The sequence below is a fragment of the Xenopus tropicalis genome, chromosome 2 (assembly GCF_000004195.4).
Source record: "Xenopus tropicalis strain Nigerian chromosome 2, UCB_Xtro_10.0, whole genome shotgun sequence".
Taxonomy (NCBI): Eukaryota; Metazoa; Chordata; class Amphibia; order Anura; family Pipidae; genus Xenopus; species Xenopus tropicalis.
The window spans coordinates 130,507,568-130,579,656 of NC_030678.2; the positions used below are offsets into that span (position 1 = coordinate 130,507,568).

The 72,089-nt window shown below is 37.1% G+C and overlaps 1 long non-coding RNA gene across 1 annotated transcript; it reads right to left on the reverse strand.

Annotated features, from left to right (window-relative positions):
- Positions 1-11,376: 11,376 nt before the first annotated feature.
- LOC116408703 lies at positions 11,377-28,566 on the reverse strand. Its single transcript, XR_004221166.1, has 3 exons — positions 28,478-28,566; positions 11,828-11,897; positions 11,377-11,627 (listed from the first exon to the last, which is right to left on the reverse strand). It is a non-coding gene; the product is annotated as an uncharacterized LOC116408703 (long non-coding RNA).
- Between the last annotated feature and the right edge of the window lie 43,523 nt (positions 28,567-72,089).

Genomic DNA, 72,089 nt, shown 5'->3' on the forward strand with positions numbered 1-72,089 from the left:
AGGCATACATATAAAAGTTACAATTATTTATAGGGCCAGTAACATAAAAAACATTTAATGTTTGGATCTGTTAGGATATACTGTACCAGGATCTTTCCACTGGGGGTGGGGGGGGGGTATATTTTGTTCTGGTTAACAACTCTAACATCAAGTATCTCTCCCTGCTGCACTGTTTCCTCCTTTCACATTAAAACCATGCAACATTGGACTGGGCCGGTAGAATACCAGGGAAAAAATGGTGGGCCCTGCAGACCCAGACCAGATCCCCAACAAGGTGTACATGAGGTAGCAAAAGAGTACATTCTTTTTCTTTTATCCATTCTGAAGAGAAAAAGGGCAAATAACCTGACTCAGAATATGACGGCCTTTTGAAAATAGAGCCCTAGGCCCTAGTAAAGTCGACATCTGGCCAGGGGACCCAGTTAATGAGAATAGTCAGATAGTCAGGCTTGTGTAACCAAACAGCTCTGACTCCATACCACTGAGAAACAGTAGGCTTAAAATCTTCATTATAATTACCAGCCAAACGAAAACAAACATTGCATATGACAAAGCTAAATCCCTAGTAGCCCACTTGAGAGACTGCAAGTTGCACTGTAAGCTGTAAGGTTCCTGCAATGTAATCCTTGCACTATTCTTATTAAAGGGAAGAAAGATGTAAGATGTTTTTGTGCACTGAGAAGTGTATTTCTGTATTGTTTTTCAGATTATTATGGATTCTAGAGGTATGGAAGTGACATTTACTAAAATGACTACATTTACTAAAGAACAGTACAACAATGTATATTTCATAACTTTCCCCCATAATTCCCAGAGTTTGTGTACAAATAGGCCTTACTGCACTTTCCCTGCATCTGGCAGGGAATGGCTGTACCTCTATATGCCCTTCGGTGTAAAAGAAAGAAGTGAAATTAACCCAAGTATTTCTAATGTGGTGTTTGAATTTACACATTTTGGATATATTTACCTTCAATGTTTTTTTACAATAATAAAGTAGAATGTATGTTTGCCTTCTGAAAAATTCAAATAATTTTTATGTATTCTTCTCAAGCTTTGTTCTTCATGTATAATTCGACAAAATTCCATTCTAATTGATTGTATAAAAATTGATTGTATAAAAATGATTCCTGTTACATAGTTTCCTAAGGCAGCAACAAAGGCCTGTATTAAGGTTGTGAATGGAACGTTATGCCATCGGGCACTGGTTTATACGTACATGCTATTTAATTGCAAATCAAAAATACATTCATTAATTCAATCAACTGCAGTACATTAGAAAGTAATGCCATTCATGCAAAGGAATAATATGTTATTGCTATTTTCGCAAAGATTAATTGATAACATGTTTTGACTCAGATCCACACTTTTTTTTATTAGGCATTTTTAGCACAAATCAGCATGCCAGGTAAGGAAAAAAATACCTCTATTTCATTTAAATAACATATCCATAATTTGATTTACAATCCCACGCACTGGCAACCTCTACAGCACTGATCAAAAATATTTTCTACAGACAATCTTTTATAAGACTCTTACATCAAATTCTCATTGAATGAAAATGTAAAGATAAAGTTAAAGAATCCCAGATTTTAAAATGTCTGATTGTAGCAGAAAAGTGTTTGCAGGAACTAACTACTTAGTGGGTAACCAGCCACACAGGGAAATACAGTTATGGGATCCCTTATCCGGAAACCCATTATCCAGAAAGCTCTGAATTACGGAAAGCCCGTCTTCCATAGACTCCATTTTCATCAAATAATTCAGAATTTTAAAACTGATTTCCTTTTTCTCTTTAGTAATAAAACAGTACCTTGTAATTGATCCTAATTAAGATATAAATAATTCTTACTGGATGCAAAACAATCCTGTTGGGATTAATTAATGGTTTATTGATTTTTTAGTAGACTTAGGGGCAGATTTACTAATCCACGAATCTGAATCCTGAAAGGGAAAAAATCATATTGGAAACGGAAATTTTGCAACGTTTTTGTCGCCGTCTAAATTTTTCGTATTTGGCACAACTTTTTAGTCGCCATTGCGACGTTATCATATTTTGCACGACTTTTTTGTCGCCGTCGAAATTTTTTCGTATTGAGCGATAGTAAACGGCGGTAAAACCAATACGATTTTTTCGCGACGGCAACGAAAAAGTCACGAAAAATATACGGAAAAGTTGCGTTGGCGACGAAAAAATCGCGGGACAAACGGAAAAGTCACAACGGCGACGGAAAAGTTGCAAAAATACCAATCATTATGAAAAAACGCATTTGGACGCCTTCGGACCGTTCGTGGATTAGTAAATCTCCCCATTAATGTATGAAGATCCAAATTACGGAAAGATCCCTTATCCGGAATACCCCTGGTCCCGAGCATTCCGTATAATGGGTCCTATAACTGTATATGTAAAGCTGTGTAAAATATTTGATACCAAAAACAGTTACTGCTGATCTAAACTAAGTAATAAATGTATACAGCTGCATACAAAGAGCTAGCTGGCAGATTTATAATGATGTATAGTGATGAGTGAATTTTCCTGTTTTGGTTCGACGAAAATTTCGCAAAACAGTGTCAATTTTTTTTGGTGGCGAATTTTGTCCCCTTTTACGCAAAAAAAAAAAAATGCCAATGGCGAAACACAGAAATTTGCCACGATTCCATGCCTGGCGAATTATTACCACCATCACTTATGGTTTACTGTATACTGCATGTATATCTTTCATTAGAAACTAAGAGGGAGTGTATTTTTTTTTAAGTTTAAGTATTTTAGCTCTAAAATGCAAAATAAGTTAAAAAGTAGAAATGTATTTTAGTCCGTTAAAACCAATATCTCCCCCGTGGATATAGCCTAACATGTTTCATGCTTACCCAGCAGTGCTTTGATGCCAAACAAAGAAAGCCATTATTTTATACCTTTTGGACCTGGCTTTACTCAATTGGCATCAAGTGAACAAACTCAGTGGCAAATAATTTCTGGTTTGATAATGGTATGCACAGAAAGCAGCTAAAAAACTCTTTTTACACCAGTCTGTTACACGCACAACTTGGATAAAATTATTACACTTCTACCTAAATATGCCCAATAAAGTGAGTTAAAGGACACATTAACCCCAAATATAAAAAAAAAAATCATAAAAAAGAAAACATAATTCCAAGCAACTTTCCAAAGTGCTTTAAAAGTTATTTGTAAATGTAATTGCTATTGAAAGCAGCATTTGCTGAACCACTGGTTGTTACTTTTTAAACAATGTTGCAAAGGTCAGTCTCCTCCTGCAACGCAGGTCTGTCAGCCTGCTGCCTTGTCTTACATTGTGTCAAAAGTCAGAGCCACCAGGGCAGAGAATAGAAAAGGGCAGGCAGACACTGCTTCTAATAGCAGTTATATATACAAATAAGTAAAAAAAAACATTGCACGTTTGTAATGAATGTATAGTTTCTTAGAATTATGTTCTCTTTTATTAGGCAAAAATGTATTTTTTGGGTTGACTTGTCCTTTAAAAGGGGGAATAAAGCACTGATGTATATGGGGAGACATAAGGGACAAACTAAACAAGAATAGTTTGTATGTTAAACAGTTTTATATACTATAATCACCTAACATTTTTTTTAAACTTTAATATGAACCTTAATAACATTGTAACAAACCATTTATAATTACTATTTACTATTATGTACAATAGTTCTCAAGCATACTAGTAAAAAAGGAAATAATAATGAAACCCACACAGAACACAAATAAACATGATAACCAAAGCACTATGAAATTCAAGAGGAAGAAATAGAACTTCAAGTTGACTAATGTTGGGGCACAATGTACAACCTGGAAATAAAGCATATTTCTATATAAATATATTGTTTATCTTTTATTATCTATCTACAAAGTACACTAAAGCTGTTAACCTATCCACATTGTGAAATGAGAAGTATGTTGTATTTCACATTGCCTGATATTTTAGCTGTAAAAATAGAACCCATAACAAAGAAAAAGAACAAGAAGCAGCAAACACAAAAGAAAATGAAACATATCTTCAGCAGACAGACATCAACACTTCAAGCAACCACAATTTTTATTGCTTCAGTCCTGTCACAAACACACACGTAGCCCGCTGAGACCGAAGTGGGCTGCTGAAGGTACAGTTCAGCCAGATATATAATTACCACCTGTATTTTTACAGCAACAAAGTTCTGAGCAAGATTGTAATACGCCATTAATCATGGCTTTGTGCAACACAGTGCAGAAACAAAAGCTGTAAAAGGGATGGGACAAGCAAATCCAAAGATTAAAATGAACATGACATGTGTCTATAAATGTTGTGACTGAATGTAGGACAGTGAAAGATGCCAAATACTGTACAACAAGCTTTTTATCTTTATAATCTGTTTAATTTATAGATCATTCACTAATACTACAGGAGCAAAAAGCATGCAAAATCTGCTTGCACTGGTGCATTACATACTGTATGGTTAAACACCTACGTACTAGGGGGTATATTTATCATACTGTGTAAAAAGTGGAGTAAAACGTTATCGGTAATGTTGCTCATAGCAGCCAATCAGATGCTTTGCTTTGGGTTTCTAACTGTTGAAATCTAAATTGCTGATTGGTGGCCCCGGGCAGGATCACTGGTAATGCTTCACTCCACTTATTACACAGCATGATAAATATTTGTGGCACTTTTTAATGAGTCACTAGGCACAATACAACTTATTTACCATAACTGTAGTTGTGTTCAAGCTCATGTTGAGACAGTCATGGCTTAGACTGACGACATTCATTAAAGGTACTTGCATGAAAACCTGCTTCTTCCAATTGCATGTTTTGCCAGCAAGCAATATTGCACCCTTTCAGTTGGTTTGGATAAATCCCACACAAATACTCCTATTGAAGCTAAGGCCACCTGTGAGAGCACCTTACTGGGGTTTAAATGGGGAATATCTCTTGGTGACTAACCTCTTCTACAAGCAAACCCTGGAGGTTTTTAAAAAGAGTGATCCATTCTGTCTTTTGTATAATTATCTGATAATCTTGTTAGTTATCTGGCTTGTCATATTTACAAATGAAGGCAAGTTTACCATGCAATTCATTCTGTTGTTGAGGTTATATTAGCTGTTTACTTCTCAATTTCCCAACTTCTTTTTGGACTTCAAACATTTTCCTTTGGCAGAGCCTCTTTCTACAGATCTCCTTATATGTTGCCTCCCTGGTTGCTATCTTATTGATCCTTGGGTTTGGCCCATAGAGTGTGGGAACAATAAAAACCCATCAGGTTTGTGACTATTGCATTGCCTACCAAACTAATGTTCACATCAAGAAAGTTAATCTCATTGTGTTAAACTCTCTGGGGTGGATAGTTTGGTATGCATCACTGGCCTGTGGTCCATCCCATATTATAAGGGTATTATCCACATATGTGTAATATTGTTTGATGTATTGTGTTGAAAACCCCAACATACTGTTTTTCGACTTTGACTTATTCTTCTTCTTAGCGCCCCCCATTTTCTAAACACTACTCCTCCTACAGTTTTAGGGTTACAACACCCAAACTCTCCACACTTCTTCACCCTATAGCGGAGTAGGTTGCTTGTGCTTTTATAAGCGATCCAGCCCCCCGTCTTTTTGTGGCGCCGCTCTGAACACCCTAATTTTCCCATTGACTTTGACAGGGATGATATTCAAATTTCTGCCACGCTTACAGCTTTGAAGCAACACCCCACAAACTTGAATAACATAATCATGGGGTCACCCCAAATGAAACAGCGACATTTGTTGGATGACCCTCCCCAGTGGGAGGGGCCAACATCAGCCAATCAAATTTCACCCATTGACTTTTATGGGGAAATTGAAACTGCTGCCCATCTTACAGCTTTGAGGCTGTATGTCAGGGTTCCCAACCAATTTTTGAACATTCAGTCAGTGACTGACTACATATTCAGGGTTAGAACAAGTGGATGGAGCCACCAACAGCCAATCCATTTCCACCCATTACATTCATTGGTTTATATTTAAACTGATGAACTACATCTCTTCCCTTGTGTCACTACATCTCTTCCCTTGTGTCACTACATCTCTTCCCTTGTGTCACTACATCTCTTCCCTTGTGTCACTACATCTCTTCCCTTGTGTTCACTACATCTCTTCCCTTGTGTCTCTGTATGTTCCTGGCCGACTCCTTCATTCCTCGCAGAGTAACCACTTGGTTGCACCTCCCACTACTACTGCTGTTTCCCGCCTTAAACCTTGCTGCCCCTTACATTTGGAATGCCCTCCCTGATTTCCTCCAGAGAGAATCCCCCCTCAGTCTTTTTAAAACTAAACTTAAAGACTACCTTTTGTAGCACCTGATCTGGAAACTGGCACTTATATTGTAGTGTCACCCACTGTGACCTACAGCACTTACATTTGCCCATTTGTGTCTGTTAGTTACCCCTCCCATTTAGATTGTAAGCTCTATGGGGCAGGGACCTCCATCATCTTGTGTTTCTGACTCTTATTGCAACTGTACCTTGTATTTATTTGTATTTATTGTTGTACTTTGTATTTATCCATTATCTTAATAACCCCCTGTTTTGTATAAATGTATTCTACTGTACAGCACTGCGTACATAAGCAGCGCTTTATAAATAAAATCTGCCGTTCTTTAACTATTAATCCTAGGGTCCCAAAACTTTGCAGAGTCACTGGGTAACTTCAGTTCCAGGTTAGAAAAAGTGGGCGGAGCCACCAACCGCCAATCAGATGTCACTCATTGACTTTCAGTCGGGAAATTTAAATTACTGCCATTCAGACACTATTAAAACCAGGGTCGCCAAACTTTGCACAGTGGTTTTTACTATATAACTGTGGGTCCAAGGCTAGAAAAACTGGGTGGAGCCAACAACATATTAGATTTCATGTAGTGACTTCACATTTTTCAACTCAACATGAAGTTTGTTCTCAAACCTCCCTTTCTAGTTGCAGATGTGTTTTTTAAGGAACATTATGTTTTTCATTTCACAAAAGGTTGTGCAAGAGGAGCCAATAAGAAGAATCCATTGAGTACCTTGTTTTTGCCAACAGAAACAATTATTGTAGCAATAATACCATTTAAATAACATCTCTAAACAGACCATTAGGAAATATATTTGTGCATTAGGAATTACTGTATCAAGCAAAACCTACTGTATGCATCTTAACCACTCATCCTGTCGTATTAATGTACTCTGCTACAGCAGAGTGCCAGCATTTACCTTGTCTGCTAAATTGTATTTAATAAGCAATATATAGGCCCCCAATGTTTACTGATAGTAGTCCATATTTTGAAAGTAACTCTAGGGGGCTGATTTACTAACCCACGAATCCGACCCGAATTGGAAAAGTTCCGACTTGAAAACGAACATTTTGCGACTTTTTCGTATTTTTTGCGATTTTTTCGGCGTCTTTACGAATTTTTCATTACCAATACGATTTTTGCGTAAAAACACAAGTTTTTCGTAGCCATTACGAAAGTTGCGTAAAATCGCCCGATTTTTTCGTAGCGTTAAAACTTACGCGAAAAGTTGCGCCTTTTTCGTAGCGTTAAAACTTAAAAGGTGCGAAGTTTCGCGTAAGTTTTAACGCTACGAAAAAAGCGCAACTTTTTGCGCAAGTTTTAACGCTACGAAAAATCGACAGATTTTACGCAACTTTCGTAATGGCTACAAAACTCGCGTTTTTACGTAAAAATCGTATTGGTAACGATAAATTCGTAAAGACGCCGAAAAAAATCGCAAAAAATACGAAAAAATCGCAAAATACCGATCATTACGAAAAAAACGCAATCGGACTCATTTCGACCCGTTCGTGGGTTAGTAAATGTGCCCCTAGGACTGAACCTACAGTATGCCAGAAACTATTGGCCTACCGGGGAGATTATCTGTCATCCTGTGTATTTTCAGAAGTATGTTTAGCACAGGTATTAGTGGATAGTAAAAGATTCTTATAAATCAGATATACCCATTGAACATGGATCTATAATCATTCAATTGACAGACTTCTTCTCAATCATTCAGGGCACGGTGCCTTGGGACTTGCAGTTGCTGCTGTACTTCAGAATGGTATTTGCCCTTACCAAAACAACTACATCCCCACCTTAATCTACCTTTAAAATCATTCTATCATTACTGTTTTAAAGCAAAGTTCTTTTCTTTTTTCCTTTGTTAGATTGGTGTTATTTCAGGCATTTCTCCTAGACATCCTTAACCACATGTGTCACTATTTTTCAAGGATGCATTAATGTTATTTGAAGAGCAAGGAAAGGCTTCTACTATAGCCCTTAATATATTGTAGAGCCCCCTTGCCTAAAGCAGATCGCCAACTTTATTTTTTAAAATAATGCTCCCTTCTCCCAAAATGCTCTATTTGCACTCTGTTGCGGCCGCCATCTTAGATTTTTTGCGCACCTAAATGCAAATCCTCCAGCTCCCCCCCGCTCCCTCCAGCATTGGCCCTGCTAATTCTCTGTTCCTTGCTACTCTTGGAGAACCCTGGATGCCTATGGTCTATAGCTAAGTGTGCAGATAATCTCTCCATGTTTTCTGCAGGGCCGCTGCAATGTGCGCTCCTCTCTCTAGTTGTGTCTGTTTTAATAGCTGCAGTCACACTGGAACCTGTGCCTCTTTCTTTCTGTAATCTTCTTGAAGTATTTTTAGGACTTCTGCATGGTCTAAAAACATCACTTCCACTATCACAACTTTTCTTTTTTTTGTTAAAAAAATGTAACAAGTATCTTAATATCAGTTAAATTGTATTTCAAATTGCTTGGTAATCATCTATATGGTTTTTAGTATAGAGATTTGGTTTATTAGAGATTCTGAGACATCTTGGAATTTTGTTGGCATGGACATATTCGGTCAAATTAATTTTATTCATTTTAGAATTCTCATTTCTTCCTCTGATGTCTCTCTCATTGTACAAATACAGTCCTCAGTGGTCTTGGTTTTCCTGGCCTGAGCTCCAGTGTTCTCTACATCATCAGGGGCATTGTGTATTCCAGCAATATGCGCAACGAGATGCGGCATGCATTTTGAATCAGTGTCTATTTTTATACACATTCAGCCTATTTAAAGGAATCAAGTACTATAATCATTTGCTTGGTTATCAAGCTAGTTTTCTAAGCTTGTCCCTGGCTACTTTTGTTACACTCTCTGTTCAGGTTACAATGTCTGCCTCTTTGATTCTTCTTGCTTACCTCAATCCTGTGGTGCCTGTCCTGAGCTTGGCCTGTCTAACTTCCACTTATCTTCTCCCTGGTATCCTGTTTTAGACCTTAATGGCCACTCTCCACTCCACTGGCTTCTTGTACCCACCCCAGGACAGCTCGGGGTCAGTGTTGACTACTTGTAGGTCAATATCTATGTCTGATTTTCCAGCTGGCCTGGTAGCCATGCAATATTCTCACTTCCTCTGCCTGCCTTCCTACCCAAGGGGCATATTAATAAAGCTGTATAAAAAGTGGCTTTAGAATACAATTCAACTTGCCACTTTTCAGCAATGGTAAATAATTCCCCTATATAGCAGTGTCACGATTGTATGTAAATGTGTAGCCAAGTATGAAATTCTGTAGTAACAACTGCAAAACTGATTAAATTCACATTGACTTCAGTCATAATAAAAATGGACTCACTATAGAGGTTAGTTTGGCTACTAAAAAAAAAAAAGTATGGTATTTATCTCTTTGTAATTATGTCTGTAATTGGGTTGCATGGTGCTAATATACTTCTAACAGAAACAGACGTTTCTAAGAATGATAAAATAAAAATTTACAAAGTGGCATTGTGATTGGATTAGTGGAAGAGTATATATGCTGAGGACTTCCCATACCAGTTGAACTGAAGAAGCTGCTTGGATGAGTAGTGAAACGTCTTCAATGATTACTTAACAAGTCCAGTTGCTTTAGATTTATTTATATTAGATATACCATGACCTGGAGGAACGAAAATCTTCATAGTCATATTTATAAAAATGGATTTATTTGAAACCACTTTCTTCACCTTTTTGATGTTTTCTTGCTTGCCTTGATACATATGCCCCTAGATGTTTTTGCAGAGCATGCCACTTCTACCTATGGAAATCATTATCTGCTGACTTAGAATTCACATGCAAGGCCACAATCTTTCTTAATTAATGTAATTATTACACTTAATCCAAGAGCAATGTCACAGCTTCAGATTGCACATACCCCATGATCTATGCATGCACTGTGCTTTTTGAGAAAAGAAGAAAACTGACAGGGTATACAGAGAATATAGACACTAATATACCACTTTCTGTGCCAATGCTTAATTTATAGCCATGGAAACCAAATGTATCAAACATTTTCTTTCAGTGACCCAGGGAGCTTGCTTGCAAGTAAAAGGAAACACAGGCAGAAGCAATTTTTGTAAATGATATACTTCATCGTTCAAGTCACTCAGTTTTAGAATATGCCATTGTTACATCCACAGTTATAGTACATTTATTAATGGTGTATATTTTACCTGTCAAGAGGCAGAATAAAAAAAAACCCCTTTGTTGTTAGACATATACAAAAACGTTACAGATGTGGTTATGGATGTAAATCTTTCCTACTATTATTTTGATCCTAAATCGTAGCATGCCTCAACAACATTTTTACAGGATATTTGAGGCCAAGTAGAAATGATTTGCTTTCTGGAACGTGCGGCTTTTGCCATTCTTTCCACTTCTTTGCAGTCTTGTCACAATCTTCATTTTTTATTTCTTCCTGAAGGTAGCAGTTTGCAACCAGAATCTTATAAATACACTGCATCCTGGATGCTCTTTGTGTATTGGCTAATCTGAATTAGTCTGAATTGTAAGCAAAAGAAGATGGAGACCCCACAGCTAAGATTTTCTTGTCATATATTTTTTTTGCTATGATTTCTGTATGAAGATAGTGTAGTCAATCAAGACTAATTTTACTTTGTTTTATCCTAGCCATTACCGATGTGTTGGCATGGAAACAGCTCTCCATGTGAACTTCAATGACTGAATGTGATCACAAAAACACCTTTTCTTTTCTTGAATTTGTACTGTGAGCTTCTATTTTGTGTTTTATCTTGATTACAGATCCATGAAAAATGTATCAGCATGGAAAATATTAACCTTGGACTCTAACAATAACAAAGAGCAGTGAATAATTTATCCTTTAATTAAAGTACCAGCATCCCCTGAAGCTGTAACCTTTCAAGTGTTAAAACCAGTACATTTCTAATTTAAATATCATATTCTAATTAACAGGTATGGATATACTAATGATGTAGTTTATAAGAAAAACACAATTCTCACATTTAAAACAAGTGGAAAAGCATCAACAATAATTAATGAAAAATATTAGAAAAAAAAAAAAACCTCATCTACCCCAAACTAAATATTCCAAATGTCAGCAAAATAAGTTCACTTTCATTATTCAATGGAAAATTGAACAGCTACTTTCTGAAGTACTGTATATATGTATTTTATTGTATCTTGTCTCTATATCGAGTTATAGAAACTCCTGGACTTATTTTATATTTATTATTAGTGATGAGGAATTTTTTTGCCAGGCAATGATTCGCAGCAAATTTCCACATTTCGCAATTGGTGAATTGCTTCGCGAGACTTCAGTGACAATCCCCTGCGAAAAAAATCGTTACACGTCAAAGAAAGGCGCGGTCATGGGCGCTTCAAAAATAGGTGCAGTCGTGTCAAAATGGGCACAGTCATGGCAAAAAAACACCAGGCGCCACAAATTTGCATTTCCCAAATTTTTCCTCCAAGCAAAATGGGACAGATTCGCTCATCACTATTTCAGCCCTCCATTCTAGTGTGACTTACCTTCCATTTTAGCCTTATTCGTGCCTTGGGTGTTTCATATACATTTTGCTCTGTCAAGGCAGGTCCAATTCTGGAAATAAAAAGAAAATAAACCCTAATGAAATTGTTTGTAAACCAACAGCACTTTATATTGAATCTGGGTTTAAGCAGCCCTTTAAAATACTTATGGATTGTTTATATGAAGTGTTAGAACAGTTGACCAATTTATGATAACAAACACATGTGTTAGAATGGTTAACAAACTTGTTTTATTGCTTATTATTATCCTTGATCTTGCTTTAGCTCCCTGTTATTGTCAGCCTGAAATGAAGTGCCTTTATTGTGGCAGGAAGTATCTCTATTGTGGCAGGAAGTACTTCCATTGGGGTGCAGGTCCCCAGAGCATATCTACATTGTGGAGCGTGGATAATTAAGAGTTTGCAAACTTTAGTCAGCCTAGTTTCGGTAGGGTAACGTAAAATGTGTCTCTCAGTAATGCACCTTTCATACAGTGAAACTAGATTGCACTGTTTATCAGAACCATCATTTTGCAAAAAAACTACAATTATGAGCCATAATAGTTTAATTAGCTTAATATTCAGTGCATCTCTGTAAAACAATGGGAGGAAGGAATGGAAACTTAAAAACAATAACTAAGTTTTTTTTTTTTTTTTTAAATAATAGAAAAAAGTAGTTTATATTATTCATGAGCAAAAGTAGAAATTAGAATATCTAAGACAAAATTACCTTTTTATTCTCTAACCTTGCTACTGTTTGGAAGCACCAATATTTAAACATAGATTGGGTTTTAAGACACACTTAACCATCCTCCTCATAATATGCTTCCTGCATCATTTTATTTTGTATAATTATGGCACTGTATGTGTTTCTTGAAATATTCTCTCTTAAATTAGCAATAATATTGCTGCAATTAAAATGTTTTGTAGACTGGGACACATAACTAAAACACTAATTACTAATGATTTAAACCTTTGCTACTCTTTTACTAACTTTCCTGCCTGTATACAAATGACTTAAGCTCTATAGGAAATGCTTTCTAAATTCTACTTAATAATATACATCAGCTATTTAAGCCTTTAGATAAACTTTCATACCAAGCTAATTTATCACTAGCATGAAGAGACCTGCCTCGAGTTCAGGATATATCAAGATATCCAGATAGTCCTTGGCCTGTCTCAAATTATTCTCTTGCTATGCCTGGCATGGAATTTCCATATTTTGTTTTGCGAAACTTCCAAGAAAATTCAGTGCAAAAAAATTTGTTGCGCGTTCCAAAAAATTTTGGGTGGGTCAAAATGGGTGCAGTAGTATCAAAATGGGCGCAGTCACATAAAAAGTCATGCGCAACAAAATGGTCGCACAACACTCACATTTCGTTAATTTTTCGGTAGTTTTGCACATTTTTCAACGAAGCAAAACGGGACAGATTCTAATCCCCGATAGTTAGCTTGATACCTAATGATCAATTTGATTCAGATGTCAGAAAATACACTTAAAGGCCAGGTTTATTTTTTAACTTAGTTATATATATAATTGATTGCGTATGGATCAGCACTCTCTTGATGTGAATATTACATGTTGTAATAAATATAAACTTTTTCAAATCAAGAGTGCTGATCCATATGCAATCAATTATACATATTTTTTGATTGTGCACCTCACAGAAAACGGTTGATTGAGTGCTGGCATATTGGCACTACAATATATATATATTTATATATAAGTCCAAATTTACCACTAAGGTTCATTAAATCAGAAAACATAAAGGTCTGCACAATATTCTGTAACCCTTTCTTCGGCACTAATCTCCAATGCCACACTGGGGTGCTAACAGAGCTGATCCCAAGAGACTGATAAGTGTGAGATTTGTGGGGTTTGGATAATATTACAATTCAAGATAAAAAAAGCAACATAAAGTCACAACACATCTGACAGTGTAAATATAAAGGATGCAACATTCTAGACTGACAAACCTTCCTGTACTCTCTATAAGTGGGTTTTATATAAACTGTTGGAAAGAAAAATTAATCGATTCAGTGCAAATATTTTCTCTGCAAAATACTTCACTGACTTCAATGCATCCTGCGGGAAAAAAAGCCCATTGACTTCAATGAGTTCCGTGATTTTTTGCTCATGACTAGCTATGAAAATATAGGAGTAAGTTTCAATGCAAAAGCAATATTTTATTATATAGAAGTATAACTAAATGCATAATATTGTTGTAAATATCAAGCTGGTAACTAGTAGGTTTAATTGCACCTTAAAAAAGGAAGATATATTGCCCCTGAAAAGTTGTGCTTGATCAGTGACATCTGATAAATATAATGTATATAGTTGCATATATAGGGGGTTAGTGAGGGTTTTGGCAAGCTAAACATTGGGCCAATATTTTAGTTGAGAGAGGGTGCATGTCCCTTGGTAGTTTTGTATTTGGCCAGAGGGTGTCAGGGTTTTCTTGTTTATAAAAAGAGAAGTTACCACAAGTTTTTTGGTTCCCACTTGCTGGAGTAGGTGATGTGAAGGGCCTGGAAATGAGGTAGGTCCCAGTAGGTGAAGTATGTGCTAGAGGTTTGTAATAGATCACTCTAAGCAGGACCAGGGTAGTTAGTAAAGCAGCCAGAGGCTCAAATAAGGAGGACAGTAAAGGTTAGCAGTCTGTGGTGTCAATGCTACCAGTACAGGTTATTTTTACTAGGCAGGCCAATGTTCGGGTAGATATGGAAGCTGTAGAGATGGAAGCTGAGGGGCAGGCCACAAGAGAAGGCGTACATCAAAACTATGGGTGTGTAGCACTTTTTCTCTATTTGCTGAATACTATTCATGATCACACAGCGCCCCTTGCTCTCTGTTCAGTCAGCAGGCACATTACATAACATTACAGGTATGGGACCTTTTATCCAGGACCTGGGGTTTGCTGGAAAAGGGATCTCTCTGTAATTTGGATTTCCATAACTTAAGGGCTCACAAGCATTTTTTCCTGGACTCCCCTGTGGTAGAATTCTCCAGCATTCCACTGCAGGGGGGGGGGGCAGGAATACATTTCTTTAGTGCCAAAAATGTCACATTAGTCCTAGTCTGAAAATACCAGTAGTGCTGATGAACTGTGTATCAGCGATGTTAGAGGATAGTAAGGGGCAGATTTATCAAAATGTGAGTTTAGACCATAAAAACTCACCCACATTCTATTCTTTCCTATGGGATTTTTAGAAGTGTATTTATCAATGGGTGAAAGTAAGCACTTACCATTTAATAAATATGCTTCTCAAAATCCCAAAGGAATGTATAGAATATGGGTGAGTTTATTAATGTCTATTAAGGTCTAAACTCACATTTTGATAAATCTGAGTTTAGATAGATCTGAGTTTAGAGTTGATAAATATTTTACTGTAGATTTATATTTCCAGGTCTAAAATATTACTGGGGTTATGTAATAAAAAACACTCAGTTTGCCTAGGAGCAGTAACCCATAGCAACCAATCAGCAGGAAGCATTTACTGTTCACCTGTTTAAAAAATCGTATTGGTTGCTATGGGTTAGGCCCATTGGCATATTACAAATGGGGGCACATCTCTAAGATTTGATGCATACTGCAAAGGAGTCCTAAAATAAAATACAATTGTGAGAAATTATGCAAGAAATTGACTTGATTAACAGTTGAGGTAGGCCACTTAGGGGCACTTCAGCTGTATTTTCTGCGAAAGGCAGCGCTGAAAGCACCATGATAAGAATCTAATGGTGTGCGATGATTTGCTCCACCACCAGGGTCACTTTATAAAATGAGTATACTTAATACATACCGCTTTATTGGCTCTCTCTTTTTACTGAACTTGACATGATCATTTCCCTTACTTTATTTACTGCAATGTTAAAATTGATGTAAAATATGTTCTGACAGAAAAAATAAAGTGTGCAGGTCAGTGTAAGCCCTTTATGCAAGCATCCATTAACATTAAAACAGATAGTTCCAAGTTCCAAGAACACGCATCAAGAGAAAAGAATCAAAATGTAATTTTACAAATGGTAAACAGTCAGAAAATGAATGCATGAAAGCAAGTTATTGGACATAAAACCAAACCAAGTGACTTAGATTATAATTGTGTAGTTCTTAAAGCTCTAGCGACTTATCTATCTACTTACATTGACCAGTGATCATATTCTATCACCTTTCTGAGCAAAGGTTAACTTTCTCTAATATGAGAGAACTCAGGCATTTTCTCTGTTTCTGCGCGTAATCCATTTGATCTGAAGCCTGGCTAACATTTCGCAAGACCCTAGACAGTGCAATGCATAAATAAAACACTAATATGTAGTAGATGTATTTTCGAGCTTTGGTATTTTTGTATACTTAAAATGATTTCAACGATGTAAAAAGATAGAGCTTAAATACTTATCCAACCCAGTTGTTAGTTTCTGAAATTTTAATATAACCAACAACCTACTCGCAAATTGTCAACCATAGATTAAAATCTATTTTCATTATACAAAGGAACCTCTTAGTGCCATTTCAAAAACGGGTTCTAAAATCATTGTAATCAAACAAATCCATCAGTTCTTAGAAAAGGAGAAGCATTGTACAAAATGATCATAGTTGTATAAAAATGCAGATAAGATGGGATAATGCTAAATATGGAAGATTATGAACATGAAATAGTCAGATTAGTGTCATGCATTTTAAAAGATATTATGCCTGATCCAAAAGAGATGTACTAAACAGAATTAACTAAAGAAACAATTCACTTTCAAACCTAAATTTCCAAGCGGCTTCATCACCATCCAGTTTGACCCATAGTGGAGAAAATTAATAGAATGTCACCTAATCTCTCTGCAAGTCTTGATTTTCATCTTTTCATGCGGCTGACTTCAAATAATATTCAAGAGAAACACACTACCTCCTGCATAAATTAACACCTCTCTTGGAATAATCACTGGCTCATGTAAGTATGGTTTTACTTAAAGGCATGCTATACTGTATATAATGAAATCTACTGAATATATCTGCTATACTACTTTTACTATTTCCATGTATTGTCTTAATTATATATCTCTCCTTCTCAATCCTATTCCAATTCTGCCTGCGTTTCTTTAGTCAGTCTTCGAATCCATTAAAAAAAAAAAAAAAAAACATCAGGTGGAGTAGCATGGTACCATCAGGGCCAGAACTAGGAGTAGGCAGAAGAGCACCTCCCTAGGCTGCAATGATTGGTGGGCACCAGGCAGGAACCTCTCCTGAAGGTACTTCACTCAGTATTCTTAGTATTCTGGCACTTCACCTTGGGATTTGTTTCTTACTGTACTTGTATCTCCCAGGATACAAATCTCAGCTGTTAGCAGCCTTGGACAGTCTGACAATTAGGGTTGCCACCAGGGGCAACATGCTCCCTTGCCATTGCCCCAACCAGTTGTCGTTAGGGGCTCCACCCCCACCGCTTCATGGAATTGCGCACACAAGGAGGGGAAGGTGCAGTGGTGAGGTGGCAGACTGGGTTGCCTAGGGTGCCCGGTTGACTTGGCCCGCCCCTGGGTACCATTAAGGGATTTACCAGTAACAACTGACTTCTGCAGATTAATTCCATTCTATTTTATTTACTGTTATTTGGAACAGACAGCAAAACATCCAAAGCACACAAAGTTAAGGTGTTTTGCTTAATATTTATTTATAATAAAAATCTCTTAAAATTTATTTTGGAGAAAAGAACTTTCTTTTGCACATTGGCAAATAATGCATTTACAGTGACTTACCTAAGTAATTATCCCCTCCAATTTTTCTACATTTTGTTGTGTAACATCTTAGAATTAAATTGGATTTTTTTTCCACCTTAATGGTGAAAAATATGTTTTATTCAGACACAAATGTTTAACAAAAAAGCAGATATATTTGTTGAATATGTATTGGCTGCTGGTTAGCTGCTTAAAGGGGCAGCTGATTAACCAGCTTTTGGTTACTGGGAATCAAATTTGTATTACATTTGTCTGATTGGATCATGGTTTTAAACCACTACAGGGTAGTTTTGGCTATGTATTTAGGGCCATTGTCCTGCTGGAAGGTGAACAACTTTCCTAATCTGTTTTTGCTGTATGGCATCATGAGAAATAAACATTTCCACATGTTTGCTATGTCTCCTTCATGTCTTTTGATTCATTAAAGGAGAATTATCAGTAGTGTAACTTGGTTGTGCACTATTTTAAAGTTAGGAATGGGGCCAGGTAAGGGGGGACAATGACACTGCAGCCGCTACGGTCCAGGCCCCCTTGTTGTCCGGGCCTGCGACCTCAAGGTCTGTTGTATAAGTAGCTACACCACTGAGAATTATTGTAAAAAGGAAAAGTTCATGTAAGCTTAATGTCATAGAAATAAGAAACATTCTAAATATAAGCAATTAAAAAGTCTGCACTTTTACTAAAATAATCAAATTCTGTATCACCCTCTCAACAATCTGTCTCTTCCTGCAGGAGTGAGAGTTAGATGCTGATGGACAATTAGGTCAAATACATTAATGCGTGCTCTCTTTGCCCAGACAATGTGCTAGAGCTAACTGTCTTCCAAGATAATCAAACTTGACATGAAGTCAGCAGATTGCTGGGAAGGGGATAGTGAAGAGTAACTTGATTTCTGAAACATTACAGAATTTTTAATTGATTAAAAATACAGAAAGTTTCCTTATGTCAATGATATGGAATTTTCATTTGCACAATACTTCCCCTTTAATCTGGAATGTAAAAATTAGCATAGAGTTGCAGGTAGCACCTAATGTTCCCTTTTTTGGGTGCTAATGATATATAACTTTTCCATTCTCTCTCTTTCTTTCTCTTAAACGCTACATAATATCTAGTATGATGTGGTACTGTATTTAGAGTATAGCCATTATATTGCTTTATTTCACAAAATGTCAATTGTAATATAAAGAGGAAGCATATTTAGTCTGCCCAGTAGTTCTGAGAATTTTTCCCACAAATCCAATGCAATTTTAAAGTATACTAATAACAGCATTTAACCAAAATAACATACATTAAAGTTACACTTTATGATACTTTGACACACGCAGCAATTCCATGGGCACTACTTGTGGGGGTGATCCAAGACTCTACAGTCCACCAAATGTTACTGGCATTCAAATAACTGGGGATAATTCAAAGTAGCAACATTTTAACACTCTTATAAGTAGCTGTTATCAAAGCTCTGTGTGTGCTATAGCCCTAACAGTTACAGCATGCAGCAGCCAGCAAGAACCCTTGCATTAATGAAACTCCAGCCATAGCAGAAAGCTCAGTTTAGCATTTGTATATTAATTGTCATGATTATTACTATGTGTATGGAAAAGGATTTTTTTTTCTCCATAGTAATTGTAAAATGATATGCTGCATTACTTTTAAAATTACTTCTGGATAAGGCCTTGCTTTCATGTTAATTTTTGCAAATGCAGCAATAATGGCACAGAACAGGTTTCTAGATTCAACTTTATATTAGTTATTTGTCGACAATGTAAGAATAACCATGCATGCATCAGGGGTTCATATTTTCAACACTATCTGAACTTAGTAAAAAAAAAAAGTAAACATGTTTTTAATGTATTTATTTACTTTATTTTAGACAGAGACAGATTGATTATTTGCTTATGCTGCAGGGATCAAAGCCCCTCTCCCCCCCTCCTAAAGGTCCCCATACATGGGCCGACTATAGCTGCCGATATCGGTCCCTTGGACCGATTCGGCAGCTAATTGGCCCGTGTATGGGGAGAGCAGAGCGGCCTGGCCGACCGATATCTGGCCTGAAATTGGCCAGATCTCGATTGGCCAGGTTAGAAAATCCGGTCGGATCGGGGACCGCATCGGCTCGTTGATCGTTGATCCGACTGCCCCATTGCCGCCCACATAATCCGATCGTTTGGCCCCAGGGCCCCAGGACCTTTAGACTTACAGACTGTTCCTTCACCTTTTACATTGTAAAGTGAAAGATTATAGGGTTTAAAAAAATTCCACTCCTTTCTAGGAAATCTTTGTACTAGACACTATGGAAAGGATAAGGACATTTAAGCCCCAGAAGCATTCACTTCACAACAGAACATGGAGAGGGAGGGGTTGCATTACACTATGAGCCTAAGGCAAGGTTGGGAAATGGTTCTTATAGATAATATAACTTCCTTGCAATCTGTGGAAAAAAAAATACATGTATCTTTTTGAAAGTTTAGTATCTATGCACCCTTTCTATATAAGCCCACCTGCAAGGGGAATTTATTTCACTTTAAGGATCTGTAATTTAATGTTAGACAGTATTATAGGCCAGATTGTAGAAGTACATGTTTTTGGTTCTCTTTTTGAGTTCCATATTTACATTTTAAGGGTGTGGAGCGTTGTATGTGCTGTTTGCTTCCCCTTAATCCTGTCTTCAATGATTGATTTAGTTCTTTTTAACAATGCAGAAGACTTAATGAGTTATTTACCACCCACAAGGGTATGCAATTTGTTGCCCACAATGCAGAGTCTTTTCCATAATTCCAGTATAATTGCAGTCACTAGGGAGGAAATGCACCCAATACAGTTATGGCTTATGAGTTAACATAAGTGCTCTTGCACCTTCATCCCGAATCAGACGCAAATGCGCTAATAATTTAAGTCCAATTAGGTCACTTCTGCCGCTCACCATGATGACATCTGCAAGTTTGAATTCTTTAGATGCAAGTGCACTGCGCCTATTGATGCAGGTGGCTGTGGGAACCCTAGAGCTACTGCCACCTTTGGAGGCGGTGATAGATGTAGTATATTTTGTATTTTGCTGTAGTTGTGCTTTAAAGGAGCAGTAACCACAGTAAAGTGCAATGCCTTTTTTAACACATTATTACATTTGGCTTAACATTTCATCTACTTTTTGTCAGGAACATTTTCTTTCTTGCCCAATGTTTAAGACTCAATCTGACCCAGTGACCCACTATCCAGTGACCACCATTAAACTGAAAGTGCTGTTGCTGCAAACCAGTAGTGACACCATCAGTAGTGGGTGGGAGTTGAAAAAACAGCAAGAAAAAGGTTTAAAGGTGTACAACTTGCTTATATTGAGACCTCCAAACTTGCAACCATACCCACATCCTCAAGCTGCAAGCCACAGGTTGCCAGCTTTCCTGCTGGTATCCCACGAGTACCCAAACATGCAAGACTGAAATGGATAAACCACGAGTCATTGCCCCATATTCATGCTGCAGTGCTACTTTTAAATTTTCTTCTTGTACCACTTGCTAGAGGTGCTTACCTTGAGTAGCAAGCTAGAAGCATGAGTTAAAGCAGTAATCCCCACCAGTGGCTCATGAGCAACATGTTGCTCACTAACCTCTTGGATATTGCCTCCGTTGCCCCAAGTGGCCTCAAAGCAGGTGCTTATTGGTTTGCATATTTTGGTTGCATAAAAAACAGGCATACTGTCAAACAGAGCCTCTTGTAGGCTGCCAGTCCACCTAGAGGCTACCAAAAAGCCAATAATAGCCAATATTTGGCATCCCCAGGACTTTTTTCATGCTGGTGTTGCTCCCCAACTCTTTCTACATTTGAATGTGGATCACAGTTAAAAAGTTTTGGGAACCTCTGCGTTAAAGGATGCCAAGCATCCTCAGTAAGGAGTCAGAACTTATGCGGGTGACAAAGGAAAACAGCTTAAGTGAAATGTTGCAGAACACATGTGGAACAGAGACCAGGGAGATGTAGCAAGCAGAATATGAAACTGGAAGACAGGCACTGATACTGTATATGCAAGCTGCTGCCAGGACTGCTATTTCAGTGATCCTATATTGCAGGGAGGAATGCCGGCAGTCGATCTGGCAGCCCAAAGTAATCTTGACTGCATAGTTTTCAACAAATGCAAAAACTGCATTTCTGTGGGAACAGGACCAGGACAATGATGATTTTGAACTGTTTCAGAATTTTTATTTATAAAGTGCCAACATATTCCACTGCACTGTACATAAGGATACATAATTAATAACAAACTAGTTGATGCACTATGTAACGAGTACTCTGCCCACAAATGCTTAAAATGTAAAGGGGCTGGAATAATTGATACACAAGGTATACTAATATGTAGCTGTGGGGATAGTGTTATATATATGTGAGTGAGGAGATAACTGGCCAGCAAAATAAAATGTGCAGAAGTTCATGCTAAGGAAAGTGATAAAAAGAGTTGTTAGAGAATGTACCATCTTCATGGAAGAGGTGAGTTTTAAGGGAAGATTTAAGGGTGAGAAGGATGAGTCTTGCAGTTGTATTTTGAATGGATTGTAGAGAGTAAGAGAGGATAAGCGAGTGAGTAAATGGGTGGAGGTTACAAAAGTTTAGTGGAGGTTACTAAAAGTCTGAAGATGATTAATGAGTGGACTAGGATTTTTGCTGTTTCCTGAATAAAGAAGGGGCGTACTCTTATATATATATACTCAATATTTTTGAGAAGTAGTTGGCAAGGTTTTTCAAGGGTTTGGATGTAAGAAATAAAGGAGAGTGCAGAATTTAATATGACTTCAAGACAGTAAACCTGTGCAGTGTGCTGAATGATAGTATCGTCTATGGTAACAGGGCATGATTACAATAGTGGGGAATACAATTGGTTTGGTTTTAGAAAACAAGAGGACATCCATAGATTTATAGATATAGCAGAGAGGCAGTTGGACACTTTCGATATGACAGTGGAAGAAAGCTCACATAGTGAATTTAGAAAAAGAGATCCATTTTAGTATCAGCATAAAGATGCTACTGTTACAGCCAAAGGAGCTGCTTAGTTAAACTAGAAAGAAGTATGCCAAGGTAGAGTAGGATGTCCCAAACTTTGGACCACCCAATATACTCATAAAGAAAATGATTTCTGCAAATCTCGCCTTTCTACTGCCCACAACACAGCTTTCACCTCACTCTTTGCTAATTTTTAATCTCTAGCTGATGTGATTACCATAGCCATGTCTCAAGACAGGAGCTTGTGTTGTATATTTTTATAATTATAATTTGGAGGAACAGGCTGTTAGATTTAATGTATGTTTTTACCATTTGGCATTTATTTTTGTCTTAGGGTACAAGTATATTTTAGATTTTTTTATCTGGTAGTAGGGCAGCTTAATTGTGCTTTCTATGTTACAATTATTTTGAATGAACAGAATATTGTTCATGCTGTTGGTACGATTTATAGTGAGTAGTTAACCTTTTCAAAAATTAAATAGTACACCACAAAAAAAAGACTTTTTTCCCTACTTGCTTTCTTTTTTTACCAGTTTTCAAAATATTGACATTTTAACAATGAAAACAGTTTAGTGAGTCAGTGGCCAGATTTAGCTAATACTGGAAAAAACATTGTAGAGGGAAATAAACAAATTCATTTTTACAACTGTAAAAAATAAAAATACATAGCAAGCAAAAAAGTCATTATTTTTGGAGCAATATTTATAGAAAAAAAAGTATTTCTGTAAACAACAAAAATTTTAGAAATGCCCATCACTGTGATGTACAGGTTCACTCTCGGGTCAGACAATCACGCTCTCAAATATAGTACTCAGTTACTCACACAACAATCAGCTGACCTGTAGGTCAGGATGAAATTGAAATAAATGAGGGGCGATTATGAGCATTTTGTCACCTGTGCACTGAGCTAGATATTGCTTGGGTAGCAATAGTTCTGAATCTCCCCATGTGCTATTGCCCTTAAAAGTAACTATAAGAGGCAGAGAGATTTGTAAGGATAAAGGATTTAACAAGAAACCAATAGACGTACTTCAGTATAAATAAAGCAGATGTTAAATGTTAAAACTAGTCTTAAATACCTTCAGTGCCATTGTGTATGCATTTTAGGGAGGATTTGTAAGTCAGGAGGCTCATAAAAAGAAAGTTACAACTGTCATGACAGGAAAGGATTAGAATCTTAATTAAAAGAAGAGAGAAAGGAGAACAGAGAAGACATTGATGAGATCATATGCTGGCATAGAATGCATTTTATTTATTTATTAGATCATCCATTATTTATTTATTTCGACAGCCTAAGCAAAAAAAAGTGGAATTTTCTCAGATGCCCCATTAATATTGACTTGATATTGAGTTAAGGCTTTAGTGCAGCAAAGCAATTCTAACTCACCATATTGAGCGAGGGTATGATTTTCACTTCTTTCAAGGAGATGTTTTCACAGTAATAGTTGGAGGTTTATTGCGTTCTTCAAATTGTATGTAACATATCCTGGCCAGGCAAGATGTAGTAGGCCCCGCTGGGAGATAAAGTATCATGTTGTCTATTAGGTGTTTTCACAAACTATTGAATTTTTCTGATATAGAACACTAATGTAACATCATACAGTATGCTAGAAAACAGGATTTTGTGCAGAAAAGGTTCCTATTTATATAAACTATTCGGCAATATATATATGCAGTTAATATGTTTCTGTGAAATACGGATATATACAGAATACTTTTTTCCCTTCGTGATGTGTAAAACTAAACAATTTAGACTTTATAAAAATAAGTAATATAATTACATAAAAGTAAGTTTCATACTGACAACATATGTTAATTAAATAAGTATCAGTGATTATCTTAACTGATTAATGTAATAAAGATTAATTATATTTTATATACAGTATTTGGAGCAGTTTTTTTGGCTTTTGTTTCATGGCTTTTCTGATTAGTATAGCAAGACGTCCAAATCATTGTTTTGAGTATAATTTCTTCCATGAAAGTGGGTTTTTTTGGAAATGAACTGATGGTTTGACATTTCGATCTTGCACATCTGTAACATTATACTGTAGCAATATGGCTTACGGAGGAGCATGCATATTTTATTTGGGAACAGAAGGCTCTCAATGTACTCTCTTGTGAAATATCATTTGCTCTTCCCCCTTTGAGAAACAGAAGGTAATGTTTTGTATTTATGTCTTTGTAGATTAGCCCTAGCATGCCTTTTGCATGGCAATTGGTTTGATTATCTGCTTCCATTTTTTCTTAAAAAAAAAAAAAGTTCTGAAAATGGTATCTTTGGTTAGCAAAGTTTTCTAATGATATGCCTCTTGTTATACAAAATAATATAAAGAAACTGTTTAACATTCAATGCCAGTACATTGTCTCATTTATTCCTAATTAAAAAAGCTCCATAACTTTTTTTCTGACTAGATAAATACACACCACATCTCACGGGCTGTTAGGATTGTTTTGTCAACCCAATGTTTGTGTGTGTTTAATTAAAAATTCCAGGCACAAACATTAGGTTTGTGTCTTAGTATGGCTAATCAGAAAGTGGAGTTTGGTGTTAACATGTCCAAGTAGAATATTGATCAGTTATGTAATTAAAGCCTTTGTTTTAGGTCCAACATTTGGCCAGTCCCCAAACTAACAATATACATTCAGACAAGTAGAATTATTGGAATAAATAATGGAGTTCAGGATATGCTTTCAAAATTGCTGCAATCTTTACTTTAAAGGAAAAATATATCTCCCTTTTATAACATGAGATCATTCAGTTAGGCTTATGTAAAAAAAAGGTGCATTAACACTGTCTGAACTTCCTAAATAAATATGCAGTAAATGTACTCATTTAATTTACAAAGACATGCCAAATTACACAGATTGTTTGCCTGTGCTGCAGAAACCAACCCTCCTTCCCCACCTTAGGCTCACAGAGTGATCCTTTACCTTTTCCATTAAATTGGAATTGTTAAAAAAATATTTGTTCTACCCACTTTAAAAAAGGAAGGGGACTTTAAGTACCAGAATCCATCAATTCACAATAGAACAGGGTGAGGGAAGGGTTGCATTACACTGTAAGGTAGGGTTTTAATCTGTGGAATTAGGCTAAGGACCCACAGAGCTGTTCAGTCGCCCCAACGATAGATCTCTGCTATCGCAGGCGTCTAATTGCTCGGAAATGTCTTTCCACCAGCAACAAAAGGAGTCACCGGTGGAAAGGCCTTCGTAATACATCAGTTTTCCGAACTTCGCGCATCTTCGGAAAACTGAAATGATGCAAAGGGCTTTCCACCAGCGACTCCTATTTTTGCCGATGGAAAGCCATTTCAGAGCAGTTAGTTGCCCATAATAGCAGAGGTCTATAGTGGGTGCCTGAACCATTCCATGGGTCCTTAGCCTCAGGTATGTCTGTGTAAAAAAAAATACATGTATCTTTCTAGAAGGTTAGATAGTGTTTATTCACCTGTTCTGCATAAGCCTGGATAGGGGAATCATTTGTAATTTAAGACAATACTGTAGGCCAGGTTGTAGCAGCATATTTTTTGGTTGCTTGTACACAGGTGCAAAAAACACACAATTGAGCACAATGTTTTTATAATTGCGCACAGAATTTTTTTTGCACACATAGCCGAGAAGGAATTAGAGGGACATTTGTTGTTATATAACTACTGTTTGCTTCCCCTCAGTCCTATCTTCCATGGTTAATATAGTCCTTTTTAAAAAGCAGAAGACTTAAAGAGTTATTTACCATCCGCAAGTGTCTGCCATTTTGTATGCAATTTTTTACTCACAATGCAGACTTTTTTCCATGTATAATTGCAGTTGCTGTGGGGAAATGCACCCGAAACAGATATGGTTTAAGACTAATGCCAGATGAGGCGTAGGGCGGATATTTTCGGCAAGCGGAAAAGTGCTTGCTGAAAATACCACCCTACGCCTCCTACATGTGCCTGCACCCGAATGAATGGAATAAGCTCGGGTGCAGGCACATGTTGCCGAAATACGCATAAAAACTCGAACTCTTGCATTTTTATGCGTATTTCCGCTACATGTGCCTGCACCCAAGTGTATTCCATTTATTCCACATGTGCAGGCACATGGAGGAGGCATAGGGCGGAATATCCGCCCTACGCCTCATCTGACATCAGCCTAAGAGTTAAAATTCTGCTGCTCACCATGACAGTGACATCTGCAAGTTCTAATTCTTTATACTTAAGCGCAATGAGTCATTTGATTCAGGTCTCTGTGAGAACCATGTGGCTTCTGCCACCTTTGATAGTGGTGATAGCTCTAAGGTTTGCAAGTGTCAGTACGCACATTGCACTACAAAATAGGAGGCAGGACGGGCCAAGCAGTACTGAGCGCAAATGCAAAGACCACCTTTTTGATATAGTACCTTTAATAATTTGATTTGTGGGGAAACTTGCTTGACCTCAACTGCACTTGTTATAAATTACCAATTTAAATTTCCACTTGTTATAAGAAATCATTTTGGCACCTCCAGAGAAGAAAAATGCACTAACTGGGAATAATTGACATTGCCAATATATAACATTCAGTTCAATATTATATATTGGCTTGCCAAGATGTACAGTATAGGGGTTAGTGATGAGTGAATCTGTAATGTTGCATTTCACTTAAAAATTTGCAAAACTGCTAAAAAATTAGCAAAGTGGCAAAGATTTGCAAAATGTGCACACAACTCTTTCTTAAGTGTGCACGTTTTCTTATTACACCTGCAACTTTTTTTCTCAATGGCAGAATAATGCGGAATAATTAGTTCATCACTAATAGGGTTACCGGTTACCCTCAAGCTGCCATACTGATCTACAACATAAGAAATGCACAGAACATTTTGGGTGACACAAATCTGTATCAAGATAGATTGCAGACATTCCAGGCTTGTAAAATGCAAAATTATTTTCATCGTAACACAGAAATAAATTCAACCATACATGTTTTGTGCTGTAGCAAGCACATATTTATAGGTTTAGCCATGTATCCTATTACTCAGGCTAGGATCAGCGTAGAGCATCTGGACCCTCCATTATGCTGGTGAATTATACAGTACTCCTGGAAGATCCTCTGTACTTATTATCTTATTAAACTCCACTAATCTGTATGCCACTAATTATAGATGCTGCATTTCCAAATAATCACTTGGTAAAGTAAAACATGTATTCTATTATTATTAACAGTTTGTCCACCAGAGGCCACTATTCCACTTGAGTCAATAGACAAAACAGCATGGTACCATTACATAAATTAAAAAAATATATACAGCTACAGTATATACAGCTCCCTGGCCAGCATAAAATACACTCATCAGATTTTATTAAACATTGATACAAATAATTACAGGAATTATATAATTATTATTTATTTATAGCACTAACATTTCACTTTTTGCTTCAAAGAGAATGTTAGATCTTCCACATCAGCCCTGGTGTCAGTTAAAACTTCCAGTCTTACTACATAAACATATGAACATTCCCTTGCCACAGTTCTCTCAGAAACCAGTTAACTTTGCAGTATGTTTTTAGACTGTGGGTGGAACCAAACTGTCACCTTATTTAATGTAGTTAATTAAGCATTTAAATGCAAACAGGCAAAGGTGTAGAACATAAAAAATTAAATCATTTTCAGAATTTGCAAATTGCTTGCATTACTATAGCTAATAATAAAGCATATATTTATTTCAAGGTCAACTTTACCTTGACGAATGGCAATTTAAATTATGCCATGATCTTTATCAGCTTTATGTTTCATTATATAGGCAGGATCAGATGGACAACCAGGAAAAGGTCCACTTTATTACAAAAGAATACAGCTTAAGGTAGAAAATCCTTGCCTCTCTTGGGCTTTAAACTAAACACAGAGTTATAAGTCATTCGGTAGTCCTGTCCCTTTCTGGGATTTCTGGAAGGCAAAACAAAATATTAATACACCAGGTCACTGTACCTTTGCTGAGGAAAACAAGCACATTTCTGGGGTTTTCCTAGCAGCCTTCCACATTCTGTCTCCCCTCTATCAGCTCACACAGCTCTCAACCGGATTCTATATGCTAATTATTCCACAGGTGAGATTATACAGGGGAATGAACCATCCCAGAACCTTTGCACACGAGGGAGTAGGAAATGAACTAGGGGGAAATCTGTCTCCATTTAAACTCTTGCTTGTTTAGCAGCTCACAATAAGAAACGTTTATATTTCTAGATACTCTTGGATTTGTCTATGTGCAAAATATGTTAAAGGCTCAGTTGTTATATCAGCAAATGAGTGCAAGGGCAGACTGGAGTACAATTAGAGCTCAGCAGCTCTGTATGTAATACCTGGCATAGGCTTTGGCACACCTTATGCCTGTTATAACTAGCTATCTTGCACATAACAGAGCTGTCAACTCTCCCAAAATTTTCAGGAGTTTCCCAATTTTTTGCCACCTGCACCCGGTCTCCTGATGCTTATGGGGATCCCCCCATTGAACACTGCTAATATGCATTCAGCATGCAGTGGCATCACTGTCCATTGTGCTCATGTGTGTGGCATCACAGGTGCATACCCTCCAGCCACACCCACAATCCCCCGGATAGCAGCGGTCTGTGTTGACAGCTTTGACATATGAAAGTTGGGCAAGTTAGGGTGTAGAATAGGGTATACCCATGTCCCACCTACTACTACCAACCTATTTTAAATATAACACCAGCACTGCATATACTCCAATCCTTGGGCTCACTTTGGTTAGTGCAAAAAATTAACCCAGAGAGCGAGATCTACATAAGCTAAGTGCCTCACTCATAAATAATAAATGATTTATGTTTCAGAAATATACTTTCTAGAAACAAACTACTTTGTAACCAAAATTATTCTATTAATAGCTATCTGGGGCACTGTAAAAAAAGTAGGGTCATAACAGTGCAGCGTCAATTACGCAGGCTTTCTTACCTCCTTACCTTTTCCCCCACCCCGGTACCTCTGAGACAATAGTGACGTCCAGGATGGGATAAAACAGGCCGCATCTTTATTAACAGAAAATATGTAAATATATAAATAAAAAATAATTTATAAAATGATCAACATGGCCAGGGACCTCACAGCATACATACCTGGGGTGATATCTACAGCAAAAATATTGTATTACTGTTAAACTTTTAAAAGAAGGTTAAAAAAAGAGCTGTATTTATTTGTTCTTATGCAGCTGAAACACTCCCCAAGACGTGGATAATATGTTTTTTCTACATCGCTAGGGTTCCCAGTTGGCACTTCTTTTAAGGAACATACTATAAATTTCACCCAGGTTCCTCCCATGTTCCCTGCTTTGCAGCAGTTCTCAAAGGGGTTCATTTTGGAAAAATTCTCACTAGAGATTATTATTAGCTCTTTAAAATAATACTGCTATTTCTGTGTTGGCAGTGTAAAGAGTTTTATGCTACTAAAATCAGTGAAAAAAAGAGTTACTTGTATTAGAGACATACCCTGACCTGCTTGGCATGTCATTTTTATCATAAACCCAATAGAAGACGGATTCTAGTAAGGGACTGTTTGATCCTATGTTTATTTATTGCGTTATTGCCCAAGAAGGGCAAGGGTTTAGTTTGTTTCCTTTTGTTTATTTAAGTGTATGAGTCATGAATACTTGATTATTTTGCAATAAAACGTAACAATTTCTTTTCAAAGAACTGTCAGTCTTTCTGGCCCCTCTCACACTGTGCATATGATCATATAACATGGCTCATAGCATCCTTTGCAATACATGAGGTGTGATATTGCTGAATAAGTAATGGGAATAAAATAGCTTTATTAGAATACGGAATATGCCATAAAACTGCTGCATTAAATGTTCAATATTTTGCAAAATAAGACTGATTTTTATGTGACAGTTTTATGGCTAAAGACATCCAGAAAACATTAGCACATGCATGCAATTGTAATTTTCATTTGGCTTTGAATTATCCAATTGTTGGTGGTGCAGAACATGACCCTGTTAATCATTCTCTGTGTCTGGCTCAGAAAAGACACTGACTACAGAGGCATGTGCGGCAGCTGATGGTGTGGTGCCAAGTTTTAGGATTAACTGATGATTGTTATACTTCCATAGGGCATTCCAGGGTTTCTTTTTACCAAATTCATTTAAATAATTGTGTAGCAGTATGGTTATTTTTTATATGATTTTAACATAGAAGATTTAAACACAATGGGCCCAATTCACTAAAGTCCGAAATAAGGAGTGCTATTTATAGCATGCGTTAAAAATCTTATCACTTCTTATTTTTCACTCGATTCACTAAAAGGACACTTGTCATAATTAAGAAGCGATGTTCTTGGCGTTATTTATCTTACGATGACATATTTTCAAGCAATATATTACGCAGCGCACAAGATATTACGCAGCGCGCAATATTTTATGCAGAGTGCAATATATTACGCAGAGAGCAATATGTTACGCACGTAACCATTACTTTCTGAAAACCACCATTTCCCTGAAAACTGGTGGATGCATCACTCTAGGGCCAATATATACTTGAAAAAATACGACTGCAAACTCCAAGTAGGGTTAATATTCACACAGATTAACACGATATTTTGCACGTTTAACGCTTCATATGTGTTTGTGAATCATGCGTTAGTACTATTTCTATTCGCTAATTAACGCAATGCGTTTTTTTTGTGCATGCGATATGCGGATTAACACATGCGAAATGACTTTGATGAATCGGTACTTAATTATCGCATGCTTTTTAATGAAAAAAACTATGCGATAAGCGTTATTGACCTTTAGTGAATCGGCCCCTATAACGCTTATCGCATAGTTTTTTTCATTAAAATATGTCATCGTAAGATAAATAACGCCAAGAACATCGCTTCTTAATTATGACAAGTGTCCTTTTAGTGAATCGAGCGAAAAATAAGAAGTGATAAGATTTTTAACGCATGCTATAAATAGCACTCCTTATTTCGGACTTTAGTGAATCGGGCCCCATGTTTAATACAGAATAGGAAGTCATAAAAGAAATGTAAGGCCTTTGATAATTCTCACTTTCCTGCACCATTGGAATACTGTATATTCTATCTTTCCCTCAGCTGGGCCTTTGGATCCCACAGGGAATGATGACAGCAACCCGGGAGTGCATTGGACAATAGGATACATGCAAAAGTGGTCTATAGCATGAATCATGTAGGGGTCAATTTACAAAGCAAAAGACACTCAGTTCCATATGTTTGTCAAGCTGTGCAGTGTTTTTAGGCAATTGCATAGCTCTATGTAGAATTTCAGCATAAAAAGTAGCAGCTGCTTGGAAGAAATAAAGTTCATCATTGTTGCTCAGAGCATCCCTGCTGCCTGAATTTTTTTCTATTGTACAGTAAGGTGATGGCGTAAAAATACAAACCTTTATGAATACCACAACCAGTTTTTTTAATGGATCATTTACTGTATATGATAATATGGAAAATGGAGTTTTATAAATACGCTATTATGTTACACCTCTATTTGCAAATTTTTTTTCAGGTGAAAGTCATTTTACACAGCTGGATAAATTTGCATTGTCTTTAAATTACTAAAGCTAACACAGTTCTTATTTGCAGCTTGTACTGAATTTTGCTGCCTATTTGCCTCATTGGCTTGGTCACCTTAGTACAAGCAATTAAACCTCTGCCTATAGGTTAATACAATGGACTTTAAACCTTTATCTAGCAGGATGGTCATATCCTTGACTTTGTCTCTTTATGTCTAGCTTCTTGATTCTTCTTTACAGCTGTCTGTTCACTATTTCCTACAAATAGGATTTCCTTTGACTCATTCCTCCTACGTGAATCCAAACACCTTCATAGCAATACAATAAAGAATCTCTCAACCATTCTACGGTCTCTCAGCTGCACAGTCACTTTTTCTTTGGATAATATTGCACCTGTCACTGCATATCACCAAGCTGTACCAACAAAAAATGTTGGCACAGAAGACATCAGCAAAAGTTTGCTGTAGGCTAAAACACCCTTGGAGGATAACTCCTAGAACTTCTCTAACATCTAATTTGTCCTTTTATGTTCCAATGCTGGTACCACATCCTCACCTTACCCTTTTTCATATGATGCCAGGCTACCTGACAAGCACCTGCAGAAACCCTTTCAGGTAATTATAATATAAAAAATTACATTTTTGCATGCACCATTACCTTCAATGTTACAGTGTAAAAGAGCATATATCAATAGAAAATAAGACAGCTAGGTAACTGCTTAGGCAAGCTCAGGCCCTATCAATTTCGCTTTCCTTTTGTCATACAACCAATTATATCTAATCTTGGATGACAGCCATTGGAAATACATCATATGGCTCATTTGACAAGGTGCTTAATGCAAAAAAACACCATGTTTTTACTTACAATGCATATTGCTACCCCTGGGTTGAACCTGGCACCTTATAGGAGCATTTAATAATACTACCAGAATGCAATGATATCATCATACAATGATATGCCTTGCTCTCTCTGCACCACAGCATAATGCAGGAATATCGCATCCAAAGTTTGCTGCAAAGAGCAAGTGAGAAAAACACCAAGAGAAAAAGGAATGCACAAAAAATATGCCCATTAACTTCAATGCATTTTCTGCAAATAGTTGTCATGCACAAGGGCCCAAACCCCACATGGTTTATAGAAAATACATTAAACAATAGAAAATAACACACATACTTTTGCATGTAATAATAATTTGTGTTCTGTGTGTCACTTAGAAAGAGTAAAAGACAGAACTTTGTTCATTTATTGGCTGATGTGTCCAAGCACTTGGTTTGTTGGTGAGCACAGAGCTTCATACAAGCCATAGGAAGACTTTAACACAGGTATCAGACCCCTTATCCGGAAACCCATTATCCAGAAAGTTCTGAATTATGGAAAGCCCATCTCCCATAGAGTACATTTGAATCAAATAATAAACATTTTTAAAAAGGATTTCTTTTTTAATAATAAAACAGTACTTTGTACTTGATCCCAACTAAGATATAATTAATCCTTATTGGAGCCAAAACAATCCTAGTGGTTTTAATTACTGTTTAAATCATTTTTTTTTAGCAAACTTAAGGTAGGAGATCCATATTACAGAAAGATCCCAGGTCCCAAGCATTCTGGATAACGGGTCCCATACATGCACTTATCATGGCAGATTTTCTATGTGATATCCGACAGCACATACTATGTATGTATGTATATCTTTATTTATAAAGCGCTACTTATGTACGCAGTGCTGTACAGTAGAATACATTAATACAAACAGGGGATTATTAAGCTAATAATAGATAAATACAAAGTACAACAATAAATACAGATAGATACAATATAAATACAGTTGCAATAAGTTAAGAGTCAAAGACACAAGAGGATGGAGGTCCCTGCCCCGTAGAGTTTACAATCTATATGAAATACAATCTATTAGAAAATAATATTTTGCATGAACAGGCTTTTTTTTAATATCAAAAAGACTATTTTATGATATTTTTTATAGAGACCTGCAATGCTGAAGTGTATACTTTCCCTTTAAGATTTTGTTATTTTCATAAACTAGGATTACTTAATCCCATTGCTCAGGATAAACTGGTGTATTATACAAATTATCTAAATGCAAATTTTGTTGAGCGCACACCTATTCTTACCGAAAGCCAACACTTCTTCACTCTAGAAAATGTGATGAAGTGTAGATGTTATTGAAATCCTCTGAACTCATTTAGATGGTGACATTTTGTGGCAGATTAATTAAAATGATTCGTAGTTTTCTCAGACTGAATAATATGGAAGAACAAGTCTAAGCGGTGAATTTCACTCATCAGGTTTTGTGCTTGATTACTTTAGCATTTGCAATTACTTTAAGTCAGTGTTTTGGTTCAAAAACATGCAGATAATGAAATGTATCTGCAGAATGACAGAGTTTTATAAATAGACATTTTTGTTTTCATGTAATACTCAGATAATAGGAAAGAATCCCTTGTGCTGTGGCCTCATTTTAACCTCCTAAATATACTTAAGCAATGTAGAAATAATAAGAGGAATAATATCAGCAAATAAAATAAAATAATGCTGATTATTAGTGATTGGTACATGGTGGAGTCTACTAAATGAAAACTGGTAAATGAAACAAAATAGCCCCTACTGGATTAGTATATAGGATTATGCTCTGTTAATTATTATACTATAAATACGGGAAGTTGACATTTTCACTATCCGCTCTCAGAGCACAAGAAAAAATATTCAATGATTATTATATTTTATATACTTTATTATACAAGATAACTGTGCCAATTATACATGGGTTATCTTTTTATGTGGTTACCATGCCGGAAGAAATAAGATAAGTATCACTGCCACATCACTCTCCCTGTATTTACCATTGTACCAATAGCAGAACTCATTTGTTAGACTAAAATTTCCAGAAATAAGATCAAGTAATAATAATCACAAAACTGACTTATTCAAGGATGATATTTTAATATGCTTGACCAATCCCCATGCTGGCCTTTAATCTTCAGTGATTATTTTGTGTTCTGAAATGTTGAAATGTTTGATGCTTCGACTTTTTAAAATATCTTGAGCTCATTACAGACTGTACATGGGTAAAATGTGGGTATAAAAAACTCTAACAAATCTTGATAAACCTGTCACAATTTAGAGAAATAACATTATAAAGGGGCAGTTTAAACATTGGCTTACTGCATAGGGCTTATGTTGTTTTATTTGCGAAATATGTATGTTTATCATTTAAATGGGAATATTCTAAAACTATTGGTGAAGTCACTTTCTACTTCCAATACCTCAGAGCACAAACAAAAAAAAAAATACTAGTCCACTGAGAAGCCTTCTGTATAATGAGTTGCTTCTCATCTCACAGCCTAAAATGCTTTAGCAGGGGTATGGAGGGGTTTGTTTATACAGAGGGCTTCGCTATTATAAGTGATAATGTGACTTTACTTTCAATTTCAGATTGTGCAGTGTTCAGTGTCTTTTTTTAAGGTTATTAATTGAAGGTGTGAAAATATATTTTGCCTATTTTAAGATGCCGTGGTCTGATGGTCCATTTAGTGTGCGTAATTATGTATTAGAGGGGCCTAAAAAAAATAAAAATTGGTAGCATGGCACTGCACTATTTTTTTTTCTCTGGACCAGTGCAGTTTGAAACTCCCAGTGGATTTGGCTTCAATTAATTTATTAATTTTGGTAAGTATGTGAGTGTATATGTGAATATACTGTGTATGTATATATATATATATATATATATATATATATATGGAGTAGCTGTAGAGAGAGTCCGCACTCACAGGTCTTAAGAAAATATAGAAGTTTTATTCAAATCAACATCTAACGTTTCGGCTGCATCCACAGCCTTTCTCAAAGACAATGTGAAACAAACAATGGTGCACTGAAAAAACCGAATTTGGTGCCAAACAATGACGTCATAGGTGTGAATACATTAGCATACAGTGTGAAAAAAAACGCTCTCAAAACACATTGAATCAACAAAAAATGTTAAGATAATATGGATTAGGCATAGAACACAAACAAAAGGACTGTCAGGGGAAAGGAAAAGTGGGTGTGTATTAAAAAAGCCCGCTTATGTATCTAGTGCTGAACTGCAACTCACACATGTCGCAAAGACATCCCCAAGTTATAAGTTTATAAATGTACAAAATCGAACTGGCCCAAGGAATAAGAAATAATGAGGGACAGTAGGGCAAATATACATCAAGGAGTTGCTGAAAATGAGTAACTAACATGGCTGTTCTGTGCAGCATGTATTGCCTGACATGACTGACATGACTTTCAAATAATGCATTATATGGTGTGCCTTATGGGGAATCGGTCCGCTTATTTGTAGTAAAGCTAGGATAAGGGGAATAGAAGAGGCAGATGGGAAGAAAAGTAGTCAAAGAGAAAGATGGAAAATAGTAACTGAGGAGAGACAAAGTAGAGAGGACAGAGTGAGGTAATGAGAAAGGGAAGATGACGGTGCGATGGTATGGCCGTGGGAGGGGACTCTGCGCTCCATACAGAGCAAAAGCAACGGCACCGATTAGTGCGTTTGTTAGCGTGGAAAGCCGATCAGTAGTACTCGGCCATCACCAAGAACATTATAGATGCGACTCTCCTTTGCAGGTGCTGTCAGGTGGCGAAGGGCTCAATACTATGGGAGACAGACCAATGATGTAAAAGGCAGCGGGGTTACTGGTATGCCAGAGTAGGGAGATTAAAAGGTATCGTGTCATTCTCAACGTATCTTCGATGCAGGTACCAAAGGAGGGAAAATTTCTCAAAAAGGTAAATATTATGGCAGAATCAAGCCCAGGTTGTAAAGCACGGATGGTGCGATCATACGTCACGAGCAACCTCTATTGTTAAGGTCCATTGGACAGTATTACGCACACTATTGCACCGTGTGTGTTGTATAGGGCATCAACAATAAAGTGTTTATAAAAAACAGTGTCATATGTAATTCTTACACAGTTTGTCACGGATGGTGCACCCATACGCACAAAGAGACCCCATATGTAATGGGTCCTGTAAGCAGTACTTAGCACACTATTACACCGTGTGTAGAAATAAATAAGGTATGTGGATCTGTCATATCGCTGTAGGAAAAATGGTTCATAGTGGTGGGACAGTTGATCGGCACCGTGAGTGGAGAAAAATAGGCGAGAGAAAAAAGAAGAAATACAGGAGAGAAGGGAAAAAGGAGGAAAAGCAAGAGGACAAGAAGGAAGTGGAGACAAAGGGAAAAAGAATCCAGTTATGGGTGAAAGGCGTTAAATAACCAGGGGAGCAAACTTGGTATAATATCAATGAGGAGTTAAACAAATAAGGGCCTTCTTATATAGACCAGTCTTATATAAACCAGTCTTACACATAGGAGTAGCCTATAGTCCTAGATACCGGGCTGCGGGTGACACACGGGGAGGGGAAAACTGCAAAAGTCAGAAGATACAGATAAAAACAGAGAACAATCTCAGAAGAGAAAAGTGGCCAAAAAGGCAAATGTCAACTATGTATCAACAAATGTTGCAATGAGGTCACAGGATATAACAGAGAGATCATAGTAGCATAACATATATAGTATGTAACAATATCAAACGGTCATTTCAAGTAAAAGGCAGAATATGAAACAAGTTCATTGAGGAAATTAAGGAATATTGGCCTAGAACATAATATTTGTAATTGGATAGAGAACTGGCTGAAGGATAGAGTACAAAGAGTGGTGGTAAATGGAACATTTTCTAATTGGACCAGTGTGGTTAGTGGAGTACCGCAGGGGTCAGTCCTTGGGCCTTTGCTTTTTAACTTGTTTATTAATGACCTGGAGGTGGGCATAGAGAGTACTGTTTCTATTTTGCTGATGACACTAAATTGTGCAAAACTATAAGTTCCATGCAGGATGCTGCCGCTTTGCAGAGCGATTTGACAAAATTAGATAACTGGGCAGCAAACTGGAAAATGAGGTTCAATGTTGATAAGTGCAAAGTTATGCACTTTGGTAGAAATAATATAAACGCAAACTATCTACTGAATGGTAGTGTGTTGGGGGTATCCTTAATGGAGAAGGATCTAGGGGTTTTTGTTGATAACAAGTTGTCTAATGCCAGGCAGTGTCATTCTGTGGCTACTAAAGCAAATAAAGTGCTGTCTTGTATAAAAAAGGGCATTGACTCAAGGGATGAGAACATAATTTTGCCCCTTTATAGGTCCCTGGTAAGGCCTCACCTTGAGTATGCAGTGCAGTTTTGGGCTCCAGTCCTTAAGAAGGATATTAATGAGCTGGAGAGAGTGCAGAGACGTACAACTAAACTGGTTAAGGGGATGGAAGATTTAAACTATGAGGTGAGACTGTCGAGGTTGGGGTTGTTTTCTCTGGAAAAGAGGCGCTTGCGAGGGGACATGATTACTCTGTACAAGTACATTAGAGGGGATTATAGGCAGATGGGGGATGTTCTTTTTTCCCATAAAAACAATCAACGCACCAGAGGTCACCCCTTTAGATTAGAGGAAAGGAGCTTCCATTTGAAGCAGCGTAGGTGGTTTTTCACGGTGAGGGCAGTGAGGTTGTGGAATGCCCTTCCTAGTGATGTGGTAATGGCAGGTTCTGTTAATGCCTTTAAGAGGGGCCTGGATGAGTTCTTGATCAATCAGAATATCCAAGGCTATTGTGATACTAATATCTACAGTTAGTACTAGTGGTTGTATTTATAGTTTATGTATGTGAGTGTATAGATTGGTAGGTGTGGGTTAGGTGTGCTGGTTTTACTTGGATGGGTTGAACTTGATGGACACTGGTCTTTTTTCAACCCTATGTAACTATGAGGCCGTAGGGACTCACAGTATTCAATTTTTAATACACACCCACTTTTCCTTTCCCCTGACAGTCCTTTTGTTTGTGTTCTATGCCTAATCCATATTATCTTAACATTTTTTGTTGATTCAATGTGTTTTGAGAGCGTTTTTTTTCACACTGTATGCTAATGTATTCACACCTATGACGTCATTGTTTGGCGCCAAATTCGGTTTTTTCAGTGCACCATTGTTTGTTTCACATTGTCTTTGAGAAAGGCTGTGGATGCAGCCGAAACGTTAGATGTTGATTTGAATAAAACTTCTATATTTTCTTAAGACCTGTGAGTGCGGACTCTCTCTACAGCTATTCCATCTATTATTTTGGGACTGCACCCAGGCTCCCTTGGACCTACTTATACGTGAGTGCCTGTCTTCTTGCAACATATATATATATATATATATATATAAATGTACATTTAAATATGTAAAAATATAAAATAGGGGCTCTACTGTACTGTACATGTGTACAGTGTGTATATTTATACACAGTACACATGCACAGTTCAGTAGACCGCTTATTTTACATTCAGAGCACCAGAAAAAAATATGAATTTAAAAATCTGAGAAATGCAAAATCGTTTATTATAATCATATTATATATTGGTGGAAACGCAATTTTTTTTGTCACCCGCAGCTATTTTTTGTCGCCTGCGTATATTGTTTTTGCCTGCCCTTTTGGATGCGACCACACCCAATTTTGACGCGACCGCACCCTTTTTTTGTCGCCCACACCCTTTTTGATGCGGTCACACCTAATTTAAAAATTTCCACTCGCCGATTTTCATAGAAGTTTTGCGAAACAATTTGCCAATGCCGAAATGCGGAAATTTACTGCAAATCCATGCCTGGCGAAAAAATTCGCTCTTCACTAATAGGGACTGGCAAGGGGAGTAATAAGACATGGTTGGGGAAATATTGGAAGTGGTCAAGATTCAGTGGAAATACAAAAGTTCATCGTAGGCTTCTTTGAGAATGCAATAAAAATTTCATCTGCCATATATTAAGTTATTAAAGCTTCCTAAATATGTTGAACCACATTCAGATTTTTCATTTACATATTTTATTATAACTTAAATTATTTCATTTTGCTCCCTAAGTGAAAGTTGTGTGTTTAAGTGCCATCACTGTACTGAAGACCCGGTAAGTTAAATCCAACTACCAGAGGTTGTTGTCAGATTGCTTTTAGGTTTTGTACCCTCACTGTTTTCTCGTACTTATAGCCAAAGGCAGTTTGTTTTTTAGCTGTGCATCTGTAGATAGATGCTAACAAAAGGGCTGGTATTAAAATTAAATGCTGCTAGATACAGACCACAAAAAAAAATTGCAGTTGGAGTATTTTTAGTTTTTATTTTTCCTGTCTGAGGTACATACTGAGGTACATATGTGAAACACTGTAGCTGATTAAAACTGTGAGAATTGGTTGCTTAGTCCTTAGGTTTCATGGCTACTTATATTGTTGAATATATTGGGTTGGAAGAGACTGCTTGGGGAAGAAAAAGGAAAGAAATTCTAGTAAAAGGATAAGCAAATATTATGTTGGGTAAATACAGAAGGCCAGTGGGAAGAGCTCTAGGAGAATGGCCCATTTTATGCATCTTGGTGACATTTGGTGAATACAAATAGATGGGGGCAGCAAAGCTTCTGTATGACCAAGGTGGTATAGCTGCAGAATATATGATATATTGCTGCTGTGTATATATTACACTTCCTTTTAACTTGGGTTAAAGTGTTCAGAACGTCTACATTTATGACTGTCATCTTCTATTTTCCTATAATTATGCTTAGGATTCCTACCAAACAATCCAATTTTTACAAGAGCTGTCAGGTTTAAAACTGCCCTGATGTCAAAAGTTTTGCCCACTGATGTCACCCACTATTAGTTGAACCCAATTTGAAATACTCTGACAACCCTAATTGTGACTCATTTAAGACTATTAGAGCTTGTACTAATGGACGTTTTGCCTTGAGTTTTTCTGCACAGAATATTGCATTCCACCTGTGTTTGGTGCATTCTACTGCAGGAAAATGCAGGGCAAAACACCCATGAGTACAAGCCCTAAATGTGTTTTTTTCTTATAATCACCTTTTTTTAATCTCCCACTGAATGCAGGAACAATAGAACTTTTATAGCATGTTTAAATTGGATGCATTTTCAAGATAAAATGATGATAAAATTATCTTTTTTCTCATTTCGATGTATTTGATTTATGAATTTCTTATAGAAATATAAAATATTCCTGTAGTTATTGATTAATGAATGTAGTTAGTTGCTATCTGTAGGGTATTGTTAAGTTTCTATTTTTTCTGGCTGTCCTGGTAAAGACAATAGATGTATTTGAAGGAGATGAGTTTATGCATAAAAACAGCATATCCTGTATGTTAAGTTAACAATTTCTCCTATAACTATACCCAAGAGCAGATATCACAGAAATAAAAAATGACCTAACACATCCCAGAAGTAGATTTAAGGTAGATGAACATCTCCTTGGCTAATAATAATGTTACGGTGTTCGAATGCATAATTCTAACACTTTGATGAATGCCAAAAGGAAGTATATATATAAATATATTTATAAAGTAAAAAATAGCTGCACTCCCTTATTGGAAAGAATGCCAGAGTGCATGTAAAATAGAACATAAAAGCTCCGTCAAGGTCTCTTCCACCTAAGCGAAGACCCATCCTAAGATCCTAAGAAGAGTTGCATGTAACACATGCTCTCCATGTTACTACTAGCCTGGTTTAACCATATCCTAGCCAAAATAGTGTTACAACCTAATTGCTAATTGCGTTAAAGAGACAACCGGTAGTAGGCCAAGTATGCCCTGCAGAGCTTAACATTTTCATAATTAGGGATGCACCAAATCCACTATTTTAGGATCAGTCAAATCCAAATCCTGCTAAAAAAGGACGAATCTTGGCCAAATCCCAAACCAAATTCTGGATTTGGTGCATCCGTAATTATAATTATTCTCAACTTAAATATAGTGCCAATGTGGAGGACATTTTCTTCAAGGTATTGTAGTTTTTTATTGAAAAGAGCAATAAGAATGCTAAAAGGGCTGGTGTCTGTTTATCTGGCGTCTTCTCAGTGCCACGCAGCAAGGATTTTTACAGAAGCTCTTCTCTGCCATTTTCACTGCATGTTTTTTAAATTGAAATAAACTAAAAATGTTACCAAATTAAAATGTTTGCTTATTTATTAAAACATCTGAATAAAAAAACATTAACCAAATTAAACTGTGAACAAACCCCCCCCCCAAAAAAAACTCTAATGCATCAAACTAGCCTTATACTTATCATTTCCAATGCGTCTACAAACTCTCAATATAAATTAAAAACAAAAACTTGAAAATCGCTTACATTTTGCCTAGGACAGCTCCCATAGACTTCTACATAAATTCCCAAGCTTTTAGATGTCAGCATTTTACATTTGAGATATTGATTTTCTTGCATATATTAAATTACTGAAAACAATAATTTGCGTGCGTGTGTTTGCGCCAAAAAAAATATAATGTAATAATAAACATGCTCCAAGTGAGAGAATAATTAATACATTTGTTTTGGGGTAAATAAACATAAAGAATGTATAACATATATTAATATCAACAAATGAAAAAGGTAACTTGTTGAATAAAAATGATCAGTACAAAAAAGTACTCAAAAATCCAGCTGCTGCCAGTGTCCATTACGTCTCTCTAGTTTTGAGCTAAATGTATTGAGAAAAATACTCCCTTGTTTGGCAATAGTGATGATAATTTTCAGTTGGAAGGAAAAAATGTATACAAATAACATAAAAAAACACAATGGGGTTTTCCAGTTGAAGAGAAAATGAACTGCAGCAGTTCATTTAGGAGCTAAAATCAACTCTGCAGGGAAGTGATAGTCTCCTCAGGCTACAACATTTTCATTTTTCCTTTTTATTTATTTTATTTTTTTTGTTTCAGTCTCAGCTGGAACGAATGAGACAAGCAAAAGAAAAGAGGAGACTCAAGATTGAGAAGAACGAGAAAAGACAGCTTTGTGCTTGCTGTTATCTTTTTCATATAGCAATGATACAGACAATGCCAAATTTTCCAGATTGTCAGTTTACAGAATATATCCAAACACATACAAATTATTTGAAGCCTTACTGACTTTAAAGTTGCATTTTGTATAGGGATTAGGGTTTCTTAACATCCACAAATGAAGGGTGCAACTTGCACTTTTCCCTGCATCCAGTTGTGCATAATACCACTTTCATTAAAACACCACTTTGCTTCAAAATTTGCCTCTTGCACCTCTGTATAATTGTGCTCGGCGCTGCTCAGTCCTTCTGGCCCAGATTGGGCACTGCTGTGCCAACTGAATAAAGGGTTCCCTCAGGGCCCTGCCTCATAGGAAGTGAATGCCCCCTATTGTTTTTAATGCCCTGATAATGATGATGATGTTAATAATAATATATGTTGGCCCTCAAACATTCTCACAATATAAAGTGTTTTACAGGCAGAAGAAGATATATAACATCAAAACTATAGAAAAAAGAATTATGAATAAGGCAATGCAATCCATTAAGCCTATCTCCTTCACTAGGGAATATTCTGTTGTACTGATACAATTCTAAGAATTCAGAATGTCTTTTGATAATATTCTATGAAGGTTAAGGGTATTAATAAGGGCGAAAGATACAATATATATTAGTAATTTACTAAATTTTAATTTACAAAACGTTGGGGGTTGAATGTTACTTTCAGTACACAATATACTAAAGAAGTGCAATTATTTATTATGTATCAAGTTTAAAGCATGTTATAGCAAGCATTGTTGCTATTATATTTAACACAAACAGTAGCACCCTTTTGCAGAACAACTTGTGGCATTTATTCATGTGGAGATGATGTGCCTCTGTTGGCACTCAGCAGTGCCATTGAGTCCTATGGGAGACTTCCAAAAACATGCACAGAAGAATCAAAGTCAGGATCAAAGCCGGTTTTCCGGCCATTTACGAGCATTCGGATGCGAAAATTTTGTGACTTTTGGATCCCCAATAAGATATGATCGTGACTAATACGATTTTTTTTAAGCATATTCCGTTCTCAGAAATTATTGTATCTAATCCGAATTTTACCCATTTCGGGATTCAAACTTGTCTTTGATGAATCTGCCCCATTGTATAGAAGTCACCAGCATGATAGGGTAATTCTTGTTGACAAAGGCAAGGCAATTTATATAAATCCTTATTATAATAAATGATGGAATAAATTATTACATATGCCTGCAGTACCCATTCACTACTAAGTGGGCATCTACATTACTGCAGAGGATCAAATCCATTACCTGACACTTACATCAAAGCCCTTAAGTGGGCAAGAAGAGTCAGTCAGGGCCACTTATCAAGACTGACCAAATTTACCCATGGGCAGTAACCCATAGCAACCAGCCAATGATTAGCTTTTTATAGCCAGCTGCAGGTTGCATAATGAAATGACACACTTGATTGGTTGTCATGGGTTATTGCATAGGTGCAATTAGCCCAACCCCACTAAGCATATTAGTTTGACAAGCAACTCAGACTTTGGGTTGTTACATAAGTAGATATGATATATGGCTATCTGTTGGTAGATATTAATATTAAGGATTGTTTAATATCTTTCTGTAAATTATGGTTGGTCTGGAGGTAGTTTTTTGTTGTGAATGAATACCTTTTCGCCTGTGCTGGTTCTCTCTAAACATAACCACTGTACTGGTTGCAATGTTTACTACATAGTGCAACAGTGCAGCCAGAAACTGCACTTTGCATGCTGCAACACTACACTCTTGTAAATGAGACCTTAGTGTTCAGACAGATGAGACTATTATGTGTAATATTGTTTAATGACCTTTTAGCCAAAAGTACCTTGCAGATTGTTTTGTTGTATAAAATAAAGCACAATAGTGTCCTGTTGGAAACTCACTTGCAGATCCTCTGCCTTCTATTCTAATCTATTTTGATTCTAATCACTTAGTTAATGTTCAAAGGTTACAGATTATTATGTACAAAACAGTATGTACAAGTTACTCATCACATAGGCTCCTATCAGCAATTTGATTGGGAACCTTGATAGGGCCATACACCTTTGTATTCAATTTGTTCATGCTGACCACCTAATTGATCTGGGCATTTATGGTAATGTTAAGACAAAGCAATTTGACTTGCCCAGTAATCTTGAAAACTTTTTATTACTAATTCCAGTGACTTTTTCAATTCACCCTCACTCAGATAAGTGGAAGGCCGTTGTTTATAATGATGAGCGAATGTATCCTGTTTCATTTTAGCGAAAAATTAGCAAATTGGTGAAAATAGGTGAAAAGTCAATAGACATTGTTTTATGCTGACTTTTTTTTGGGGGGGGGGCATTGGAGTTTTGGCCATTTTTTCACAGCAAAACCTGGTGAAAAATTTTGCTCATCGCTAGTTGCTTTAGAATTAGTAAGATACTGTCTATTATGACTAGTGATAAGCGAATCTGTCCCATTTTGCTTCGCTGAAAAATGTGCAAATCTTTCAAAAGATTCGAGAAACTGTGAAAAATTCACGAAACAGCAAAATTGTCGCACGGCGAAAAAAAAAAATTGTCGCCCACAACAATTCTTTTCACGTGTGACCATTCTTTTGATGCCCACAACAATTCTTTTCATGTGTGACTATTCTTTTGACGCCCGCAACAATTCTTGCGCCAATTTTTGGACGCGTGGCAAATTTTTTCATCTGTTTCGCTAAACAATCCGCCAATGGTGAAATTTGCTGCAAATCCATGCCTGGTGAAACATTTCGCCTATCACTAATTATGTTTATTATGAACTGGTTGGATGATAATACCTGCTTGTTATTACATTTAAACTGTTAGACATTGTTAAATATATGTATTTTTTCTCATACTTATGTTTGCTTAAGTTCCAGATAATTATAAAATTTCTTTATAAAAGAAGAATTCTTAAATCCCCCTGGTTTCTTTAACTATATATATATTAAACAACCTGGCTTCTGCGATTTTGCATTTTTGCACAGTACAGTATATCAATATTCACTCATGCTTAAGAAGCACACTGCCAAATACATTAACTGGGCCTATTTTCTTTATTTGTTCTATTCACGGATAAAAAATTGTTGCTCAACAGATTTATAGGAAAGGTTATGATATTTTTACAGAGATGCAGAATAAACATTATTTCCCAATGCTGCATCAATCAGTGACATTTTATTACAAGACAGCGTCAAACTAAATTGAAAGCAAAATGAATCAGATAGTGTATACATCATCAGAATTAGTCTGCTAGTCTCGCAAAGTGAGCCTAAAAGTGATGCATATTTCTGACATTACAAATGAATATAAAACAATATGTTTTGCAAGTTTAGTAATTGGAAATGATGCAAGAAAAAAACAGATTTTTACTCTTTCAATTCTGAATGAAAGGGGATCCATAAAAGAGTCGCACTGCAAAAAAAAAAAAAAAAAAAAAAGTGTTTCAACCGGTTTGCCAACTATTTAATCACCTAAAATAAAATAAAAAGCTATCAGTCTACACAAAATTAATTCATCTACCGTTTATAAAATAATTTCATTATGTTACCTGTTTTGCTAACCTGGCTAATAAACAATTTCAGATTCTTTACTGCAAATAAATTGCATTGCTAGAAATACTGTCCCAAAGGTCTAGCCTAATTAAAGCATTAGGTGAAGGTAAAACTGTACTATGGTTTATAATTTACTTAGACTCCCATAAGATTTCCTCTTCCAGGAAACAAGTGTCCTCAACTCACAGTTTGCTGGAACACAAGGGTTATTACCTCCTGGAACTTAAGAGGGTTATTAAAATGATTGATTCTAGAGCTGCCACCCTGCTATATAACTTGTAACTTAATATATTCCACAAGAATATACTAAGGTCACAGTGTGAATATTACAAAATACAGTATGTTTATTGCAGTTTAACCATATATGTTTAAAATGATCTAAATACTGAAAAATATTTTTGTTGTGAAAACAATAATTATTACCTGCATTATTCATTTGGAAAACAGTTAATTTATCTCAAGGGATTTTGGCACTGTACCAAAAACCCTGCAATTATAAAATTAGCTAAGTATGTTAAATATGTTTATATTATTGCAAGAGAGAGATATTTGGCACGTTATGAAAGGATTTACATGTAATATACTGTATTTTGCACTGAAAGATGTATAAAGTGAAAACAGTGCACTTGAAACTATGAATAATGGCTATAACAGGTCTGTGGAGTCTATAGATCAATTCAGTGAGCAGAGTGGAGAATGGGGTAACAGATATCACTTGCAGATTTATGTAACATTGCCTGTTAACTGTAGTTATTGTAAATGTAAACCTTTCCCAGTGCTATCCAAAAGGCAAGAATTACACTCACCTTTATGACTAGAGATTTGCAGCAAAATTTGCAGTTTTACAAATTTTGCTGTGTATTGTTTCAGCAAAACTAAACAACAACCCTGCAATGCACCAACCAAGAAAGATCAGGGGGGAGAAAAAAAGTCTATTGGCTCCAATGCATTTGCCCCAACAAGAGGTGATATATTGACCATTGACTCCAATACATATAAGAAATGTTAGTATCGCTATCGCTCTTTATGACTGCATTAGGTTGCTTCACTGCAACCAGTCTGCCACTCAAACAACCAGTTGCTTGACTGCTGCCACCCTTTCAGACCTATAACAGTTTCCCAATGATTTTAAAACCAGTTGCATTTGTCTGCCTAAATACTGTATTTCTGAAACACATTATTGACTGAAACAAATTATTGTTATCATTTATTTATGTAGCATTGACTAGTTATTGGCTAATCCAGTGGCGTAACTATTTATACTGCAGATCCCGTGGTCACAGGGGGGACTGTGGGGTCTGCTGTACTTTAGTCCCCCCTCCCTGGCCCCTTTCCTACTTTAAAGGGGACCTGTCACCCTAAGAAATAATTCCAAATTGTTTTCCATTGTGTTTATCAAGCAAAATAAACTTCACTTACACCATAGAAATATGCCGGCACTATTTTGAATGGACACTGTTATTAAGCTTTGCATCCTGTCAAAATCTTGTTTATGTGCCAGAATGGGGGACCTGATGCCCATGCACTCGGTACAAAATTAGATTGTGAGGAGGGAGTTGGAATGTGAGGGGTGCAGTGACAACTAAGAAGTTCTGAATAGAAAGTGAAAATAACTGTCTGCCTCGCCTCTATACCTAATGGGTATGGATATGTCAATAATAAAATGAATTTAGGTTTCATATATAACTTGAAAAGGACTTTTACTATACAACTTTTTATACCTGAGTGACAGGTCCCCTTTAAATATAGCAGTGTGGTTGGGAGGTGTGATGTGGTGGGGGCCAGAGGGGGGCTGGGGTGGAGGTCTCACCAGGCCCTCTCAAAAGATTTTTCTGTGCATCGCCGGGAAATTCATGAAAATTCATGAAATGCATTGAAGTACCGATGAGCTAAATTTTTTGGCAGGTATGAATTCGCAGCGAATTTCCAAGTTTCACCATTGGTGGATTTTTTCACCATTTATTTGACATGCGCAACTTTTTTTGACAATTTTTGGACGTGAACAACATTTTCTGAGTTTTGCTAATTTTTTGCCACTTTGCAAATCTTTGCAAAGTTTCACAAATTTTTCAGGACAGATTCGCTCATCACTACATTGAAGTCAATAGCCTTTTTTTGCCTAACACTAGTGCAGACACAATTACACAATCCTTATCACAGTTCAATCACACACCAATGTCAGTTTTATCAGAAGCCGTATGTTCCTGTATGTTTCTAGGGTGTTGGTAGTCACCAGACAGTAGTAACTCTGCAGACAAGAGGAGAACATACAAACTAGTTGCAGTTGGTGCCTAAGTCAGAATCAAACTTATAACCCCAGCACTTTTAATCACTGAGACAAATACCACCCTGCATTTAAAATCATTCATCTTTAGAAACTTTAATCAGTTATATGCAATTATATACTGGTTTTGCAACAAGTAGTGCTGTTGTTAGAGCCTTAGGAAAAGACAGATAAATGAGTTCTGCGAGTAAATGGAAGGAGAGTAGGAAAGACCTTCCATTCCATACTCCATTTAGTATTTTCAGTTGGCCAGCTGTAAGGAGCTGCCTTATTACTCTGCAGGTGAGCATCAAATAAAAGGGCTGTGGGATTACACAGCATTGGTATTGTATTAGTTGGGGGTAATAGGGTGATTGAGATTGGGGACTTACAGAGAGGGGTTCACTTTCAGTGCAGGGCACAGGGCAGGAAGACTGCCTGCCTGTTTTAGGTACTCCCAGAGGGAGCTATGACCAAGCCGGAGTGTTCACGAGTGTGCGTGTCACTCTTGATGTGTGAAGCCATTGGGGATAGTAAGAAGCCCCAGGAAAAGGTTCCAGAGTGTGAGAGTTATCCTGGAAGGTGAGAGCCCTAAAGAAGGGACAATCATAACCATGAACTGTTGCTGAACATGTTTGCTGAACTGTGAACTGTTATGTTTATGTTGAGAGGAGTTTGCCCCAAACACTTTTTGAGAGAAAAACGTGGTGTTCCAGTCTCTTATGCTCCTGATCCTCTGCATACCTGCCCACCATAGCTAATTTCCCCAAACATTACATGTACAGGCAGACAGCATGTCACAACAAACATTGTTAGGTTTAATGTTTAAACAGGAAAAAATGAAGAATCTCCTAAAATGGTGATTTTTTTTTAAATATAGAAGAGGTATAGCCATGCAATTATTAATGTTCTTTTTCAAGGCTGTATAATGTGGATGGAGATAAGGTGGCAATACAGTGGCAGACCTTTCAGGTTATTTACCTAATCTGCCTGACAGATACTGTACAGCCAACCAAATGCAGGGAGATTGAATCACAATTGGGAGCAGTATGTTTGAAATCATGCAAACTGTTTGACCTAGCATGGGAATATATGACCAGATTAATATTTTATAGACAAGGGCCAGATTCAATTCAGTGAGAAAAAAAGTTTATCACGTGAAAACTGATGGACAACATGCAATTTGAAATTCAATTATATTCAGTTTAGAAAAACATCTCACAGTTTATTACATGAAAACTCTAATGAAATCTTTAAGAAAAGACTGGAACTAAATTAGAAGAAAAGTTTTTTTGCTTCTCAAATTGAATCTTATCCATAAGTTTTCATGTGGTAAGCCATGAGATAACCTTTTTCTCACTTAATTGAATCTGGACTAAATTGTCTTAAGGCCCCCATACACGGGCCGATAGAAGCTGCCGATATCGGTCCCTTGGACCGATTCGGCAGCTAATCGGGCCGTGTATGGGAAGAAACGAGAGGCCTGGCCGACCGATATCTGGCCAGATATAGATCGGCCAGGTTAGAAAATCCAGTCGGATTGGGGACCGCATCGGCTCGTTGATGCGGTCCCCGAACCGACTGCCCATGGCCGCAAATGTAATCGGATTATTTTGTTTTAAAGCAAGTTGCTACCCGATATCGCCCACCCGTAGGTGGGGATATCGGGTAAAGATCCGCTCGCATGGCGACATCGCCAAGCGAGCGGATCTTATAGTGTATGGGGACCTTTATTTAGAGCACCCAGTTGCAGTTCTGGCCTAGAATTTAAGTGATTAGCCTTTGGTGTGGGATCTGACACTAGAGACCCTGGTTTGATTCCCTGTGGAAACTCTTTGTGATCGTGCACAAGTCACTTAACCTCCTGTTGTGTCAGCTTAACTAGCGCAACTATTATGGCTGCCTTGATTGCTCTAAAGTGCTTTGAGTCCCATAGGTAAAAAGCACTATGTAAATTAGTCTCACCTAGTTTCACCTTTTTAAATTAAAAAGGTATAAGAGGGTTCCAACAATGTTGTCTGTTGCAAGTGGTATTTACTTGTTAACAGGTCATTTCTAGTCAATTACACTCCATCACTACAGGGTATAATAAGAAACAATGATGCTAAATGGTTAACTATACTGTATGAAAATCTAGGATTTAAATACAAATGGATAAAGGTTTTTTTATACTCTTCTTCCTTCTCTCACAACAGCAAATTCATGGAGTGGTGGCCAAAATAGAACAGTATAGAACTAATCTTGCTCAAATACAATCTAAAAGTGAACTCCATTCCCTTCACAGACCAGTATAAATGAGATAAGATAAGTTTCACTTCAAAAATATGTATAGCGAATCAAAGTAAACGATTCCCTTTCTTCATTGTATAGATAGACTCTATAAAGCCTAAGAAAGAGAAGGTCAAGTGTAAAACAAACCGATTTTCATATCACGTTGCAGTTTTTAGAACTGGCAAAATACAAACTCTGCTGCTTAAAACCCCATTCCTTCCTGCACATGTAATGTGCTTGAGTTCTACTGTAGATTTAAATCCTAGAAGATTAAATGTATTGTAATTATACTGTAGATTATTTTACTCATGTAAATTATTTAACGTCCATGTTAAATACAGCATGAAATGTGTATGTGCATAAGTACATCATTTATCAGTTTTCAATTCGTTTGAAATAAAAAGGGGACTTTTATCAGTGATAGACTGTTTAGTAACATGCACATACTCACGATTAAAACAGGTTTTGTTAATTTACTCATTACATTTCACACCGGTATTAGAATTTAGCTCCAAAAGTATTTGATTTTTAATTAGAACATTTGTAATAGTAGCTATGCTGAACTTAAATTGTGTTTTGTTTGAACAATTTTATACATAGTTTCTTTTTACTTATGATAAGAAATCAATTACAAAGTGAATATTACTGTAACGGTTTAAGAATATTGCTTTCTTCATCATTTTGCTAAGACGATAATCCTCCCTTAAGATTTGCAGTCTAATAAAACATATTTTACTTTATTTAATGAATTACATTCAATCAAATAACATTCTTTCCAGTTGTTTTAAAATGTTTGAACCCATTTGAATTTTGTAGGTGTACTCAGACATTTCTGATTGTCTAAACCCCAAAGATTAATGAAGAACATATCTATTGCATTGGTAAGGTTATAATGGGACATTTGGAAGTGACTGAAAGCACTATATGGCATCGGTATTGTATATCAATGCCCCAATTATACTAAAATATTGTTTAAAATTGAAACTTTTGAAACTTGTAAGTTAAAACTCATCTAAGCATGAATGAGAAAAGAAAACATAAATATAATAATATAATAAACTGGAATATACCAAAGTATATGTAGACTGCTGTCCATTTGATTACTTTCTAGCAGCCTTGTGCCAATGTTGGTATCATTGATTGCAGTTGTTTAGTAAAGGAAATTAAGATTCATTCTGTATAGCTGACTGATGCATAAGGGCCATGCATTGAGAAATCATATAGATGAAATGAATGAAAACTCAGCTTGGGGGTAATAAGCTAAAATCAATGTTTTACAGAGTGTCTGTCTGAAACAAGAGAATAAAGAACAAATGCTTCCCATCACTTTTATGTCACTGGTGTATAAACCAGTTGGACCTCTACCAGTAACAGAGAATTGATTGTACGTTATATACAAAACATAAATGGAAACATAAATTGCATAACTTTTTGAATACGTACTATGCATTTAACCTCTTTTTCCTCATCTTCGAGTTACTGAAATCCAGCCACTTCAAGGCATACAATGTCTACTTCTGCCAGCTGCAGTACTAGCACTTTAAAAATATATAAACTGCTACTCATGGCCAGGAGGGGGTACCACATTAGCCGGGGAGATAGTCAGCTCTTTAAATAATGCAGCTTGTGGCAATGTCCTTCTATAAACCTGAATGCATATGAATAGAGCACCATGCCCTTTATATCAGTGCTGTCCAACTTCTGTGGTACCGAGGGCCGGAATTTTTCTTGCCTACATGGTGGAGGGCCGATAATGGAAGCCTGTTTTGACCACTCCCCTTTTTTAAACCACACCCACTTCAAACTACACCCATGCTATCACAAGAGCTTTTAAGACCATCCCCACATTAATGGTGGCAACACAGCAAAAACCCAATGGTTGGTGCTCACTGAAGGGATATCACCCTTCATTTATATATGAAAGAATTATATTATGTCATACACTTAAATCGATATGCGTCCTCCTCTTCTGTGGATAGCACAGCAACCCCCCAGCATATAATTACACCCCTTGGGGACCATATAATGACAATTTCAAATGCCAAACTCCAGGAACAAACCCCTGCCAGGTTCACCTTCCACAAGCAGCATAGGGCAGGGAGAGTATGGCACACACAGGCAGCATAGGGAAGGCATAGAGCAGGCAGAGTACTGCTTGCCCTACCCCTCCTATGTGTGCCATACTCTGCCTGCCCTCTCCTGCCTATGTGTGCCATACTCTGCCTGCCCTACCCTGCCTGTGTGCCATACTCTGCCTGCCCTCCCCTGCCTATGTGTGCCATACTATGCTTGCCCTCCCCTGCCTATGTGTGCCATACTATGCTTGCCCTCCCCTTCCTATGTGTGCCATACTATGCTTGCCCTCCCCTGCCTATATGTACCATACTATGCTTGCCCTCCCCTTCCTATGTGTGCCATACTATGCCTGCCCCCCCTCCTATGTGTGCCATACTATGCCTGCCCCCCCTGCCTATGTGTGCCATACTATGCCTGCCCCCCCTGCGTATGTGTGCCATACTATTCCTGCCCTCCCCTGCCTATGTGTGCCATATTATTCCTGCCCTCCCCTGCCTATGTGTGCCATACTATGCTTGCCCTCCCCTGCCTATGTGTGCCATACTATGCTTGCCCTCCCCTGCCTATGTGTGCCATACTATGCTTGCCCTCCCCTGCCTATGTATGCCATACTATGCTTGCCCTCCCCTGCCTATATGTGCCATACTATGCTTGCCCTCCCCTGCCTAAATGTGCCATACTATTCCTGCCCACCCCCGCCTATGTGTGCCATACTATGCCTGCCCCCCCTTCCTATGTGTGCCATACTATGCCTGCCCCCCCCGCCTATGTGTGCCATACTATGCCTGCCCCCCCTGCGTATGTGTGCCATACTATTCCTGCCCTCCCCTGCCTATGTGTGCCATACTATTCCTGCCCTCCCCTGCCTATGTGTGCCATACTATGCTTGCCCTCCCCTGCCTATGTGTGCCATACTATGCTTGCCCTCCCCTGCCTATGTATGCCATACTATGCTTGCCCTCCCCTGCCTATATGTGCCATACTATGCTTGCCCTCCCCTGCCTATATGTGCCATACTATTCCTGCCCACCCCTGCCTATGTGTGCCATACTATGCCTGCCCTATTGCACACACAGGCAGCATACAGTGACACAATGCTGGATGTGTCCGAGGGAATGTCTGAGGTGTGAACAGGGGAACAATGGGGGTGATTACAGCCAGAGCCTGAGGTGTGAACACTGCAGGGGGAAAACAATGAAGGCATTAAAAGGTGTGAACAGTACAGGGGATTACATGATTAAACAATACAGGGGGATTACAGCCTGAATCTGAGGTGTGAGCAATGCAGGGGGGCAGTTAATCTCAGTACTGATACCATTTAAAGGTAATACACAAAGGTAAGCCATCAAAGCAGCCAGACAGGTGGGGGGCCACACAGAGGGGGGTCGCGGGCCGCCAGTTGGACAGCCCTGCTTTATATCATTAAATGTACAGTTATTATTGTATTATCATAAATGTATCTAATAACAGTCTATAGCACCATTAATATAACGTTAATATAGTTGCAAATGCATACTGGTTGCTTTGTTTTGACCTTGTAGGCCAAATTTGCACATTTTGATGCAAAACAGAAGGAATTGCATGAAAGTCCATCTGCCACCATATCTGATGTTTGGCGCAAGTGACACCACATGTTACCACCTGGTCAGAAGAAGGCAGTAGCTCCAAGGTTCCTCTGCGTCAATAGGCACAGCAGCCTCTAATTCAGCATGGAAGAAAGGAAGTCTAATAAATGCTAGAGATCACATACCAAAAAACAATAGTAATAGGAAGGTAGGAAGGACTAAGCAACAACAAGTGCAACTATACAAATGTGTAAGGAATACATTTTGTTAATGAAAGTGGCTGTGAGAGAATTGTGGAGAAATTGTGGGGATTACAACAGCACTTGCGGACTTGAGCCCTCTTATTTTCCGTATTTGTACACTAAAATAGTTTGTAAGGTCGCACAATTAAAAACTGATCCTTTGTGATACTGTCTGCAGCAAATCCAGCTCACAAAGAAGTAGTTTTCATGGCTCGAAAAATATGGCTTTCAAAGCCACAGATTCATTCTCTTGGCATAAAGCTATTCTCCTTTTTTAAACTGTAGTGTGAAGATAATAACATGCTACAGCTCAAACAAGAAATCATGATTGTATATGTTTCTAAACAATAGCTCTTCCACCACAAACTTGGGATTTCTCACCATTCTTTTATTTCCCCAGCACTCAACAATGCAGCTTTATTTTGCAGACATTGTTAAATATGTCAAGATTTTTGTTATTTGTTTCTAAATTTAAGTGAGCAGGGCTGTTCTCAAAGAAATCTCTTTCTAAAAATATGTCTTTGCTTATACAACTTGGCTGTTGTCCCAGGACAGAATGCGCCTAGAAGTAGACATGTTGTTTTATTCACCAATGATTCTATTTATCTTTTTTGTGAGTATCATCTAATGGCATTAGATGTTTGGTTTCTTTGTAAGCTGCTGTATCTTTGCTTAGTGACATACAAAGGAAGATGATGCCTATAAAACTTTTTCTTGTCATATAGTGTATTCCGAAACTGGAAAGAAACTATATTTGAAATAATAATATAGTACTTCTACTATAACTTTCAAAGTGACATTTAGCATTGTTCTGGTGATTTTATAATTGGCTTAAGAATGTCTATTTTTTTTTTTATCCAGCATAGCAGGAGTATGTGGTCACTGATCTGACCACTCTTGATGGTCTTGATACTTAATGGCAGAGAAACAGTAAGGGTCATTTACTTACCACAGATGCAGCATGAAAACTGCACTTCCAAACTGCCATGTATTTATTTCCATTATGAAGTGTTTTTTTCCCAGAAATTTGCCATCACTGTGGTCATGAGGGGAGGATCTGTCTGACACTATCATGGCTGATAAAAGTTTACAGACTAGAAGAACAGAACCAATTATTCTGGTGCATCTTCTGATGCAGGTTCCTGTCGGAATCCTAGAGCTATTACCTTAGATCAGAGGTAGCAGTAGTTTCAAGGTTCCCCTCCATCAATTGGCACAACAGTGCTTGATTCAGAACAGGAGGCAGCAGAAAGGCAACAGTGCTGACTGCACATATATAGTAGGGTAAAGGAGTAATGATTGGGGTTTTTCTCAAGGATTGCATAGAAGTTTGTGGACCTGCTTAAATGATCCCTTGTGTAATGTAAATTGTGAGGAGCGCTCAATACCACTCCTTTCTCCATCAAAAATGGTGTTACCCATGGCCACCATGTGGGACATGGCACAAGGGTGCATGATGTCATTGCTTCACGTCTAGCATGAAAAATCAAAATAAATAAATGCCAAAGGTCTGGATTCAATGCTCTTTCTTGCAAGTTCTTGGGTGCACTTTAAATTGCTAATTCTGATTGTTCTTCTGTTTCCTGACCCTTTGGCTCATTTTTGATTCTGCTGTTTTAATTCTTGAACTGACCTGTGCCTGGAATACAACTCTAAGACTTTTTAACCCTTTTTTATACTGTGTATTTGACTATTTGATTACCTGAGCTCTAGCTTCCTCCTTGGTCCTAATGACAAATCCGATAAGAGCCAAGCAGGCCCTTACGTAAATATTGTAAACACAATGGTCAAACACAAAAAGTTTAAATTACTCAGTCGCTACATATACTATTTTACACAAAGGTGTTTTAGGCTGAAACATAACTTCACATTCAATAATCATTATGTTATTCCCATATGTATTTCATTATTCACATTTAATATTCATATGTTACCAGGATAATGAGATTTTTAGTGGCTAATCATATACTCACAATTTTAAATATCTTAAATATTTAATGAAAAGGGCACTAGTATGATAGCAACAAATCTGAAAATAGCAATCAGGAGTTAAACTCTGATAGAAAAGCCTAAATGCTTGGGACAAAATTATAAATCCTTCTCAACATTTTCCAAAGCCAGCAAGACATCAGTAAAACCACCAAAGGAAACCATCACTTACTAAAGAACTTAGCTCTAAAGAAAGGTTTGAAAATCCTGCTCTTGTAACCAATGCAGGGGGGGGCAGAATGCCGCAATATTAATCCACGTCCCACAGTTTATACAATTACTTAATGCAAGATGCATTCTAAACCTTACATAAATGTTACTATATTCAAGTTTATAACTCTTTCTGCTCTTTTGCACCACAATCATGACAAAATTTTGACCTTTGTCTCTTTGCCCTCAACTCTCAAGCCCATTTCAGTCCCTTTCTCTTGCAGGGAATGGTGTGATGTTTAGGACTTAGAATATAAGTCCTAAATGTTAGTTTCCTAAATATATATTTGCAAGAACACAGGCAGAATTTGTTATTTGGTATGTTGCTCAGACACTGGAATTCATATTTGACAATGCAGACCTCCTTATGGATTTCAATATGAATACTAAAGGAAAGAGACACTGTGGAGAAAGAGATGGAACAATGTGAACAGGAATCTGCAAGTCAAGGCATCTACCAATATTACGTGCAAAAACTCTTTAATATAACCCGATATCTAGCAGAATTGGACATGCAGTGCCATTTCCACTCAGCAGTTGTAGCAAATTGCATAGTTACAGATGTAGTCAAAGAGAAAGGTGACCCTATAAATATTAAAGAACACTGATTCATATATTTAATATATCACTAAAAAATCTCTGTAAAACAATTAAATAGTTGACACTATGGTATATACTTGCATATGTATCTATATGTATAGGGCTGGCTAATTACATTTTTCTCCTTGAAAGTGATAAGCAGAATAATCCAGTTTTTAAAACAACTTTTAAAAAGGCGTGCTGTAGTATATTAACAGTGTACTGTATCCTTTACAATTTTTTTGACCCATGAGTAATAAACTTGTGGCATGTCACTGTGCTACGATGCCGGAAATTTAGCACTGAATTTAAAATAAACCACTAGGTTCAATACCTGATTGTATATTTTACTCTGATAAAGCCCAGGGTGTGCTAGTATTTCTGGTTACTGACTCATGTCCTGTTTTTGACTAACCTGATTGCTGCCTGCTCTGACTTGTTCCTGAACTTTGTTCACAAAGTTTCAAGCACATTGAAAACCGTAAATAATGGCTTTGCAAAGCAGCACACCCATGGAAATGTAATCATATAAAGAGAAAGATCTTAAAACTATATCATCTTTTGTTTTATCCTGTATTATACATAGAGATGTAGCGAACTGTTCGCCGGAGAACTAATTCGCACGAAAATCGGGTGTTCGCAAGTTCGCAAACTTTTAGCGATGTTCGCAATTTTGGGTTTGCCTTAGCTGGAGCCAAATTTTGACCTCTCACCCCAGAGCCAGCAGATACATGGCAGCCAATCAGGCAGCTCTCCCTCCTGGACCACTCCCTTCCATATATAAACCGAAGCCCAGCAGCCATTTTACATTCTGCCTGTGTGTGCTTGATGAGTTAGCATAGGGAGAGAGCTGTGCAGGGGTTTGAGGGACAGTTTAGGTAGCTTTGCTGACTAGTAATCTACTTTCTACTGCTCTGTATGTAGCTGCTGTGGGCAGCTGTCCTGCTGATCTCATCTACTGTAACCCAATAGTCCTTGTAAGGACTGCTTTTATTTTCTGATTACTGTTACTCTTCTTTTCATTGTGTACTGCAGCTCCGTTTGTGTGTGTTGGAGACAGGTGTGCTGCTCATAGTAGTGCACTAAGCACCAACCACACATGCACAACCTTTTTTTTTATTTGTGTTTTTTTACTTTGCTACTGTAATTTATAGAGCCGAGTGCTATTAGTTTAGCTGTGGGGGACTGGTGTGCTGCTCCTAGTAGTTCACCCCCAGCACCAACCAGAGATCACTTTTTTTTATGATTAATTTTTTTTTATTTTTTTTTTAATTTAACTTACTGTTCTTTAACGTGTCCAGTGCTGTTTGCTGTTATTCATAGTAGTGCACTAAACACGTTACACATATTAGTGACATTGCATTGCAATAAAATCACCTGAGCGATGTTTTTCCACCAGCAATAATACATTCCGTATGTAGTGTGATTTCTGCCCTTTACAGCACAAAACGCAGCGCTGTGTCAACAAAGTGTTTTTCAGAGAAATTTTTGCCCTTGATCCCCCTCCTGCATGCCACTGTCCAGGTCGTGGCACCCTTTAAACAACTTTAAAATCAGTTTTCTGGCCAGAAATGGCTTTTCTAGGTTTTAAAGTTCGCCTTCCCATTGAAGTCTATGGGGTTCGCAAAGTTCGCAAAAGTTCGCACTTTTTGGCGGAAGTTCGCGAACGGGTTCGCAAACTTTTTTTGTGAGGTTCGCTACATCTCTAATTATACACAAGTCAGATGAAAAGTTTTGGTGCCCTTAACTGAACTGTTACACTTTCCAACTTCAAAATCTATGTTACAATGCAAACATAACTAGCTCTGGTTTGTAGTAGTACAGGTATAGGACCTGTTATCCAGAATGCTCGGGACCAAGGGTATTCTGGATAAAGGGTCTTTCCGTAATTTGGATCTCCATACCTTAAGTCTACTAAGAAATCAATAAAACATTAATTAAACCCAATAGGATTATTTTACACCCAATAAGGATTAATTATATCTTAGTTGGGATCAAATACAAAGCACTGTTTTATTATTACAGAGAAAAAGAAAATCAATTTTAAAAATCTGAATTATTTGATTAAAATGGGGTCTAAGGCTTTCCGTAATTCAGAGCTTTCTGGATATCGGGTTTCCGGATAAGGGATCCCATACCTGTAGTAGTATTAAAATTGAGTTACCTAGTGATACCTTTTTCCTATTTGGTCTTGGATTTAATATTCATAATTTCCAAAGTAAAATTATTTTAAAAATAGCCATAACACTATAATTACTAGCACCTTCTAAGTTTACTTAAGAAGCAAAATTAATATTCAATAGAAATCCAAAGTTACCTAGCAGACATCTATCTATTTGAAGTACTATCATTATGATTTAATGTGACAGAGAGAGCCTAGAATAGGATCTGTACAAGAATCTGAGCAGAATGAACATCTTATTAATGTAAACCTGTGTGTCCAGGAGTTTCTGTACCTGCTACACTCTAGTTTGTCTTAGGAAATGAGAGTACGAGGCATACACTGATTTATACTTTACACACTGAGAACATTTCTGTCATATAAAATATTCAGAATTTGTATTAATAAATAATGCAACCCTATATCTCTACGTCTCTTATGAGTAAAGGTTTTGTTTTATGTTATAATATTTCTTTAGGGCATAAGAGATTTTTGTTCCCCTAACTATCCATAAAATGTATTTTTTATTGTTATTATTAAAGCATATACGTTTAAATAGTCAGTGGCCAATTTATATTCAGCATTTCCATTTATTTTCTCTTAAATACAAAGAATAAAGACATATCCTATGTGCAAAAAAATTATTACTTCTCTTTATCTGTGCGTGTAGTTCTCAGAAGAGAAGCTCCATAGACTTTGGGTTGTGCTTCTCTGTGAAAAACTCAACAATAATCAAGTCTATATAAAATAAACTAACTTTACCAAACAAAAGTATTATCTTTAGTTACTCTTAAAGTTAAATGACACTCTTTATATATTTTCTTTACTTTTCTACTTAACATTATTATATAAATGACTCATAATTAATTCTGTATTTCCCCAAACTTATAAAATATTAATAGTACTGCTTTTTATTAGATCAATCATCTAGATTACTCATGCACCAGTATCAGTGGCTCAACTGTAGAAAAAGCAGACCCCATGGTTGCTGGGGGGGGGGGGGGGGGGGGGCAGGGGAGCCTGGACTGCAGGGTCAGCTTCTAAAGGCACTCTACTTGCAGGAATGCATTCACACTCCAAACACTGTGAGGGCAGGGAGGAGGGGAGTTGGGTTGGATGCAGAGAGCCAGGCCCCTCCAAAGCTTTTTTGCAGAGGGGTAAAGTCATCATATTATATAAAGCATCACAACGGCATAATTATATATAAAGCAATAAAAACATGGCTGAAGGCATGACAGTGTTAAAATAAAAGAATATTGTGTTTCTAATGGTTAGAAAGAGTCAATTGGTTATTATGGGGGTGGAGACTTTTTTTTTCCTCTCCAAGACTGATAAAACAGAAATTATGCACAAGTAATTAATATATTTGTATAATCAGTGTAGCAATTTATATTAACAGAATTTGTTCATTAACAAGTAATTAATATATTTGTATAATCAGTGCAGAAATTTATATTAACAGAATTTATTCAGAAAGCAGGCAGAAAATAACACCTAGATCAAAATGTAAACAAAAAAAGTCATGACAGTGATGTTGGGTGCACAGTGTGCAGAGAGGACCGGAGTCTGGCGTGCTGGTTTCCCAGCTCATTTTTTAGGTCTACTTTAAGTAAATGTTTAAACAACTAAATAAGTAGAATTAAGTAGGATACCTTGCCCTTTTGCATTAGCAGACAATTCTGGAGTAAGACTGGTTGCTTTGGTTTCAGTTTCTATATGCTCACTATCATATATTCAAAAATATTCAGAACTACTGAGAAATAATACAGTTGTTTACAAATTGTTTATTTTTTCTCAGATACATATGTATTTGTATATATATAATATACTTGTGCTGCCCCAGCAGTTTATAGATGTGTATTATGTTTATATGCATAAAAATGGTTATGCTGCTACCTAGTGACTAAGGTCATTTTACAACATGTTTGTTTCTTTATCTGTAAATCCTCCTATTCCCCTTATGTGAGGTCAGTTCCTCCCATCATCTATTCCTTTTGACTTCCTGCATTTGTTCACCGACCCCAAATTAAGAACCTTTGTGGATTCCAAGTGTCTGGTGGGTTCTGCTATCTGGCTAAGATTGCCCACAGTGGTTGTGCCCAGCTCCATACAGGCCCAGGGAGAGGGGTCTCAGGGGAAACATAGCCACTATACAGTCATTTGATTCGGAATAATACTTATACAGTATTAAAATCTTGTAGAACTGACAGGTCTTTTATAAAACGTCTTTTATTTATTTAAACATTTCAGCCTTACGCTTTAAGCTTTATTTCTTATTGGCTTTTTTCAACCATCTTTTGCAATTTTGGAGTCTACGTAAGTTTTGAAATAGGCTGTCCTTTTTAAAAAATGCAGGTTTCAGTTTGGATTTTCTAATCCACTTGGATAGGGTGTTTGTAATGCCAAACAGTAGTTAAATACCAGATCATAAAACCAATAATGCAAAAAAAATCTACATTTTATGCTGCTAGAAAGCCCAGACAGTAAGTAAATCCATTCATTATAAAGTAAAATGAACAGGAAGTATATTTGTCAGAAAAGGTCACTGTATCTTCAAGAACCCTTGTGTCAACTGTCCTTGTCATGGCACTTAAGCTTGCACTTTGCTGATTCTTCAATGACCTTTAAACAGAAACTGCCAAATACATAATCTAATTAGCAAAATATACTTCATTTTCTAAAGCAAAACATTTTTTATGACAGGCATATGTTTTGTCATTGAAGGTGAGTCTTTTATACTCATTCATATCAAATAGTAAATTGACTGCAAAACTGTTCAGCATTGGATTAATTGGTTGGAGCCAGAACTGTGCTGTGGCAAGTTGCCCTTGTATTGCCTAGCCATATCTGTTCTCAGGGGATGTTTCCCTAGATGTACAATAAATTATAAATAACAGGTTGATTCTACGAACCCCTAAAGCCCAATTTTTTAACAAAATTATAAAACAATGTGTTGGTATAACAAGCTCCATTATTCACCCAAGTCTATGAGAAAAATGAACGAGGGTCTAGCAAGGGCTATTCAGGAGGACTGGGACTGAAAGTGTGTACAACTGCCTAATGTCCACTAGTGACAGCTTAAAAGATTACTAAAGCTTAACTAAAGAAATAGCCTAGAGATGTTGTACATTATGGGTCACATTTACTAATCCACGAACGGTCCGAAGGCGTCCGAATGCGTTTTTTTCGTAATGATCGGTATTTTTGCGACCTTTTCGTCACCATCGTGACTTTTTCGTATATTTTCTGCGACTTTTTCGTCGCCGTTGCGAAAAAATCGGATTGGTTTTTCCGCCATTTACAATTGTTCAATAAGAAAAAAACGCGATGGCGACGAAATAGCCGCTCAAAATATGATAAAGTTGCAGCGGCGACGAAAAAGTAACAACAAATACGAAAAATCATGACGGCGACGAAAAAGTCACAAAATTTTCGTTTATAATGCGATTTTTTCCCTTTCGGGATTCGGATTCGTGGATTAGTAAATCTCCCCCTATATTTTGGGCTTCTGTACCAGCGCAAGGCAACCCTTTAGCAGGAAAGATCTGTGCCCCCAAAGATGCCCCAGTAGCTCCCCATCTTTTCTGCTGATTCACTGCACGTGCTCTGTGCTGCTGTCATTTACCTGAACTTAGGGACCCACTTACAGTGTACTGTATATATAGAATATAAATATAACAGTATAAGGCTGATTAGTATTTCATTCAGATTCAGATTACATGGCAGCTCTGAAACCAGTACAATTAGCATAAAAAATGTAATAATTAGACCTGTAGCATCAGTCTATATGACAGACCAGCCTCATTTTCTGCTCAATAATTTGCGAAGACCCCTAAGCTCAGCTTCTCAACAGATGTTTAGAGCCTACTGAGCATGTGCACTGTCCTGGACAGTTATAACAGAATCCAAAATGGGGAGCTCCTGTGACAACTGTAAAGTCCTATATCATTACTACTATAGAGATGCTGAAGCTTTTGGCTAGTGCAGTCATTTTTATTCATATTCATTTTTAGGGTTTAGTTCTCCTTTAATACAATTTGAAATTTTCAGTCACTTTTATATGTCTCTTAGATGGGCAGGATCAATTCAACTCTCTGGGGCATATTTAAACAAAGATTGCCGTAGTTTTCCAGAGAAAAATTTCACATCTCTGTTTACTTGCATATGATTTTTATGGGGATAGAGTAGGCACTAGTTTAAACATACATTTTTAAGGATATGCATGCTACATACCATTATACATATATCCTTTCTATGCCTTTTTACAGTGGCTTGCAAAAGTATTCGGCCCCCTTGAACTTTTCCACATTTTGTCACATTACAGCCACAAACATGAATCAATTTTATTGGAATTCCACGTGAAAGACCAATACAAAGTGGTGTACACGTGAGAAGTGGAAGGAAAATCATACATGATTCCAAACATTTTTTACAAATAAATAACTGCAAAGTGGGGTGTGCGTAATTATTCAGCCCCCTGAGTCAATACTTTGTAGAACCACCTTTTGCTGCAATTACAGCTGCCAGGCTGTTAGGGTATGTCTCTACCAGCTTTGCACATCTAGAGACTGAAATCCTTGCCCATTCTTCTTTGCAAAACAGCTCCAGCTCAGTCAGATTAGATGGACAGCGTTTGTGAACAGCAATTTTCAGATCTTGCCACAGATTCTCCATTGGATTTAGATCTGGACTTTGACTGGGCCATTCTAACATATGGATATGTTTTGTTTTAAACCATTCCATTGTTGCCGTGGCTTTATGTTTAGGGTCGTTGTCCTTCTGGAAGGTGAACCTCCGCCCCAAGTCTTTTGCAGACTCCAAGAGGTTTTCTTCCAAGATTGCCCTGTATTTGGCTCCATCCATCTTCCCATCAACTCTGACCAGCTTCCCTATCCCTGCTGAAAAGAAGCACCCCCAGAGCATGATGCTGCCACCACCATATTTTAAAGTGGGGATGGTGTGTTCAGAGTGATGTGCAGTGTTAGTTTTCCGCCACACATAGCGTTTTGCATTTTGGCTAAAAAGTTCCATTTTGGTCTCATCTGACCAGAGCACCTTCTTCCACATGTTTGCTGTGTCCCCCACATGGCTTGTGGCAAACTGCAAACGGGACTTCTTATGGTTTTCTGTTAACAATGGCTTTCTTCTTGCCACTCTTCCATAAAGGCCAACTTTGTGCAGTGCACGACTAATAGTTGTCCTATGGACAGATTCCCCCACCTGAGCTGTAGATCTCTGCAGCTCATCCAGAGTCACCATGGGCCTCTTGGCTGCATTTCTGATCAGCGCTCTCCTTGTTCGGCCTGTGGGTTTAGGTGGACGGCCTTGTCTTGGTAGGTTTACAGTTGTGCCATACTCCTTCCATTTCTGAATGATCGCTTGAACAGTGCTCCGTGGGATGTTCAAGGCTTTGGAAATCTTTTTGTAGCCTAAGCCTGCTTTAAATTTCTCAATAACTTTATCCCTGACCTGTCTGGTGTGTTCTTTGGACTTCATGGTGTTGTTGCTCCCAATATTCTCTTAGACAACCTCTGAGGCCGTCACAGAGCAGCTGTATTTGTACTGACATTAGATTACACACAGGGGCACTCTATTTAGTCATTAGCACTCATCAGGCAATGTCTATGGGCAACTGACTGCACTCAGACCAAAGGGGGCTGAATAATTACGCACACCCCACTTTGCAGTTATTTATTTGTAAAAAATGTTTGGAATCATGAATGATTTTCGTTCCAATTCTCACGTGTACACCACTTTGTATTGGTCTTTCACATGGAATTCCAATAAAATTGATTCATGTTTGTGGCTGTAATGTGACAAAATGTGGAAAAGTTCAAGGGGGCCGAATACTTTTGCAAGCCACTGTATGTTATTGAGTAGAAACTATTAGACATTCGCCTATTTTTAACCCACATTAACTATATACAGATGCAACCAAGTGTCTACCATGGTGCTGAGTTATGTCTCTTCCAGTTAACACAGGTGGTGCATGGTCTATGGCGTTTTCTATTGTTTTTTTGCTGGCAAGTCTTGGTACTCGAGCACAATCTAGAGGCAGATTTTAATAATATGCTTTGTATACCATGTACATTGTATGTTTTATTGGCTGTGACCAGTGGCGTAACTACAGAGGAAGCAAACCTTGTGACTGCAGGGGTGGGAGGGCTGGGCATGCTTCCTCTGTAGAAGCGCCCTGTGACACACAAGAAATCATGGGCCACCCGCAATTTTTTTTTTCAAGTAGCAGGTGGCACAAAACTTTCTCCGAGATTATGGCAAGGGTGGGCTCCCAGAAAAAATATTTGGCCAGTGCACATAAGCAACTTGCAGTTGTAAATAAAGTCTATCTACAGATTGCTACAGATGTGGTTTGCCCCTCAGAAATAATTTGATCTATTTCTTTCTGAAACATACAGACAGTTGCAAATTTCTGAGGTAACTTAAGGGGTTCACAAAGTGGTATCAACAAGAATTTGTCATTAAATTGGCGTAAAATATTTTATTACCTAAGAAAAAACTATTTTTTTTACACCACCCCATGAAAAAAATTTTTTCCCAATAAAAAAGTTGGAGTAAAGAAGTTTACCAGTTTAATTACATCTCGCTGAACTTGCTTTTTAAAACTATGTTACTATGTGATACTACTTTGCTGCTGTTTGGTAAAAATCTACAGTTGATCCAGAAGAAGGAAAAAAACTGTATCGAAAGCCTTTTTAAATTTGCAGCAGAGGGGGAAAATTCCTTTTTAGACTCCAAGATAGCAATTGGATCAGTCCATGGACCAACTTGTACTAAGAGCTTTATTCAATAACCCTGTATTTTCTCAGTTGCTAAAAAGCCATCCCAACCCTTCTTAAAGGAGAAGGAAAGGCTAATAAAGAGTTAATCTCAAGCTGCAGGCATACCTTCAGTTGTCTCAATAGTGCCCTTAAGTCTCCCCATATTTCACCTGTTTAGATGATCAGAAGCCAAACAGGAAGAAAAAACACAGAGCTATGTAAAGAAGGTTCCCATAATGCCTCACTCCTGCACTGAGACCAAGTGTAGATGCTCAGTTTTTAAGACTATGAGTCAGCTTCCTGCTAATTGGCTCAGATCCACATTCCTAAAGGGGGGGGGGGTGAGTTCTTTGCATTCTTGAGGGAGGGGGGAGCAGGAGAGGGGAGAGGGCAGAGAGCTGTGTGACTCTGGCGCATGAATTACAGACACAACAAATCTTTTGACAGAGAAGTCAGTGCAGCGTTTCTGTGAGTGCTTATTGCTGTATTTACATAGACCTTTCTGATAAAGCTTACTTAGTTTTTACCTTTCCTTCTCCTTTAATGCTATCTTATGTATCAATCAGTAGAACTGATTCAGGAAAAGAATTCCACAATTTAACAGCTCTCAAATCAATTTACAAATATTAAAATGGAACCACCTTTCTGCTAAATGGAATGGATGCCTTCCACAAGAAGGGAATAGTTGTCAGTTCATACCTTTATGCATGAAGCCAATATGCTGCATGGCAAATAAACAGTTAATATAGATGCATAATTTATGGCTGCATAGAATATATTCCGAATGCAATCTGAGGCACCTATATTCATTGCTAATTAGCAGCCATGGTATGATGTGTTTTATGTGTCCTATACCAAAAGTGTCAAACTGACAACTCTAATCTTAAGTAACCGAGTTGTAAGTGATTGAGATGCAGGTGAATGTCTTTTTTTTTACTGACTGTTCAGGAAGCAAAGACAGGAAGCAGGTTGGTGCTTTTAATATAAAATATTAAATGAGTTACACTTCAATCCAATTCATCATGTCTTTTTGAAAGAGTGCTTTTGCAACTTGAAAATGTCACATTAACACTCACGTTAGAGACCTTAAATCTGTTCTTTGCTTATAATTATGTATGTACTGTATAATGTAATTAGCAATAAAATAAGAAGCATGATGCAGGCACAAATGAACACAGTCATGTAGGTTGTATCCACAATAGGGAGTTTTTGTGTTTGTTACTTGAGAAAATATACAGCAAAAAACACTGAATGTAGTTTTTCTGCAATCTCAAATAACAAACTGGAAAAGTAAAAGTTTCTACAGCAGACAATAGGAATTTTCTCTAACAACTAGGTTTATTTATTTTCACAGTTTAAAACTTCTGAGATTTTCAACATAATTGAAAATGTAATTCTCGCTGGCGTGTGTTTTTTTTTTATGCGACAAATGGCAACTGTTCAGTTTCAGTCTTAGTCAAATGCTACCTTAAATAAAGTAGCTAGGTAAGTAACCAGGCCTTCTATTGTTCTTTCAATGGTGTCTGTACTGAACAACATATCAGCCATATCTGAAATGTATTCATGGTTAACAGATAATATTTTTCAGTTCTAGTAATGTTTTCTAATAATAGGACAGTAGCTTGTACTATGCTACCATATATTCATGTATCCATGGCAAGTGACCAAGTCACATGAAGTCTGGATACTAGAGATGATACCTGTATATATGTAAGGGAGTATTATTTATGTAAAACAAGATTATTTTACTATTATATCAACTGAAAAGGGGCTAGGGGATGACTGGTGCAGGTTTTAATTCTGAGCAGTGACCATTAAGAAATGTAGCTTTAATTATTTTATTGTGCTTTTATTAGTCTTATTTCAGGTGACTTATCAAAACTGGTTGCTGTTATGTAGTAAGGGTAATAATACAAGGACAGCAATTCCTTATCTCTACTCTGCTTCTGAACGACGGCAATAGTTTGTTAGTTTGTCTACAATTCTGAAATGTCTTTACTTTCATGGGAAATACACAAGGATAAAGATGGATGGAGCAGTCTTTAAAAGTGCATTATGTTTTAACCTACTGTAGCATAAAGTTTTGTAGAGGAGGCCCCTTTACTACACAATAAACGATTAAAGTCTACTGTACTTCATTTTAATTCTAGCACTTAATCCCCACAAACTAAAGTGGTTCCACTTCTTCCAAATACATTTTCCCTAAATTATTTGTACCAGGTTTGATATTTCACACACTTGTCTGAAATAAAATTGTTATTCAAGGTTTAATAAGTGTTAAGGAATTTTGCAGTAACAGTCATGTGTCTGTAATGTGTCACTTGAATAAAAAGAAATATTTAAATATATGTTATGCATTCAAATAATTGCTGTAGATGTTTCAGAATGTTCCTGAGATAGATGCCACTAGGCATATGTAGAAATCTGTTAACCTTAATATTATAGTGCTTTACAACCTCACCTCTTTTCAAATATCAGTTTAGCTGAGTGTTTTCATGAGAAATATTATATGTACTAGAAGAAATTAAATAAGAGTGGAGCTTCAAAAATAGCACAAAGGATAGAGTTCGAGGCAAGGTAAATATTCTTCACTGCAAGTTACAATATAATACTGAGCATACTGTACTTATTTGAATGTAGTGACAGGGATTAAAGGAACTGGAGTACTGGGATTGCCTCCAATGTGGGCAGCATAATGCCTAGACCTTTATATTATAACCTACAGCAGTCTATTGTGCCAAGTTTTTCTTTCTGCATTATTGGGTGATTACACAATAAGATAATTTCAAGCCTAGCAATTGCCTTGGGCTACAATAGAGAGGTATTTTCAGACAAAATACCTTCCTATTCCAGCCTACAGCAATCTCCAAGAGGTGGCTATTTCACGGTGGCTACAACAACAATGTAACATATTATTACCCTTACATTTTGTCAAAAAAGGGGCTGTCTTAGCAGCCTTTTGGGCAAATAGGGTGCAAAATAAAAATGTGTTTTTTTTTTACACATGGTGTGATTTTGAGTGCCACCTTTTTCAAGTGCACAGTGCCAAAGTACAAAAAACTGTCCCCACTGACACCCTTTTTTTGGCCAAAAATATTGGCACCTTTTCACGTACTCAAGTAGAGCACAAATTCTTCCAAAAAATTGTTAAAAAAAGACAATGGTAAGGTATTCACATCTGTATTTATTTTGTGTGCAGCACACTAAACTTAGCGTAAAGAAACAAAATCTTTAAGAAAGAAATATGTGACAGAACCATGGTATCATTTGATGTTACTGGACCCCACAGAAAATTTAATTTAGGGTCCAAAAACATTTATATTTTGACCTGTTCTACCAAGATATATTGAAATTGCTTATTAATTAGGGCTTTACTGTGCCTCTTACATCCTGGGACCCCCTGCAACAGCAGGGTCTGCTTCCTCTGTAGTTACGCCCCTGCCCATGGCACTATAGCCAATCTACCTGGACTTGGGCAGAAACCAAATGTTATTGATCAAAAGTTGAAGATGAGGATGATTTAAATTGTAGTGAAAGACCCTTGATCAACTATCCAACAAGTTCAAGCTGACTTTCAGACACACACTTTTGACTTGTACCATCTGTTGCCAACTTAATGGTAGGAATCCCAGTAAGTTCGCACTGCTGACAGAAAAACATAAAAAAGCTAGACTGAAGTTCACCAAAACACAACTTTACAAGTCAACATCTTTCTATGAGAATATAAGGTTGATTGATGAGATGAAATTAGAGCTTTTTGGTACATACAGTACAACATATTTGCTTACAAAGAAAAACACACCATTGTGCTGTCCCAGGACCTGGGTGCCTTACGTATGTCTGGGCATAATTTTTTTTGTAATGGAGCCGCACACACAGATATATGCAGTCGGGGAGCTTAACATATTTATTGTGACTACCTTGATCAACGTTTCGGGGGAGGTACACCCTCCCTTCGTCAGGATACAATTCCAAGTGCACACCACAAACTTATAACAAAGAAAAGTCCCGCCTCCCTTCACCTAGAGTTTCTTTATGTCCAATCAATCCACTGAAAAAATCAAAGTCCATTAAATTACCTATAAAAAAAGCATTTCATAGTGCACATTTCTTTAACCCTGTTATACAATTCCATATTCAAAAAACATATGCAATATGGCGGGACTTTTTTTTGGTATAAGTTTGTGGTGTGCACTAAGAATTGTATCCTGAGTAGCAAATTTTTTCAGCAGGCATGGATTTGCAGTGAATTTCCGCATTTCGCCATTTGCGAATTGTTTCGCGAAACTTCTGTGAAAATTCCCTGTGGAAAAATTAGTTGGGCAGGATTTTTTTTTGTCGCGCATCAAAAAAAGGGCATCCAAAAAGGGCACGGTTGTGTCAAATTGGGCGTGGTTGCGTAAAAATTTGGGCGCGGGCGACAAAAAAAAGATGTGAGTGACAAAAAAGATGTGGGCAACAAAAAAATCACTCAACAAATGCGTTTTGCGATTTATTTGCCATTTTGCATATTTTCTTGCCGTTTCGCGAATTTTATGGCGAAGCGAAACGGGACGGATTCACTCATCACTAATCCTGACGAAGGGAGGGTGTATCCCCCCGAAACGTCGATCAAGGTGGTCACAATAAATGGGGTGAGCTCCCCGACAAGGAATTGTGGAAACCTGGTTTTGTTAACTTCAAATTCATTTTTCATTCCATTATTTATTTTGGAGTTCTTTTTGTGAGTTTTGTTTTAAAAAGTGCAAAGTTGCCAGTACATATGTTTCCAGGTATTTGCAGGTCATGTAAGTAAAAGTCAGTGGGGTAGTTTTGGGCTTGTCAGAGAGAAATATTTTGGCTACTTAAAACTTCTATCTCCATGCTCCCTACATTGCCTTATGTGCCACTACACCTACATGTATTAATTTACTCCTTACTATATAAACTAATCAATATCAAAGAAATAACTTTTCAATATAGATAACTACTTTGACGTTAAAATTTATTAGTGTATCCATACTTTCTTTAGCCAGAACAGTCAGATTCATTTTCAACTATGGATGTAAAAAAAACTTCATTTCTCCTTTTGTCTGTTCTGATGCACAGCATAACTTGGCCATATCTGTTTGTAATCATAACCCAAGAAATCAGCCTTCAGGACATTTAGAACCCTCATCACACTACCATTACTCTTATGGCCAGAGGGTTTTTGTTAATGTCGCCTTTATTTCACACTATATTGCTTAATATGTGAAGCAGATATATAAATAAAATACTTTACAAGATCAACCTTGACATATGTATATATTATTGATTTCAATTTGGACGCTTGAATGCCCATATGCATGAACAGATTATATACATTGTCAAAATGAGACTATATTGAAGGAGTAAAAGTAAAAGTGTAAAGACCCATGATTCAAAATAAAATGGTAAAATAGCCATCCAAACCCTGCAGGTATATCTTAAATACATTTCTTAAAGTTCTTTAAATAAGTGCAGTTAT